Source organism: Pezoporus wallicus, unplaced genomic scaffold (genome assembly GCF_028554395.1).
Source record: "Pezoporus wallicus isolate ANWC-B61680 ecotype Strahan unplaced genomic scaffold, APGP_CSIRO_Pwel_v1 contig_13641, whole genome shotgun sequence".
Classification (NCBI taxonomy): Eukaryota; Metazoa; Chordata; class Aves; order Psittaciformes; family Psittacidae; genus Pezoporus; species Pezoporus wallicus.
The window spans coordinates 3,095-74,684 of NW_026641736.1; the positions used below are offsets into that span (position 1 = coordinate 3,095).

The 71,590-nt window shown below is 43.8% G+C and overlaps 3 protein-coding genes and 1 long non-coding RNA gene across 4 annotated transcripts; 2 read left to right on the top strand and 2 right to left on the bottom strand.

Annotated features, from left to right (window-relative positions):
* Positions 1-7,257: 7,257 nt before the first annotated feature.
* On the top strand, positions 7,258-21,890 carry LOC130607701 (borealin-2-like; the record flags this gene model as incomplete). Its single annotated transcript, XM_057425041.1, is given in 5 exon segments — positions 7,258-7,442; positions 7,615-7,690; positions 20,368-20,504; positions 20,506-20,544; positions 20,787-21,890. Coding segments are annotated over 5 exon segments (537 nt in total), but the record flags the coding sequence as incomplete, so codon positions are not given.
* An 8,124-nt stretch (positions 21,891-30,014) lies between these two features.
* Positions 30,015-37,845, top strand: LOC130607703 (60S ribosomal protein L6-like). Its single transcript, XM_057425044.1, has 3 exons — positions 30,015-30,224; positions 31,358-31,423; positions 37,231-37,845. Exons 1-3 carry the CDS (start codon positions 30,015-30,017, stop codon positions 37,843-37,845), a joined length of 891 nt encoding a protein of 296 aa, XP_057281027.1.
* A 2,921-nt stretch (positions 37,846-40,766) lies between these two features.
* On the bottom strand, positions 40,767-51,851 carry LOC130607702 (dnaJ homolog subfamily A member 2-like). The gene is made up of 9 exons (XM_057425042.1): positions 51,736-51,851; positions 49,068-49,127; positions 47,930-48,153; positions 46,438-46,518; positions 45,983-46,116; positions 44,007-44,203; positions 42,191-42,335; positions 41,893-42,020; positions 40,767-41,380 (listed from the first exon to the last, which is right to left on the bottom strand). The coding sequence occupies exons 1-9, from the start codon at positions 51,811-51,813 to the stop codon at positions 41,192-41,194; spliced, it is 1,236 nt and encodes a 411-aa protein (XP_057281025.1). The 5' UTR covers positions 51,814-51,851; the 3' UTR covers positions 40,767-41,191.
* A 4,089-nt stretch (positions 51,852-55,940) lies between these two features.
* LOC130607704 (uncharacterized) lies at positions 55,941-67,731 on the bottom strand. The gene is made up of 3 exons (XR_008974308.1): positions 67,615-67,731; positions 66,910-67,055; positions 55,941-55,987 (listed from the first exon to the last, which is right to left on the bottom strand). It is a non-coding gene; the product is annotated as an uncharacterized LOC130607704 (long non-coding RNA).
* Positions 67,732-71,590: the final 3,859 nt, after the last annotated feature.

A 71,590-nucleotide genomic window follows, 5' to 3' on the forward strand; every position in this document is an offset into this window, starting at 1 on the left:
AGAAATTTCTGGAGTGGAATTACTCTATATGTGATAACCATGTGCTTAGAAGGAGAGGGGATTACCGAATCAGATGTACACGAACTATTAAAACAACCTCTACCCCTAGACATAATGGTCCTTCATGGAGACCAAACAGAATATGCCTTTAGCCTTACATCAGCTGACAAAAGGATATTCTGGGAGAGAGCAAAGGCAGCAGGAGACCGGATGACATGCTCCTCAAATAGTAAGGTCTGGGGAAACATGGGAGAAAAAATTGAAGTGAGATGCCAATTCTTTGACTTTTCTAGTGAAAATCCACATGATCCCCAGTAACCAACCCTAATTCTAGGGGATGGCACCCGACGTGGAGAAGTGACCTGTGATAGTGAAAAACAACCCAAAAATAGCTGTTGGTATAATTTTACATTGACCCAATCAGCGAACATAATTTGTGCTTGGCAAGATAAAGATAATTCAAAAGGGATCGAATTCATTTTTTTTATAGATATTGGACCTCCCACAACAACCCCCCCTAAGAGTATTGTGTCTGAACCCACTATTACAACTGTTACGCCACCCGAACATAAACTTTATGAAATTGGTCCATATGTAATAAGAAATACGGGCCAACAACAACTGATATTTAACCCAGAATGGTCTCTCAAACGTGTTGAATTATTAATGCAAGCCAATATCTCTGAAATTCAGCCAGCCTGTTCTCCTTTCCTAAAGACATCCTTTGAAGGCTGGACAATATGGTCACAAAGACAAGCACCCCTCAAAGGTAGAAAGTGGAGGGATTTGACTGGGATGTTAGGAATGGGACTGGGGGTCCTAAATGGAATCGATTCAGAAGGACTAATGGATAAACTGGCCACTGCAACCAGTGACTTGACAAAACTCCAACAACCCCTACAGTCTTCTCTACTAGCATTAGGAACTAGCCAGTGGCAAGTTTCAGAAGTGTTAACAAAATGGAAAAAGGTTGAGGAACAGGACCAAAGTTTGATAATAGATGCGCTTGACATGGCCCAGGACAATGTATACAATGGCCCTTAATTGTATACAAGCACAATTGTGGATGCAATCAGTAGCCGCCTTAATTATAAGGGAAGGAAGTGAAAGGGTTTTTCCTGTTGAGTTCCAAAAAGCTGTTTGGGATAATGATAATGATCTCGAAAGAAAGCTCCAATCTTGGTGGACCCTAGTAAATTTCACCTATGATCCTACTATACAAACATGGTTACAGCATTTGTGCTCACTATACATAATGCCACAATTTACACTATCCACCCCATTATTGCATTAGGGTTGAATCATGAGGGAACAATACTTTACACCTCTGAACATAGGTTGTGGGCCCTGGCTCAGGAGGAAAATGAGAAGTGGCAGACTATAAATTTACAGTCTTGTATTACACGAGAAGAACAGGGATTCATTTGTGAGGGTAACACAATTGATGCTAAGGACATATGTCTTGATATAGAACAAGGCATTTGTCATTTTGAAGTTCATCCAGATATTATTCAAAAAACTGTGCTTGTATATATTGGCCAAGGCTGCATATGTTAACAAACTGCTTGCGCTTTTGTCAACATGATAGAATCATAGAATCATAGAATTGTTAGGGTTGGAAAGGACCTTAAGATCATCTAGTTCCAGCCCCCCTGCCATGGGCAGGGACACCTTACGCTAAATCATATCACCCAAGGCCTTGAACACTGCTAGGGATGCAGCATTCACAACCTCCCTGGGCAACCTATTCCAGTGCCTCACCACCCTAACAGGAAAGAATTTCCTTCTTATATCCAACCTAAACTTCCCGTTTGAGATTTAACCCGTTACCCCTTGTCCTGTCACTACAGTCTCTAATGAAGAGTCCCTCTCCAGCATCCCTATAGGCCCCCTTCAGACACTGGAAGGCTGCTATGAGGTCTCCACAAAGCCTTCTCCAGGCTGAACAGCCCAAATTTCCTCAACCTGTCTTCATACAGGAGGTGCTCCAGTCCTCTGATTATCCTCGTGGCCCTTCTCTGGACTTGTTCCAACAGTTCCATGTTCTTTTTATGTTGAGGACACCAGAACTGCACACAGTACTCCAGGTGAGGTCTCACAAGAGCAGAGTAGAGGGGCAGGATCACCTCCTTTGACCTGCTGGTCACGCTCCTTTTGATGCAGCCCAGGATACGGTTCGCTTTCTGGGCTGCAAGCGCACACTGCTGGCTCATGTTCATTTTCTCATCAACCAACACCCCCAAGTCCTTCTCCACAGGGCTGCTCTGAATCTTTTCTCTGCCCAACCTGTAGCTGTGCCTGAGATTGCTCTGACCCAGGTGTAGGACCTTGCACTTGGCATGGTTAAACCTCATGAGGTTGGCATCAGCCCACCTCACAAGTGTGTCAAGTTCCCTCTGGATGGCATTCCTTCCCTCCAGGGTATCAACTGAACCACACAGCTTGGTGTCATCGGCAAACTTGCTGAGGGCGCACTCAATCCCACTGTCCATGTCAGCGACAAAGATGTCCAAACAGACCAGGAGCATGGCGAACAGAGCGGGCAAACAGAGCGGGTTGAGGCAGTTTGCGCGGCAGTTTGCGCGGGCAGGAGAGCGGGATGGTGAGCACTTGTCGTATGATCAGGGCCCGGTCTGGGAGCTCTGCTCTGGCTGCCCCGGTGGTGGCCAGCATAGGCACCCAGACAGAGCCGATGAGAGGGGAGGCTGCAGTGCAGAGCTCTGAGTGTAGAAAGTGCCTGCACTGGTCTTGTGAGGGGAGGGTGCACAATGGGCAGGGCTGCACTCGGTGCTCCCTGGTGGAGGTGCTCCTGCAGCAGCTGGCTGAGCTGCGGGATACTGTTAATAGACTGCGCGATGTCAGGGAAGCTGAGAGGAAGCAGGAATGCTTGCTCCACGCCCAAACTGTCCAGTGGCCTCGAGCTTCACCTCTACCTCATGAAGGAAAGAAGGTGGCCGTTAACCCGGGAAGCTGGGAATTAGTTAAAAAAAAAAAAAAAAAAAAAGAAGGAAAAGGACAATCAAAAGTGAGGGGCTTCCCCCTAAATCCCCTGTCTCCATGCAGAACAGCTTTGCTGTCCTGCAGGGGGCTAATGAGGAAGCGCACTCGAGCCAGAAACAACCGGCTGAGGCTCTGCTAAAGAAGATCTCTACTGGTGCTGCTAGGAAAAAGCGGCGGGTCGTAGTAGTAGGGGACTCTACACTAAAAGGGGCAGAAGCACTTGTCCGCCGGCCAGACCCCGTCTCAAGGGAGGTGTGTTGCCTACTGGGGGCACGGATCAGGGATGTGGCAGAAAGGCTGCCTGCTCTAGTAAATCCCACGGATTATTACCCACTCCTGGTGATACATGTGGGTGCTAGGGACATAGATAGTTGCAGCCTGGGGAACATAAAGGACTACAGAGCCCTGGGAGAGGTGGTTAGGGGCTCTGGAGCTCAGGTGGTCTTTTCATCAATTCTCCAGGGTACAGGGGAGGACCTAAAAAAAGCTAGGAGGATTAGCCAGGTTAATAAATGGTTAAAAGGGTGGTGTCATAGTCAGGGGTTTGGGTGTCTTGAACATGGGACCCAAGCTTGTAGGCCAGGTCTACTGGGGGCTGGTAGAGCTGCTCTGATAAAGAAGGGAAAGAACAGTTTTGGTAGGAGGCTTGCCAGACAGGTCAAGGAGGCTTTAAACTAGATGTGTTGGGGGAGGGGAGCATCATTCCATTCCAACACACCCAGTCAGTTGCCAGAACCTATAATAAATGCCTGGAGCAATGTAGAGATATCCCAGCTGCTCCAGCCAATGAGCCGGCTTCATTTGGAGCTCGGCTCAGATGCCTCTATACAAATGCCCGTAGCATGGGGAACAAACAAGAGGAATTAGAGATGTGGGCACATCTACAGGGGTATGATATAATAGGCATTGCAGAAACATGGTGGGATGGCTCCTATGACTGGAGTGTTGGAATGGAAGGTTACAGGCTCTTTAGGAAGGACAGGCCTGGCGGGCGGGGAGGGGGAGTTGCCCTTTATGTTAGGGATAGGCTGGAGAATATGCAACTCTGTCTGGGAACAGGTGAGCAGTCCACAGAGAGTTTGTGGGTCAGGGTTAAAGGGAATATAGCTATGGGAGACATTACTGTGGGCATCTGTTACAGACCGCCTGATCAAGGAGAACCTGTGGATGAAGCACTCTATAGACAGATAGGAAAAGCTTCACACTCTCAGGCCCTTGTTCGCATGGGTGACTTCAACCACCCTGACATCTGTTGGAAGGACGGTATAGCCTGACACAAGCAATCCAGGAGGTTCCTCGATTGTGTAGAAGACAACTTCCTTCTGCAAGTAATAGAGGAGCTGACAAGGAGAGGTGCCATGCTTGACCTCCTGCTTACCAACAGGGAAAGGCTCGCTGGAAATGTGATGCTCCAGGGCAGCCTTGGATGCAGCGATCATGAGATGCTCGAATTTGAGATCCTCAGGACAGTGAGAAGAGCGTGCAGCAAGCTCACTGCCCTGGACTTCAAAAGAGCAGACTTTGGCCTCTTCAGGAACCTGCTTCGGAAGGTTCCATGGGATACAGCCCTAGAGGGCAGAGGGGCCCAAGACTGTTGGTTGATATTCAAGGATCACCTGCTGCAAGCTCAGGAGTGTTGCATCCCAACTAGAAGGAAGTGCAGCAGGAGGGCCAGGAGACCTCCTTGGATGGATAAGGAGCTCCTGAGGAAAATTCAATTGAAAAAAGAGGCTTATAAAAGGTGGAAGCAAGGACGGGTGGCATGGGAAGAGTACAGGGATATTGTCCGAGAAGCTAGGGACCAGGTTAGGAAAGCTAAGGCTCATTTAGAATTAAACGTAGCTAGAAATATTAAAGATAACAGGAAGGGATTCTACAGGTACATAGCAAATAAAAAACAGACTAGGGAGAATGTAGGCCCCCTCAGGAAGCTCTCGGGAGAATTAGCTACACAGGATTTGGAGAAGGCTGAGGTTCTGAATGACTTCTTTGCCTCGGTCTTCACTGCCAAAGGCTCTGACTGCACCACCCAAGTCTTGGAAGGCAGATGCACGGACTGTGAGAATGAAGAACTTGTGCCCACTGTAGGAGAGGAACTGGTTTGAGATCAGGGTTGGTGCCGCTGCTTCAGGCTCCGCCCCGTGTGAGTCAGCTGCTGGTGTCAGCTGAGCTGCCGGCTCCTGGGCAGGTCCTGTCAAGGACTTGAGGCTCCCTCCGTGGCTCTTGTCGCTCTGAGTTGGGGCTCCTGGACGCTGATCTCCCCCCCGCTCCGGTGTTGAAGGTGTCCTCTCTCGAGCTACTCACCTCAGCAATTGACCAAGATAGACGATAACTAAATCGTAGCTGCTAAGAACCGTTCTAATTTGTGTATTTGCAACTTTATTAAGATTGTTGGATGTGACTACGTATTCAGCACCAGTTGTATCCCACTAACTGATAAAATCCAATTACACAATGTACCACAAGCTATCACCTGCCCCCATTGGAATGAACCTTACGCTGGTGAGGCAATTAACAAAACATCCTGCCCTGATAAACATAATGAAAGAGGTCCAGGAAAACGGAAAGAAAACTTTAATTACAGTTCATCATGACACAGAAGAAATATGCAAAGTTTTATTAAGGGTAGAACAAGATACAAGCCACCATTGGTGGGATGTACTTTTCGGATGGTCACCAACTGCAACTGGTGTACTGAATACGTTGTGTCACCCTATTTTTGCTTTTTTTAATATTAGTTAGTATTAGTTTCGTATTGTCTATTGGATTATTTGTTTGGAACTGGCAAATGTTACAGCGCATAATGGGTTTGACTTCTCTGTTAAACACACATGGTAAAGCACTGAGAGACACCTTCCGCAAGGAACTTGTCTGAAGAGTAAAGGAATTTACTCACTTTATAGAAAAGGGGGGACTGATACAGAGGTTTAGTTAATATACAGGGGGCTTGTACAGGGGGGTTAAAAGAATTCTGCTTGCTTAACAAAAGTTCTGCTTGCTCAGCAAACACCTATCATGCTTACTGATTAAAACCAGCTGTGTGGTTTGAACTTTGACCAGACTTATGATTAAAACCAGCTTCGCAATTTGCACTTTGACCAGATTCCTAGAGAGCATGCATGACGGCTAGAGGTAAAAAGTTCAGGCTCGAGGAAGACTCATTTACTTCATTTTAAAGACCCCCACTCACAAGAGGAAGACTCATTTACTTCATCCTGAGACCCTTGCCCATGACTAGGGGGGCACTGCGCAGGCATGAAGGACCTTCTAGCTCATTATAATACGAAGCGGGGATAGGACATGAATATGTATAGGCATATCATGTAACCTTATGAATATGTATAACTTTAGAGAATAAATGTAGAGGGAAACAACATTGAGATGCACATGCGTTTGGAGGAATTATCCTTGTGCGCCTTAGCGCTGAATAAAAAGCATACCTACTTTACAACTTTAACGAGTTGTGAAGTCAATCCGTGTATCAGTCTCTTCTCCCAAGTAACAAGCAATAGGACAAGAAGTAATGGCCTCAAGCTGTGCTAGGGGAGGTTTAGACTGGATATTAGGAAAAAATTCTTCACAGAGAGGGTAATCAGGCATTGGAACAGGCTGCCCAGGGAAGTGGTGGAATCAATGTCCTTGGAAGTGTTCAAAAAAAGTGTAGACAAGGCCCTCAGTGATATGGTTTAGTGGTGGCCTTAGCAATGCTGGGGGAATGGTTGGACTTGATGATCTTAAAGGTCTTTTCCAACCTAGTTGATTTTATGATTCTATGAATCAGCGCATCGCACTCTTCCTCAGCAACTTCGACCAGTAGGGTAGGGTCGGGAATGGCGCTAAGGGCCTCGGGGCTGCTGGTCTCTGACGGGCGTCGGCCCTCGTAGGTGATGAAGTGGGCACTGTGGCGTTACCGGTGGCGTCCGCACGTCTGCCCTTGCCTGCCCGGTGGGGGGGAAATGGTGGGTCCCGGCGAGGTGAGCCTCCGGGCCGGAGCCGGGCCAAGGCCGGCGGCGAGTAGCGGGAAACGGCCCGCCTCTCCCTGAGGGCGCCGCTCAGCTCCCGGTCCCGCGCTCGGGTCGGCGAGGGGGCGACCTGGGGGCCCGCGGGGCTTGAGGAATGCGCTGGCCTCAGCTCGGTGGCGGGCGGGCTGAGGCGCTGCCCCCGCGGCGCGCGCCGTGCTCCTGTCAGCCTCGGGAGGGCTCCCGCGTCAGACTATCCGCGTAAAGCGTTGTTATTTTACTTTTGAATGCGGTATAGCAGTCCTGGTACTTAGAAACATGTAACACACATGGCGGTAAGGGCCTGTTTTGTTTTAAAGCCAAGGAAAATATCCATGAAATTAAGAAAGAATTTGATTCGCTCTTGCAAACAGCTGAGAAGGCGTTTATGGTGGAGCTGCTGAAGAAGCCAGTTGCCATCAGGAAAATTAAAAGTCTTGCTTGGTAAGTGCATGTCCTGGTTTCAGCAGGGATGCAGTTAATGTTCTTCCCAGTGGCTGATACGGCACAACGTTTTGGCTTTAGCCAGAGAACAGTGTTGATGACCCAGGGGTGGTTTGGTTACCACTGAGCAGTGCTCACAGAGCCAAGGCCTTTTCTGCCTCTCACCCACCAGCGAGGTGGCTGGGGGGCCCAAGAAGGAGGAGGGGACTCTGGGAGGAATGACATTTGTCTTCCCGAGTCACCATGAGGTGTGATGGAGCCCTGCTGTCCTGGCTGAGCACCTGCCTGCGGTGGGAAGTGGTGAATCTGAAATCAACCTGACTGGGAATGAGTGATTAGCTGCTTTGGAGACAGAGGAAATTAAGGCACTGTCTGCCTTTGTCTGGGGTTAAACCACAGCAGTGTGCATGGCCTTATATTTGTGAGGGATGCAGGCACCATTACAGCATGATGTACCCCTGACTGATGCAAGAAAACCTGTAAACTTGGTGTCTTCTATATAAAAGTTTGCTTTGTGCTCTGAGTACATTAACTAATTGGCAGTGGTATTGCACTGCAGGTGTTAGTAATAGGTGATTATATTTTAAAACCTGTTAATCAGTAGAGGGTTTCTTTTGTATTAAGAACAAGTTGAAATTCTTCTATTGTGTATCTTAGTTACTTTATAACTAAACATTACAATGGTAGCTATAATGATAAGCAATTAACATAGCCATATATGGGAAGCGTACATGGGTGGATTTAGGGGAGTATTGTGAAACTCTACCAAAGCAGAACTCACAAAAGTACCAGGAGTAGTCAAGTGAAAATAAGAGAATGCTGTCATCCACATAATGGTTGGGACATGTCCAAGGAACACAAAGGTGAACAGGACAAGCTGAGGAAGACTTCTTACTTCATCCGAGGAAGACTCCTTACTTCATCAGGACGACCACCAGAGGGGGGCTGCGCAAGCGCAAAAGAGGCTGATGTCATAATAGACTGATGTAGCAATCTTTGATGCATATGTATTAGTCAATGATGTAATCTGTGTTGAATATGTATTAGTTACGACATTTTTAGTGTATAAATTGTGAGCGCAATGTGACGGGGTTGAAGGCAGATTTGGGCGCATGCCCCTGGTTTCCCAGCGCTGTAATAAAGCACCTCATATAACCATTCCAGTGGTTATGTGTCAGTCCTTAAGCTAACACAGGGATTCACTCAGTACCTTTAAGTAGACTGACCCTTGTAACACAGGGTGTAGAATTAGTTAGTAACAGTGTATAGAGTCCAGCACCTTATTTCACATGTGCTCTTAAGTCATCTTACTTAAAGCCTGAAGAGATAAGGAATAATTACAAGTCTAGTATTTTCTGTGTGTAAAAATGTGAGCACTTCTTTCCATCTGAATCTGTTCATCCTAGTGAAGCACAAAATCAGACTCTACAACTCAAGAGTTATAAAGCAGGTATGTTTATTACGGTGTTGGGTGGGGTGCAAGGGGGTCACTCCTCCTAACTAGCACACTAAGGGGTTAAGCAAGAAGATATTTATTACACACAAACATGCATATTCATTAGGTTCCCGAGAGTTCGGTGGGGATATTACAATTAGTTTAGGAACTCATTATCATAAGCCCTTTCGGCGCTTGCACACTGCCCTCTAATGGTCGTGGGCAGGGATCTTCAAGATGAAGTAAGTAGTCTTCCTCATGTGGACAGGGGTCTTCAAGATGAAGTAAGCAGTCTTCCTCAGGGTGCACTTTTCACCTTTGGCACAGTTGGATGCCCCAGTAATCAGAAATTAGCTGAAACCAGCTGTATCTGCAAGTTTCTGATAGCTGGCAAAGATTTAGAACAGTGTGACCTTCGTCTACAAAATTTATTGCCTCCCAAGCTAGCAGATGTTTGGGAGTCACTGTCTCCAAACTAACTGATAATTAGAAGGATGGTAGTTCACTCTTGTTAGTAAGACTAATAAATTCTGTTATCACACCAAAGACTTACAACACAAACATTGTTCTCTATCTTAGACCGAAGTAAAGTTAAAAGTATTTTAACCCTATGTTTTCCAGGCACTCGCTTTCCTTATATCAAGTCCCCCATTTTCTTTTACCTTTGCAAATTCTTTTGCTATGTAACTCCGTTTTACTCAGGAGTTCTGGCAAAGTATTTACCACTTTCAACTTGTTGTCTAATCTGTTGTCTTTTCCAGTCCTCATAATCAATTACGGACCTTTTAAAACACCAAAAAGAATCATGCCACAAGTAATTAGTATTAAGATTTCTGCAACCAGTTGCTTCAAACAGGAGAGATTAGAGTTAACCATGAAGTTAACTTTTTCCATATTTCTTCAAAACCCCAAAAGGTATCATCCTTGGTCATCTCATGAAATATTTCAGTTTGTTTCCAAATTTTCTCCAAAGCTGTTTCAATTCTGCTACTTTGATCTATATAGGAATCATTGATTATGGAACAAACCCCCCCCTTGTGAAGCCAATAACCTGTCTAGTGCCATTTGGTTCTTGTAACAATTTTGCACTAAAGTGCGAGCCTTGGTTGGAAGAAATTGCTTCTGGTACTCCAAAACGAGGTATTATCTCATTTAATAATGTTTTAATTACTTGTATTGCATTATTTATTCTAAAAGAGAATGCTTCTGGCCAGCCTGAAAAGTATCCGTTAACACCAATAAATATCATAAACCTCCTTTTCTCAGTAATTCAGAAAAATCTATTTGCCACTGCCGTCCTGGATAACTTCCTCTCCCAATTTTCCCAATTTGATTTTTATTTTCAGTTTTAGGATTATTCTTAAGATAGAGCTGACATTGTTTTGTCACTAATGGAAATATGGTGTATAGATTCCTTCCTATAATTTGTTTGTCTAAATATTGGTACAAAGAGTTGCTACCCCAATGAGTTTTATTATGTTCCTCCTGAACTAGCTTCCAGAGTTGATTACAGTGAATTACAATTCGCCCATCAGGTATCTGAACCCAACCCTCTTCGTTTTCCTGTCTTTTCAGATCTTCAACCAACATTTTATCCTCTTTTGAATATCTAGGTTCAGATTTCTCAATTGTTAGTTTGCCATCAGGGATTAAGGACATGATTTTAGATTGTTCAAATGCTTGTTTGGCTTCGAAATTGGCCAAATTATTTCCAGTTTTCTGATTAGGGTCACCTTGTTGCTGCCCTCAACAATACATAATAGCTACTTCCTCAGGTAGCTGAACAGCAGTTTCTATAGCATGTTTAATCTGTTTCCCTTGTATGTCCAAAAGTCCTCGTTCTTTCCAGATGGCACCATGTGCACGTACCACACCAAATGCATATTTAGAATCAGTCCAAATATTTATCCTTGTCCTGGGTTCAGCAGTAGCAGTCATTTTTCTCCTTCTTGGTAGCTGGTGCAGTGCAGTGCTTTGACTTTTGGCTTGGGAACAGAGCTGATAACAATGATGTTTTGGTTTGGCCAAGGACTTTGTGAGCCTCATGCTCTGCCAGGGAGGAGCGGAAGCCGAGAGGAAGCAGAGACAGGACATTTGACCCAAACTGACCAAAGAGGTATTACATATCACAGCACGTCATGCCCAGGATGTAACTGGGAGTTAGCCAGAAGGGCTGGGAGACTGCAGGGTTGGAGGAGGTATCGGTCGGTGCTTGGTTGGGCTGGGGGGGCAAGTTATCGGTCAGCTGGTGGTGAGGTGATGTATTCTCTTCCCTTGTTATTTCCTTTATCATTGTTATTATTGGTGGTAGCAGTAGTGATTTGTGTTATACCTTAGTTACTAAACTGTTCTTATCTCAACCCTTGGGAGTTGCATTCTTTTAGATTCTCCTCTCCATCCCTCCGGGAGTAGGGGGAGGGAAGGAAGGGGGGGGAGTGAGTGAACGAGTTGCCTGACTGGGTTTAAACCACAACAGTTCTTTTTGGCGCCCAACGTGGAGCACGAGGGGTTGAGATAACGACAGATCTGACCAGATTAATAGTCACTAGTCACAGTGCTGATTTATTGGCTCTCAGAGTTGTTCCTCTTGATCTCACAGTTTCAGAATGTAGTACATTACTTAGAGCCGGTATTTACTGCGTTAGTGTTTATCAAGTGTGGGGCTTGGGCTAAGGTTCTTGTCTCACTGTACTTTATGGCAATGACTTGTAATACGGGTGGGCTCCAGCAGCAGGGCGGGACAGACGTGGCCGTGGACTTGTACCTGGCCATCCGGCTGCTCTTCACCGTCCTGGCCCTCGTCCTCGCCTCCCTCTTGGTGAGGCCGCGGGGAGCCGAGGGGGAGCGGCCCCGGGAGCCGGCAGCAGCCGAAGCGGCCCGGGAGAGCGGCCCCGGGGACCAAGCGGCGGCGGGAGCGGGGCTGGAGGCCGCGAGGGGACGGCTGCCGGTGGAGGAGGTCGGGGCGGTCGAGGAGAGGAAGGAGGCGGCTGCTGAGCAGCGGGAGAAGGCGGTGGAGGAGCCGAGTCCCGCGGAGGAGCCGAGCCCCGCGAAGGAGCCCAGCCCCACGACGGCCGAGAGCATCTCCCGGAAGCCGCCCGCCGAGCCCCAGGAGGATGCAGGAGACCACGCAGCATTTCTCAGCAAGGCAGAGGAGGAAGATCTGGACTCAGAAAAAGAGAAGCTGGTGGTGGGAGAGCCGGCAAGCACAGCAGCTACACCAGCCCCAGTGACAAGTACAGCAGCATCGTTTGAGAGTTCTGAAGGTTTTGAATGGCCTTTGGGTATCCTTGGGACCTGCCTGCTGATTGTGATGGGGATCACCATGTTGGCACACACACAGACTGTGTTTTACCCACCACCATTTTGTCTGATCTCAAAAGTTAAGCAGAGTCAGGTTTGGGTCTTGTCTGGGGTTAGACGACGATATAGGGGGACCAAGAGGTTTTCTCCAAGGCTGGAGAGTCATGAGTGGCAGGGTGTGTGGGACAGTCTGGGCAATTATCTAGGGCAATTATCCATACCACAGCACGTCATGCCCAGGATGTAACTGGGAGTTAGCTGGAAGGGCTGGGAGTCTGCAGGGTTGGAGGAGGTACGGGTCGGTGCTTGGTTGGGCTGGGGGGCAAGTTATCGGTCTGCTGGTGGTGAGGTGATGTATTCTCTTCCCTTGTTATTTCCTTTATCATTGTTATTATTGGTAGTAGCAGTAGTGATTTGTGTTATACGTTAGTTACTAAACTGTTCTTAACCCGTGGGAGTTGCATTCTTTTCGATTCTCCTCTCCGTCCCTCCGGGAGTAGGGGGAGGGAAGGAAGGGGGGGGGGGGGAGTGAGTGAACGAGTTGCCTGACTGGGTTTAAACCACGACAATCCTTTTGTCTTTAGCGAATTCCATGGCTCTCATTCTGCCTTTTGGGTAGAGGTGTTTACAGGTAAAGGTTTAGCTTCTATTACCTGTGAAGTGGTGGTAAGGGCATATCCTGCCTTCTGTTCACCATTTTTCATGAAGCTACAACCATCAGTAAACCAAGAATCAAATCTGGTTGGCTTGAATATACAGTCTGTACAGTGGCCAAGCAGTTGTGTGTTAGTGGTTCTGTCAATTGTTCCTCCAAAAAGGATGCTGGATCCACAACATTAGTGACCACAATTTCTGTATCATCGTGTTCCACAAGGGTGGCCTGGTATTTTAAAAAACATGAAGGAGGTAACCAGTGGGCTCCTTTCTGTTCCAGGACTGCTGATACAACATGGGACACTAGTACAGTAATCTTTTGTTCCAAGGTGAATTTGCAAGTCTCTTCAATGTTCATGACAACCACCACCACAGCCCTTAGGCATCCAGGCCATCCTCTGCTTGCTTCACCCAGCTGTTTCAAAAAATATGCCACTGCCCTTTCATAAGGTCCTAGTTTCTGAGCAAGGACCCCCAAGGCTATTACTTGTTTTTCATAAGAATATAGCCAAAAGGGTTTACTTACATCTGGAAGTCCCAGAGATGGAGCTCACATTAGCTATGTTTTTGGATTTCTAAAAGCCCCCTCTGCTGAATCAGTCTATTCCAAAGAGGGAAGATTTCCTTTTTACAGTTCATATACTGGTCTTACCAGAACACCATAATCATGGATCTAAAGTATGTGGCATACAGTTATTCCCAGGAACATCCGGAGCTCCTTGACGATCAATGGTCATGGAGTTTGGCAAATGGCTTCTTTTCTAGCAATTCCAAGTTCTCTCTGTCCTCCTGTTACTTCATATCCTAAGTAGGAAACTCAGGTTTGAATTAGTTGGGCCTTTTGTTTGGCTACCTGATAACCATTCACTCCCAGAAATTCAATAATCCCACCATCCACTGGACACATTCTTCCTTTGTTTCTGTGGCAATTAATTGGTCATCCACATATCGTAAGAGAGTCCCCGTCTGAGTGGATGGCTTCCATGATTCTAGGTCTCGTGCTAACTGATTTCCAAAAATCGTTGGACTGTTTTTAAACCCCTGAGGTAATACCATCCAAGTTAATTGAGTTTTCCTTCCCGGGTCAGGATTTTCCCATTGAAAAGCAAATAAATTTTTGTCTTTCTTTGGCCAATGGCAAGCAAAAGAAAAAAGCATCCTTTAAATCCAAGACGGCAAACCATTTTTGATTATTATTCAATTTAGTCAATAAGGTATACAGATTAGTTACTACTGGATGAATATCGTCTACAATTTTGTTGATTGTTCTGAGATCTTGAACCAATCTGCAACTTTTTCCATCATATTTCTTTTCTGGCAAGATAGGATTATTATATTCCAGTTCACAACAATGATTTCTTAGATTCCCTTTGATCTTCGAATTTTAAGAGATATTGTTTTATTCTAGTTGGGCAGGCCCCCCTCTTTTTTTTTCCATTATAACAGGCAAAGCATTTTTCGCCTTACCTGGAACTTCAGATGCCTATACTCCCAGATATACCTGATTAAAAATTTCTTCTATTTCAGGGAGGTCCTCCTGTTTGCTTTTCTGTTGAATTAAAGATAAACTCAAAACTACAATTAATTGATCATTTTTAACTCTTAATTCCATTTTGCCTTCTTTAAATGCTGCTTCTTGCCCTAGTAAAGATTTTGGAGAATTTGGCATGCATAAAAATTTATGTATTCCTATTTGTTTTCCAAGTTTGTACTCTAAAGGTTTCAGAAAGAATGCCCCCTTTTTTTTTTTCTTTTCCTTGGCAGCCAGTAGCTCCTACACCTGTAACAAATTCTTTTCCCTCTAATTTAATGCTGAATAAAGTGCTCCTGTATCCACTAAAAATTCCACTATTTCCTCTAGTCCCTAGCTTTAATTTAACCAGTGGATCTGCTAGGGTAGATTCCCCAGGTCCCCATCAGTCTAGTTCCAATTCAGTCCCCAGGGCAGCCTCACTTCCAATGTCCAAGATCCCCACAGCACATACACTGATCAGGTAATAACCCACTCCCCCACCTCCTCCTGACATCCCTCCTCCACCTCTGCCTGATGTTCCTCCTCCACCAGTTTCAAAGCAACCACAGTAGCCGTGGCTATAGCACGACTCAGCTTTTTCATTTCTACCTGTTCCTGATTCCTATATGCTCTCCATGCTTCCCCCTTCACTCCCGTCCGCATTTATCCAACAAGCCCTCAGTCCTGTCTGTCAACATGTCTGTTCCCACTTGTCTGCCTGCCCTGGTATTCATCCCATGCTCAAATACAGAAGCTGCTTGAGCTCCCCTCCTTTCCCCCTTGGTTTTCCTCTTTTATTTCTTCACAGTTGCTCACCCTGCTCTGCATGGGCTGCAGATGCCTGCCTCTGCAACAGCACTTCTGTTTTAACCCTTTCTTAACTCTGAATGTGAATCTGCTACTTGTTGCCAGTGACAGTCATCCCTTTCTCCTTATCAGTATCAGATAAGACAGATGCAGAGGGTGCTCCTCTTGGAGGTACCTCTGATACATAATTTTCCAGCCTATCTTCCTGATTACTCTGTTTTTTTCTTAACTTTAAACATCATTCCCCCAATATCAAAGGCTGAACAACATCTCTCCAGCTTAGCTATCTGATTTTCCCTGTCCTTTTCCAAAGCCAAAATTAAGGAATCCGGCAGAGCTATATTAATTTCACATTCTGTCTGTCACTCCAGGTGGTTTCTTAAAGTGAAAAACATATCTGCATACATTACTTCATCCCATTTTCCTTGCCCCCTCAAAACAACATCAATTGTAACAATGTATTATAGTTCAGAGTTCCATTTTTAGGCCATTTTTCCTGAGCTTTCTGATAGCTGGCAAAGATTTAGAACAGTGTGACCTTTGTACAAAATTTATTGCAAGCAGAACTGGATAGGGCAGACAAGGAGTATCCTAAGCTAGCAGATGTTTGGGAGTCACTGTCTCCAAACTAACTGATAATTAGAAGGATGGTAAGAAATAATTCACTCATTAAAAGGATGGAAAGAAATAATACACTCTTGTTAGTAAGACTAATAAATTCTGTTATCACACCACAGACTTACAACACAAACATTGTTCTCTATCTTAGACCTAAGTTAAGTTAAAAGTATTTTAACCCTATGTTTTCCAGGCACTTGCTTTCCTTATATCAATATATGTTCTGCTTGCAAGAAATTTTTTACGAAGGTCACACTGTTCTAAATACCATTTCTCTTTATACTCCAAAATATGCAATATGAAGGATGTTGTCACTGAAAAGTAATTCTATTTTGTCTGGGGGTGGAAGGGGTATCTAGCGTCTTCTAACTGTGATGTGTGTCACACATAGTTTGCTTTCAACTCTGATCCAGGTGAATGGCCATCAGACAGCAGAACTGATAGGTAGAGGTCAGTAGGTAAATAGGCTTCAAACAAATGAGTTTGCAGAAATATGCTTGACATCTTCCTATTCAACAATTGTAGTTACCTTAACTAGAAATACATTAGAAAGACAAGGAAAATAAAAAGAAGTTTCATGAAGAGCACAAAAGTCCACTTCAAAGAAAACACCTAAAAAAGTAAGTTTATTCTGAACAAACAACATAAGGGTTTTATCAGTTCTGACCTGCTGTGAACCCTGCAAGATTTATGACTGGGCAGGCCAATGGCATGCTGTTTGTTTGAAAAATCAATTGTTTTAAATCCAATGTATTCTAAGCTAAGCAGGGCTAAACTGTGTAGTAAATTAATTTTATAATGAAATACGATATCTGCACTTCTGGTAACTAATTCACACAGATTTACAAATGCTGGCATAATTTTTCTCTCTTGACTTGTCAGTATGTCTTGATGGTTTGAGGAACCATTTTCTGCTGATTTAAAAAAGAAAAAAAACCCACAACAACAACAAAAAAAAAACCCAACCTCAACTTCATGATTTAATACATGCTTTTATATAATTAAATGACTTGTGCATTCCTGTCCACCTTGATCTCTAAACCAAATAGCACAAATGTATTAATTTTGTCTATGAAATGTCGTGCCTTAGCCAGACACTTAAGTATGTAGCAAGATGACAACAAAGACTAAAAGATTACATGTGGAGTTACAGGCATTAATTATAAAAGAGCTTAAAAGTTGGAAGGGTGTATAATACAAAGGTGGTTGTTTGTACAGAACTTCAAGATGAACTTTTGGCATTATGAAACTTGCCATTTTATGTGTATGTAGAACTTTATAAAAGGCAGCACTATGGGGCTTAAGTGCTGGGATTTTTTTTTTGCTAGGGAATTCTTACAGTATTGCTCCCTGGAAATATCTATAATTTTGTCTTAAAATGGCACTTCTTTTAACTGCAGTCTTACATATGCATTTTCAGATTTCCAAAACAAAGTAATTGGTTTCATTGTTGTCTGGTTTAAATGGCAAACTTAAACTTTAAATGGTAAGACTGATTTTTGATGGCTTAACTCACCTGAATCTATGAATGCTGAATACAATTCTTTTCAAATGACATAGCTGAAATATGAGACTAAAAGGAATAGATCTGATAAAGATGTTTTCCAAAGCCTGAATCAGATGCATTGTAGTGACACAAACCTGAACAAAAAAGCACCTCTAGCTGATGAAGGGATGTGGTGGTACCTCTCACTCACTGAATGGTGCACAGTCCTGAATCTGTGCTATCAGTATCAATTTCCAAACAATACTGAATGGAAGAGAGTCTGTAAGGGAAACCTCTTGCTCTGTTAGGAGTAATGAATTGTTCTGTAATAATTATTACATAGCTGAAATGGAGGTGTCTCCTGGGTTCATCTGTAACAGTTATTTTTCTCCTTCTTAGTAGCTAGTGCAGTGCTGTGTTTTCATCTTTAGTCTGAGAACAATGTTGACAACACACAGATGTTTTTAGCTGTTGCTAAGTAATGCTTACCCCGATAAAAGACTTTTCAGTCTCATGCTCTGCCAGTGAGGAGGGGAGTGGGAAGCCAGGAGGAAGCAGAGACAGGACACCTGACCCAAAGTAGCCAAAGGGGTATTCCATACCACAGCACGTCATGCCCAGTATATAAACTGGGGGGAGTTACACAGAAGGCCAGATTGCCGCTCGGGTCAGGCTGGGTATTGGTCAGTGGGTGATGATCCTCACTCGTGTTTGTTGGGGTTTTTTTTCCCCTTTCCCCTTTCAGCTTTATATTCTCTCCCCTTGTTATTTCCCTTATTGTTATTATTATTGGTGGTAGTAGTAATAGTTTTGTATTATACCTTTTTTACTGGACTGTTCTTATCTCAACCTGTGGGATTTACATTCTTTTGATTCTCCTCCCCATTCCTCTGGGAATGGGGGGGAAGAAGGGGGGGAGTGAGTGAGTGGCTGCATGGTTCTGAGTTACCAGCTGGGCTTAAACCACGACAAGGTGTCATTAGTAGGGAAATGCAGGCTTGCAAAAATGCCTTAAAGCTGCTTACAGTCATGATGGACCAAATTCAAGTCTCACTAAAGGATCTAATGAATTAAAAACTTGGTGGATATATGAATGAATTTTTTTTAGAAGCTCTTGCTACACCTGCAGCTCCAGTGTGCATACTTGTATCCATTGACACTTACTTGATACATTCAAATTATTTTCAGAGAAATGCAAGTTAAACAACTTATCAGTGTTTAATGTGCCTAAAAGAAATTTTAATTGCTTTCTTAAATTGGGATTACAGAGCTTTTGGCCCAACAAAATTAACTAGAGAAGGCTTCTTTGCCTGGGGAAGTCTATAAAATCTCAGTCTTTGAAGGTTAATTTTATTCAAATACACTGACGCTGGACCGAACCCACATACCCTTACAATATCTCCAAAATGTGTGTGAGGAAAGGAAGATTAGAGGAATAGTGAAGTATATTTCTGTCATCAAGATTTCTGTGAACTGAGTTAAAATTCAAAACTGGAAAATTTTGTTCTATGGATTCAGGTCAACCACACAGGACAAATATCCTGAGAACTAATTAGAAAAATTACTTCCTGCTGAAAAAGAAACTTCCCAGGAAACTTTGCACACTCAAATATAAAGCTGTGGGTGCTATCTTAATTATATCCAACTCGGGTATTGCATCCCTCTCTTACCTACTAACATAAATGACTTTCATTCCCCTATGGTGTTAGGTCCCATTATATCATGTCTATCTCAGGAGGGCTTCTTCACATGTTTATACACTATGCCTCTTGTAGAGCACTTCAGCATTCTTTAATCCACTAGCTGTCTGCCTTCATCCTAGCTAAAATGCTACAGTAGAAGTAGATGAGGAAATAAAAGAAATAAACAAAAGCAATAACCACTTCTATTTTATCTTTTTTTTTTAATTAGGTCTGTTCTTCAGGTGTGACTGAGGCTGTTAAGTCTCTTACTTATGAATGTAGCACCACAAATTTCAAAGCCACCACAAAGATATCTAAAAGGTAAGAGGTTTTTTGGCTTGTTCTTAATAAATAACTTTGTTAAATACCAAGACACTATAGATCTACATTAATATCAATCATCATCAATCTAGACTTAATAGGTCTTCATGGTCTGCCACTTGGTAGTGGGGATGTGAACCAGTCACACACCTCCTGCTCTGAGTGTGGGTGTTAACTTAGGTTCTTACAGAGGTACAGGATTTGACGCTGTAACTAAGCCAGTTTCAAAAAAAACAACCAACCAAACAAAAACCCAACCAAAAACACCAACAGATTTAGAATATAAATTCTACTCCCACTCACTGTTGTGTGAAGGTATATTTTACAGCTTAAACTAATTCTCAGAGCCCAAACTTAATTAAAATGTCACCAATACCACTGTGTTAAAAAAAAATAAAAATCATCCCCCCCAACCCCCAATCACATAAACTTACGATCAGTTCTTTGCATATTGAACCATTAAGGTTTTCAGTTATTATCATTCCCCACACACTACAGAGTTTGGTTTTGGCAAAAGTCATCAGCTGAAGTAGAAGGATGGAGAACTTAAATGGGTCATGAAACCAGCAAGTGGCTTAGTTTCACCTTGGCCTGCTATAAATATCAGAGGTTCATTTCCATGTAGAACATACCCAAATATTACATTTTTAAGTGGAATGTGAACAACTGTATCATGAAATAAGCTTAGGAATTTTGTATGGCACAAGGCTTGCTCTGTACCAATCAGAGTTAGCAGCTTCGGCATTTCATAGTATCTCCCTCTGTAGTAGACAGATACAGCACATACCTTATCTTAAGCCCTGAGGCATGAAGTTTCCTCTTTCCAAACCTGTAAGCATTCACTGTTGATACTGGAGAGTAGATATTCTTGTTACCAAGTGGTGCAAATGTCAGTTTGCTTACTGGCCTGTACACAGGCTTCAGAGGTTACTGTAGTGTTTCAGGGTTATAGAATGTTACCAAGTGGTGCTAGTACATGCTGCTGATGGATGGACTTCCTGTAGTCTTCTGGCAGAACTGGAAGCATTTAAACATGACTGCCTTTCTATTAGGGATGTTTGCTCCTATTTACATTTGCTTCATGCTTGAAAAATTCCTGCAGAGCATAGGAAGTTACCCTCAGAGTAACATTTTTATTGTATTCTAGTGCTGGATTACAACAGACTGTCTCAAGAACTGTACCTACCAGTGGAAGAGTTCAAGTCATGTTACTAAGAAGTAAATCAGTATCTCAAGATAAAACTTCTGTTTGTAAACATTCATCTGGCTGATGGACAGGAATCAAGGTTATTTGTTTGGGGTTTAAAAAAAAACACATTTTCAACTTACAGTAGTTGATAAATTGTGAATAGTCTGAGAGTGATGGCTCTTGCTATCCTTAAACGAGTTACTGTTAAACAGAAGTTAAAATGGTTGCTCAAGTTTTTCAGTGTAGCAGGGAAGCACATGATTTTTTAGAAAAGTCGGCCATGCAAGTAAAAACTGTCAGAATAGTTTTTGTCTTAAAAATGTTTCTCTTAATGTGTAGACACTGTATGGCTGATAGAGACCTCCATAATATTGATGTGCAACTACTAAATCAAGATACAGTACAGCATATTCATAAACTAGTAGTAAGCTTAAACTAGTAGGCTTACATAAAAATATTCAGACACCTAGTCTCAGGTTTTCATGTGAGATACTGTCATGAATGCAGATTTGAAGTGCTTGAACTCTTCTGAGGTTAAGTCTAAATTGGTCGGCATAAATTGAAGGGAGGAATAGGGCAAGGGAGGAACAGGGAGGGGAGAACTGCGGCACACAGATTTCCGTAAAAATAAATGCACTTAAATAAGCATGCGCAGTTTGGTAATTGCATGGGGAGGGGGGCAGAAGCATAAATTCTTCCTTCTAGATGGCTCTGGTGTCTCTCCTGCCATTCTCTATCTCATATTCACAAAGGCTCACAAAGCTACAGCCAAGTTTCAATTCCTGTTATAATCTATTATTCTCTGTCCCTTGCTGAGTAAGAACTATACTCCTGTTAATTCTCTGTTGCATTTGAATAGTAATGGCCTTACCTTTGGTGCAGGGAAGTAAATTGTTTTGAATCAGAATGAAGTTGAACAGAATTTTGTAGCACATAGTGCCTGACTTTTCTGACAATAAGGGTACCTGGACTTTTGGATGAAGTAATGTGAAGCACTAGAAGTCTATCTAGATGTAAGAAATATTAATCAATTTACAGTCTTGCAGGTATTTACAGACTTGAATGTAACTACTTTTAAGCTACAGGTCTGGAAACTGCTTTGTGTTTTAGAACACGGACCTGCTTCTGTAGGTAAAGAATGAGGGAGTGCTTGCTTGCTGCTTGCATTAGCAATAGTGACTTTTCTCTTTTTTCTGTCAAGTTCTGTTGGGTAGCGTGAACTAAAATTATTTTTTCCCCCTTAGAGTAAGATGACTGCACTATGTGGAAAGGCAATAGCTAAACCAAGTTAATGGAAATGTCTGTGACTACAGAATATTCATGACAGCTCTTGCTTGCTTCCTCTGAAGCTTGTAGAGAATGTCTATAATGTCTTAATAAAGCTGCATACTATCCAGTAAATGTTTTTATGTAAAAGCTTACAATATGATATGTATTATTAAATTCCTGTTATCTCTGTGAAGGATACAAAAGCAGAAGAAAATTCTTTTTCCAACTTCTTTATAAAAGGCTTAATTAACATCCAACCTTCGTTCATGAACAGTAATAGGTTGCTATGTAGGAAATAAATTATAACTCTCCTGTTCTAAATAGGACTCTGAGATTTTTTCATAACTGTTTGTAAATATAGACCTCGAATGACATTTGTCCATGCACACAAAAGCAGAATGTAGTGTTTACTACTCATCTTTAGTCTTCCCAGTACCAATCTCCTTGAATCTAACTCTGCAATTAAGCTGAAGTGTGAGTTTCTAAATTCTTGAACAGCACTTTAAGGCATATAACTTGATTTCTGTGGTGGCATATAAATCTGCCACAGGAATAGAACTTATTTCCAGTCCTGTGCTCTGACATGACAATAATGTGTAAGATGACAGGTAGTAACCCAGGCATACTGTAATTTGTAGCATCACCTCAATTTTTCTAGTACTTAGGTACTTTTGAGTAACTTCTAGGAAAGGCTTTTAACATCTTTCCAGGTAAAGGTGACAGTCCAGCAGTCACTCTACTGTGGGTACTCTTGTGTTTTCAGAACTTGAGGATGCACTTGGCTTTTACTCTGCCAGTGGTGATTTCGATTCAAGTGTTCACTGTAGTAAAGGTTGGTATGAAAGACTCCTACATTCTTTAAACTAAAACATTAGTTTAAGAATTAAATCTGGACAAGTTTTTCTTCTTTTCTGCTTCCACCCTTGCTCCACATAAGGAAACAGAGGTCACAAGTTTCAAATATGGGGGGGGGGGGGAAGAAAGTTTCCTGAGGCACAGAAAACAAAACTGGTAAAGAACATGAAGTTAAACCACTATTAAACACAGATTAAAACTCGTCTCTCACTTGGTAACCAGAAAATACAGGAGTAAACCTCTCATTCAGATTATACCTGAAGTTTACAGAACATTCATGAATAGTTATTCTTAACTCAGTAGGCTAACCTGAATTAACATTCATTTTCCATTAAACTGATAAGAGCATCACATCAACGTGGCATCACCTTTTGATTATTGCAGGCAAATGGACATTTCAAGATGAATGATTTAACTGTTCAAGGTAAACAAAAATGCAGTGCGGTACTGAAACCTGCACTTTTTTTGTATTTTGGAAGAGGTGTTGTGTTTGGCATGCTTTGAAGCCAGGCCAACACACATTGGTGGTGGATCTCCCTTGGGGTGCTTAGTATGGTGGTAGTCATATTACAAAAATAGCTGCAAGTTTTTAGAATCATAGAATAGTTAGGGTTGGAAAGGACCTTAAGATCATCTAGTTCCAACCCCCCTGCCATGGGTAGGGACACCTTACGCTAAATCATATCACCCAAGGCCTCGTCCAACCTGGCCTTGAACACTGCTAGGGATGGAGCATTCACAACCTCCCTGGGCAACCTATTCCAGTGCCTCACCACCCTAACAGGAAAGAATTTCCTTCTTATATCCAACCTAAACTTCCCTTGTTTGAGTTTTAACCCGTTACCCCTTGTCCTGTCACTACAGTCTCTAATGAAGAGTCCCTCTCCAGCATCCCTATAGGCCCCCTTCAGATCCTGGAAGGCTGCTATGAGGTCTCCACACAGCCTTCTCTTCTCCAGGCTGAACAGCCCAAAATTTCTTAGCCTGTCTTCATACAGGAGGTGCTCCAGTCCCCTGATCATCCTTGTAGCCCTCCTCTGAGCTTGTTCCAACAGTTCAATGTTCTTTTTATGTTGAGGACACCAGAACTGCACACAGTACTCCAGGTGAAGTCTCACAAGAGCAGAGTAGAGGGGCAGGATCACCTCCTTTGCCCTGCTGTCACTCTCCTTTTGATGCAGCCCAGGATACAGTTTGCTTTCTGGGCTGCAAGCCCACACTGCCAGCTCATGTTCATTTTCTCATCAACGAACACCCCCAAGTCCTTCTCTGCAGGGCTGCTTTGAATCTCTTCTCTGCCCAACCTGTAGCTGTGCCTGGGATTGCTCTGACCCAGGTGTAGGACCTTGCACTTGGCTTGGTTAAACCTCATGAGGTTGGCATCAGCCCACCTCACAAGTGTGTCAAGGTCTTTCTGGATGGCATTCCTTCCCTCCAGCGTATCAACTGAACCACACAGCTTGGTGTCATTGGCAAACTTGCTGAGGGCGCACTCAATCCCACTGTCCATGTCAGCGACAAAGATGTTAAACGAGACTGGTCCGAACACCGATCCCTGAGGGATGCCACTTGTTACTGGTCTCTAGCCGGACATTGAGCCATTGACCACAACTCTTTGTGTGCAGCCATCCAGCCAGTTCTTTATCCACTGAGTGGTCCATCCATCAAATTGATGTCGCTCCAATTTAGAGACAAGGATGTCGTGTGGGACAGTGTCGAATGCTTTGAACAAGTCCAGGTAGATGACATCAAGTGCTCTACCCCTGTCCGTCAGTTCTGTAGCCCCATCATAGAAGGCCACCAAATTGGTCAGGCAGGATTTCCCCTTAGTGAAGCCATGCTGGCTGTCACCAAGCACCTTGTTGATTTTCATGTGCCTTAGCATGCCTTCCAGGAGAATCTGCTCCAAGATTTTGCCAGGCACAGAGGTGAGACTGACTGGTCTGTAATTCCCTGGGTCATCCATTTTCCCCTTCTTGAAAATGGGGGCTATATTTCCCTTTTTCCAGTCATCAGGAACTTCACCTGACTGCCATGATTTCTCAAATATGATGGGCTTAGCAACTTCATTTGCCAGCTCCTTCAGGACCCGCGGATGGATCTCATCAGGACCCATGGACTTGTGCACGTTCAGATTTTTGAGATGGTCTCGAACCAGATCCTCTCCTACAGTGGGCACAAGGTCTTCATTCTCACAGTCCCTGCATCTGCCTTCCAAGACTTGGGTGGTGTGGTCAGAGCCTTTGCCAGTGAAGACTGAGGCAAAGAAGCCATTCAGAACCTCAGCCTTCTCCAAATCCTGTGTAGCCAGTTCTCCTGAGAGCTTCCTGAGGGGGCCTACATTCTCCCTCGTCTGTTTTTTATTTGCTATGTACCTGTAGAATCCCTTCCTGTTATCTTTAATATTTCTAGCTAAGTTTAATTCTAACTGGGCCTTAGCTTTCCTAACCTGGTCCCTAGCTTCTCGGACAACATCCCTGTACTCTTCCCAGGCCACCCGTCCTTGCTTCCACTTATTATAAGCCTCTTTTTTCAATTGAATTTTCCTCAGGAGCTCCTTATCCATCCAAGGAGGTCTCCTGGCCCTCCTGCTGCACTTCCTTCTGGTTGGGATGCAACACTCCTGAAATTGCAGCAGGTGATCCTTGAATATCAACCAACAGTCTTGGGCCCCTCTGCCCTCTAGGGCTGTATCCCATGGAACCTTCTGAAGCAGGTTCCTGAAGAGGCCAAAGTCTGCTCTTTTGAAGTCCAGGGCAGTGAGCTTGCTGCACGCTCTTCTCACTCATCCATCTTGTTCTTGTTGCAAGTATTTTCTGAGTTGCAATTTAGAGATTGCCCCTTTTTTGTGACTAAAAGGCTACTACTGAGAGCTGGGAAAGTGTTTCTGGGCCCTGATGCAAGGGGCAGGTTCACAGGATGTGCACTGTAATGAAGCATGAGGACTTTTCAATCAGCTGAAGTCATTCTTTGGAATTATCACCAAGCTAGGAAGCCTCCAGAACTCCATTTAGTCTTTTTAAATTTTGTAAGAGGCATACAGTTAAATGCCTTACAACTCCTTTACAGCGACTGCTTGAACTTTGTATTTGCATCAGCCTAAGGCTGTAGTGGAAGGTTATAGGTTAATAAAATACATTTTTTCCCATTACATTCTATTTAGAGAGCTGATAAATTGCTGCAGGTAAGTCTGTGGCATGTTTCTTGTTTGTTTTTTTCTTTCCCAAGCAATAGTAATTTTCCTTTCACTGATTGATTACTTCTAACTTCTTTGCAAACTTATTTTTCAGAAGAAAATAATCTCCTCTTTTAGGTAAACAAGAACCACACCACTGTCAGTATCTTATGTGTAACTGTGTAGTGTGAACACCTTAGTAAATTAAATGCACTTAAGAGGACAGATCAGACTTTCTATGAGAGTCACCTTTAGGTCCATTTAAGTCACTGTATATGCTAAAATAGGTGTCACAAAAGTGAGTCTGTTTTGTTTTTTTTTTTTGGGTGTGGGTTGGCGTCATCCCCCCATTTCAGCTTCTTGAAGTCAATATTAAAGACAAAGCGTGAACTTAAAAATAAGGTTCTAATACAGCTCTGGTGATCACATCTTCTTCTCCCCACATACAGAATGCTCTTTTGTTTATAGTACCACCTTTACCATAAGTACTTCGGTTGCAGCTGTTTATAACTGTTTATTTGATTATTCATAGGAGAGTCACATAGCCCCGGTTAAAACATTGATAGCTATGTTAAGCATTAAACTCCATCAGTAAACTACTGAAGCATTAGTAACTGTACTCTAACTGTAGTAGTATATTACTTGAAACTTAAATATTAAAATCAAGAAAGTGTAGACTGAATTTCTGTCAAGTTTATCACACTACAACTTTGTAAAGGGATACCTTCCTGGTAGAACAGAAGATCTATATAGTATGGGCAACTCTGAAGAAGTCACCAATCACTGAAAGATGCTGCTGTGAAGAGCCTAAATTAATGTAATCTCAGGACTGAAACAAATAGACTAATGCTGTATACAGTGATCAACTTCCCCTCCAGCCCTTCACTTCAGCATGCTAGCCAAGAGTTACCACTAATACTTTCTCTATCCCAATGAAAAAAGGAATTTTAAAGCAAGGTGGTAAGTTCAGAACACACACTCTGTTTTCCAAGGAGGTAAATACTGAAGGTACTACGTAAAACAATTAAAACACCTGTCCTCTGCTTTAAGCATTACAGATTAGGATGCCTTCTTTGGGAAATAAATTGGGCTAAAGGATCAGTATGCAAAAATCATAGAATCATAGAATATTTAGGGTTGGAAAGGACCTTAAGATCATCTAGTTCCAACCCCCCTGCCATGGGCAGGGACACCTTGCACTAAACCATGATGTCATGAAAAGCAACCTGAAATTTTAATAAATGAAAATAGAGATTCACTACATGACAACGCCACAGCATAAGAAGTCAATACTGAAACACAGGTCAAGCAATTTATTCTTGCCTCAGTTTTAGTCTATAACAAGGATGTTCAGCAACACTCAAACACCAGTGCCTACCCAAGCTCATGGAAACACTTGGGGTTTGTCCCTCCAATCTCATTGGTAAAGTGTCAACAACTGTCTACCTGAGCAGTAATTAAACAAGTCATACTTCAGATTTGTAATGAAAAGTAGAGGCATCTTCCAAATTCTTCCCTTCAACAGGGAGAGAAACCTCACTTAGAGAAGCAGCTTACCAACCAACATTCATGCAGAGTTCCTTAACATTGTAATTAAAAGTTTAGATAACTGTACATGGGTATTAAAAGTCATATTTTTGCTTTGTTATGGTATTCTTGCCAATTAAAAGCATAGAAAAAGGAACTGAACTGAGCTGGAGAACTTAATGTCTTAATTCCCAGAAAGCCAGTCATATCCTGGGCTGCATCAAAAGGAGTATGACCAGCAGGTCAAAGGAGGTGATCCTGCCCCATTACTCTGCTCTCATGAGAACTCACTTGGAATATTGTGTGCAGTTCTGGTGTCCTCAACATAAAAAGGACATGGAACTGTTGGAACAAGTCCAAAGGAGGGCCACAAGGACGATCAGGGGACTGGAGAACCCCCCGTATGAAGACAGGCTGAGAAAGTTGGAGCTGTTCAGCCTGGGGAAGAGAAGGCTGCGTGGAGACCTCATAGCAGCCTTCCAGTATCTGAAGGGGGCCTATAAGGATTCTGGGGAGGGACTATTCATTAGGAACTGTAGTGTTAGGACAAGGGGTAAAGGGTTCAAACGTAAACAGGGGAAGTTTAGATTGGAAGTAAGGAAGAAATTCAAGGCCAGGTTGGACAGAGCTTTGGGTGACATGGTTTAGTGTAAGGTGTCCCTGCCCATGGCAGGGGGGTTGGAACTAGATGATCTTAAGGTCCTTTCCAACCCTAACTATTCTATGATTCTAATGTCAGAAGAAGCATGACCAGCAGGTCAAAAGAGGTGATCCTGTCCCTCTACTCTGCTCTTGTGAGACCTCACCTGGAGTACTGTGTGCAGTACCAGTGTCCTCAACATAAGAAGGACATAGAGCTGTTGAAGCAAGTCCAGAGGAGGGCCACGTGGATGATAAGGGGGCTTAGAGCACCTCCCATATGAAGACAGGCTAAGAAAGTTGGGGCTGTTTAGCCTGGAGAAGCTGCATGGTGACCTCAGAGCAACCTTCCAATATCTGAAGGGAGCCTACAAGGATGCTGGAGACGGACTCTTCATCAGGGACTGTAGTGATAGGACAAGGGGTAAAGGGTTCAAACTAAAACAGGGTGTCCTGGGTTCACGTGTAACAATTATTTTTCTCCTTCTTAGTAGCTGGTGCAGTGCTGTGTTTTCATCTTTAGTCTGAGAAGAATGCTGATAATACACTGATGTTTCTAGTTGTTGCTAAGTAATGCTTACCCTAATCAAGGACTTTTCAGTCTCTCATGTTCTGCCAGTGAGGAGAGGCACAAGAAACCAGGAGGAATCAGAGACAGGACACCTGACCCAAAGTAGGGTATTCCATACCACAGCATGTCATGCCAGTATATAAAGTGGGGGGAGTTACCTGGAAGGCCCATATCGCTGCTCGGGTCAGGCTAGGTGTTGGTCAGTAGGTGGTGAGCAATTGTATTGTGCATCACTTGTGTTTATTGTTTTTCCCCCTTCCCCTTTTAGTTTTATATTCTCTCCCCTTGTTATTTCCCTTATTGTTATTATTATTAGTGGTAGTAGTTTTGTATAATACCTTAGTTACTGGACTGTTCTTATCTCAACCAGGGGGATTTACATTCTTTCAGTTCTCCTCCCCATCCCTCCAGATGTGGGGGGGAAGAAGGGGGGGAGTGAGTGGCTGCATGGTTCTGAGTTACTAGCTGGGCTTAAATCACAACAGTCCTTTGTGGTGCCCAATGTGGGGCACAGAGGACTAAGATAACGACAGATCTGACCAGCATGTGTCTAATTGTATTTGTGATAAGCATGAATTGTTTTGGATTTATAGTCACTTGTCACAATGTTGATTTATTTGCTCTCAGAGTTGTTGAGCTTGATCTCAGAGTATCAGCATGTCATACTTTACTTGCAGCCTGCATTTACTGTTATAACATTTATTGGCTTTGTGGCCTGGGTTAAGGTTCTTGTTTTGCTGTACTTCATGGTAATGACTTGTAATACAGTAGACTCATTGGTCACGAAGCTGGGCTGGTATGTGTTCTCAGCATTGTCATCAGCTCTATACTATGGGAGGCATGTAATGGGAATTTTTCAACAATTGCACATTTTTTTTTGTCTTCCCTTGGGGGGTCAACCTATGGAGGAGATATTCTCTCACACCCTCCACTCCCCCATCAGACCATTTACAGTAGAAGTAGATTCTGGTTTAAAGATGTTGAATATCCTTTAAATGCCCTTGAAAGCACCCTGCAACTTTTACTGGGAACCAGCTTGTTGCTGCATATGCTCTCTATGTTTTGCCTACAGCGTGACCACCCTGAGAATGTCCAATCTTGTCCAACCTCGGAAGTTAAGCAGGGTCCAGCCTGGGTCTTGTCTAAGGTTAAATAATTATTTAAGAATACAACCAAGACATCTTCCCTGAGCCTGGACAGTCATGAGTGGCAGGGTGTGTAGGATCGTAGGGGAAAGCATGTAAGCCAGTTGGCCCCTCCAGTGCTTTGGAATTTCACTCCTGAACAAATGCAGAATATGGAAAAATTCGCAGAACACTTAGATGAGGCATGCTGTTGTCCTGGCAATACCAGAGAGGGACAACGTGCTGCAATGTGCTGGGGCTTGGTCAACAACTATAGGGACCTGCTCTGTAAGGAGCAGGAAAAAGATGTCCCTGGATCTGATGGCAAAGCAAAAGTCAACACAGATACTCAAAACCCAAGCATAGCAGCTATACCAACCCCAGTGACAAGCACAGCAGCTACTGAAATGCCGACAGCAACAGACAACGCAGCTATTCAACCTCCAAGCATAGCAGCTACACCAACCCTGACAGCAGACACTGCAGCCACTCCATCCTCGACAACAGACACTGCAGCCACTCCAACCCCAGTGACAGACAATGCAGCCACTTCAAACTCGGTGACAGAAAGTTCAGGTAAACCAAAGGACCAATCTGTGCCAATATCAGTTGCACCTGTAAGCAAGGTGAAAAGCAAAAGTGAGGCACAAAGACCAAAGCATGCAGTGAAGAAAGACAAAGACCCCATGTGTGTACTAGAGGGGATGGCAACTGAACAACAGTTATTATTACAGGAATTGGAGGAAGAGAATGGATGGTGACATGGACAGTGGGATTGAGTGTGCCCTCAGCACGTTTGCCGATGACATCAAGCTGTGTGGTTCGGTTGATACACTGGAGGGAAGGAATGACATCCAGAGGGACCTTGACATGCTTGTGAGGTGGGCTGATGCCAACCTTATGAAGCTTAACCATGCCAAATGCAAGGTCCTACAACTGGGTCGGAGTAATCCCAAGCACAGCTACAGGTTGGGCAGAGAAGAGATCCAGAGCAGCCCTGTGGAGAAGGACTTGGGGGTGTTGGTTGATGAGAAAATGAACATGAGCTGGCAGTGAGTGGTCGCAGCCCAGAAAGCCAACCGTATCCTGGGCTGCATCAAAAGGAGCATAACAAACAGGTTGAAGGAGGTGATCTTGCCCCTCTACTCTGCTCTCATGAGACCTCACTGGAGTATTGTGTGCAGTTCTGGTGTCCTCAACATAAAAAGGACATGGAACTGTTGGAACAAGTCCAGAGGAAGGCCACGAGAATGATCAGGGGACTGGAGCACCTCCCATATGAAGACAGACTGAGAAAGTTGGGGCTGTTCAGCCTGGAGAAGAGAAGGCTGCGTGGAGACCTTCCAGTATCTGAAGGGGGCCTATAGGGATGCTGGTGATGGACTATTCATTAGGGACTGTAGTGATAGGACAAGGGGTAACGGGTTAAATCTTAAACAGGGGAAGTTTAGACTGGATATAAGGAAGAAGTTCTTTACTGTTAGGGCGGTGAGGCACTGGAATGGGCTCTCCAGGGAAGTTGTGAATGCTCCATCCGTGGCAGTGTTCAAGGCCAGGTTGGACAGAGCCTTGGGTGGCATGGTTTAGTGTGAGGTATCCCTGCCCATGGCAGGGGGGTTGGAACTAGATGATCTTAAGGTCCTTTCCAACCTTAACTATACTATGATTCTATGATTCTAAGAGGAAACTTCTAGATCCTGAACCTTGACTGAGCTGCGGATTATGCGAAAAGATTTCACCCATCTTCCAGGTGAGCACATTGTCACCTGGTTGCTCCAAAGCTGGGACAGTGGGGCTGATGGTCACCAACCAGAAGGTAGGGAAGCCAAGCAGCTGGGATCACTTGCTAGGGAAGGGGGAATTGACAAATCAATTGCAAAAGAGAAACAAGCCCTCCGCCTTTGGAGGTGGCTCTTGGCAGCTGTGAAGGAAAGGTTTCCCTACAAGGATGATGTTATGAGTCGCTCAGCCAAATGGACAATGATAGAGAGAGGCATCCAGTCCCAGAGGGAATCAGCGATTCTAGAGATGATCTACTGTAGGCCAGATACTGGGAATGCATCTGTAGATACATATGAAGTTGAATGTACATGACCCATGTGGCGGAAACTTACACGGAGTGCACAGTCATTATATGCCCACTCACTGGCATAATGACCTAGAGTGAGGCAGCATCACCAACAGTGGATGAATTGACTCATCAACTCTGAGAGTTTGAAGACAATCTCACCCCTTTCATCATTTCAGCTGTGGAAAAACTGTCCCAGGAGTTGAAACTATTGAGAGACGATCTATCCAATATATCCAGCTCCTCACATATACCAACCTCCATCTCAGCTATTAACAGAAGGCGTCCTGTTACCCAAGAGAGAAGGTATAGGAGATACATGCCATGGGCCACCCTATGGTTTTACCTACGGGATCACAGAGTAGACATGAGAAAGTGGGATGGAAAACCTATCTCAGTTCTGGAGGAACAGGTGCATGAATTGAAGAGGAAAACAACGAACGGTCAATGATGATCTTCTCAAGAAAGTTCCTGCTCCAGTCACTGGTGAGCAGCTTCCCAGATAGAGCAGAAGAGCTGATTTTACTCTAACTCCTGTGATAAGGAATACTAAACCCTTTATACAGGACTTAAATGGAGAGTCTAATGATCACTATTAGTGGGGCCCTGCCTCCAGCCTGCTGGAGGAGAGGGACAATTGTGTATATTGGACTGTGTGGATCAGATGGCCTGGCACATCAGTCCCACAGGCTCTAGTAGATACCGATACACAGTATACCCTGATGCCATCAAGCTACCAAGGGGTGGAACCCATTTATATTTCTGGAGTTACAGGAGGATCCCAAGAGTTGACTGTACTGGAGGCTGAAATCAGCCTAACTGGGGAGGAGTGGCAAAAGTACCCTACTGTGACTGGTCCAGATGCTTGATGAATCCTTGGCATAAACTATCTCAGGAGAGGGTACTTCAAACACCCAAAAGGGTACCTGTGTGCTTTTGGTATAGATGCCTTGATGGTGGAAGAAATGAAGCAACTGTCCACATTGCCTGGTCTCTCAGGGGATCCTTCTGTTGTGGGTTGCTGGAGGTCGAAGAACAACAAGTGCCAATCACGACCACAACAGTGCACCGGCAGCAATATTGGACCAAAAGAGACTTCCTGATTCCCATCCATAATCTGATCTGTAGTCTGGAGAGCCAAGGAGTGATCGGCAGGACCCACTCACCCTTTAGTAGCCCATATGGCCAGTGCAAAAGTCTAATGGAGAGTGGAGACAAACGATAGACTATCGTGGCCTAAATGAAGTCACACCACCATTGAGTGCTACTGCACCAGACATGCTAGAACTTCAATATGAACTGGAGTCAAAGGCAGCCAAGTGGTATGCAACATTTGATATTGCCAGTGCATTTTTCTCAGTTCCTTTGGCAGCAGAGTGAAGGCCACATTTCCCTTTTACTAGGAGAAGTGTCCAGTAACCTTGGAATGGACAGCCCCAGGGATGGAAACACAGCCCTACCATCTGCCATGGACTGATCCAGACTGCACCAGAACAGGGTCAAGCTCCAAAACACCTGCAGCACATTGATGACATTATCATGTGGGGTGATACAGCGGAAGAAGTCTTTGAGAAAGGGAGGAAAATTATACAAATCCTTCTGGAAGCCAGTTGTCCTGGGTTCAGCAGTAGCAGTCATGTTTTTTCCTTTGTGTTAACTGGTGCAGTGCTGTGTTTTGACTTCTAGTTTTGAGAACAGCGTTGGTGAAGCCGATGTTGTCGGTTGTTGCTAAGTGATGTTTACCCTGACCAAGGACTCTGTGAGGCTCATGCTCTGCCAGGGAAGAGGGGAAGCTGTGAGGAAGCAGAGACGGGGCGCCTGACCCGGGCTAGCCGGGGAGGTATTCCATACCACAGCACGTCATGCCCGGGGTGGGGGGTAACTGGGAGTTACCCGGAAGGACAGGAGCTTCCGGGTGGAACTCGTTTTCTTGGCCGGTGGTATCGTATTCTCTTCCCTTGTTATTTTCCCTTATCATTGTTTTAGCTGATAGTAGCGGTGGTGATTTGTTGCTGGACTGTTCTTGTCTCAACCCGTAGGAGTTGCACTCTCTCGATCCTCCTCCCCGTTCCTCCGGGAGCGGGGAAGGGGAGAGCCCCGGTGCAGGGAGGGGGGGGAGACGAACACGGACCTTGATTGTTGTCAGCTCGGCACCACTCACTGGGAGTGAGTGAACAAGTTACCTGACTGGGTTTAAACCACGACACCAGTTTTGCCATAAAACGGAGTAAGGTCAAGGGACCTGCACAGGAGATTGAGTTTTTGGGATTAAAATGGCAAGATGGTTATAGCCAGATCCCCACAGATGTGATCAACAAGATAACAGAAATGTCTCCACTAACTAATAAGAAAGAAACACAAGCTTTCTTAGGTGTTATGGGGTTCTGGAGAATGCACACCCCAAATTACAGTCTGAATGTAAGCCCTCTCAATCACGTGACCCAGAAGAAGAATGATTTCAAACGGGACCCTGAGCAACAACAAGCCTTTGAGCAAATTAAATGAGAGATAGTTCATGCAGTAGCACTTGGACCAGTCCAGATGTAAAAAATGTACTCTACACTGCAGCTGGGGAGAATGGTCCTACCGGGAGCCTCTGACAGAAAGCTCCAGGGGAGGTGTGAGGTAGAACCCTCGCCTTTTGAAGTCGGGGACACAAAGGATCCGAGGCCAGCAATACTCCCACTGAAAAAGAGATACTGGCAGTCTATGAAGAGGTTCAAGCTGCGTCAGAACTGACTGGCACTGAAGCACAGCTCCTCCTGGCACCTCGGTTGCCCATGCTGAGCTGGATGCTCAAAGGCAGGGTCTCCTCTACGCATCATGCAACCGATGCTACATAGAGTAGGGGGTCTGCACTAATTACGCAACGAGCTCTAATAGGAAATCCCAGTTGTCCAGGAATTCTAGAAGTTATCATGGACTGGCCAGAGGGCAAAGATTTTGGAATGTCACCAGAGGAGGAGGTGATGCGTGCTGAAGAGGCCCCACCATATAATAAATTGTCAGAAAGTGAAAAGCAATTTTGCCTTGTTTACTGATGGGTTGTGCTGTATTGTGGGAAAGCATCAGAGATGGAAGGCAGCTGTATGGAGTCCCCCATGACAAGATGCAGAAACTGCTGAAGGAGAGGATGAGGCAGTTTGCCGAGGTGAAAGCCATCCAGCTGGCCCTGGACATTGTTGAACAAGAAAAATGGCCACTACTTTATCTCTATACTGACTAATGGATGGTGGCAAATCCCCTGTGGTGGTGGTTGGAGCAACGGAAGCAGAGCAACTGGCAACCCATCTGGGTTGCTGCACTGTGGAAAGATATCGTTGCCTGGGTGCAGAATCTGGTGGCGAAGGTACGCCATATAGATGCTCATGTACCCAAGAGTCGGGCCACTGAGGAACACCAGAATAACCAACAAGAGGATAAAGCTCCTAAGATTGAAGGGGCTCAGAGGGATTCAATTGGCAACATAAGGGTGAATTATTTTTGGCCCAGTGGACCCATGACAGCTCAGACCATCAAGGCAGAGATGCAACATATAGATGGGCTCGTGATCGAGGGATGGACTTAACAGTGGACGCTATTGCCCATGTTACTCACGAATGTGAAACATGTGCTGCAATTAAGCAAGCCAAACGGTTAAAGCCTCTCTGGTACGGAGAACAGCGGCTGAAGTACAAATATGGGGAGGCGTGGCAGATTGACTACAACACACTCCCACCAACCTGCCAAGACAAACACCATGCGCTTACCATGGTGGAAACACTGACCAGATGGCTGGAAACATATGCTGTGCCTCACACCACTGCCCCAAACGCTGTTCTGGGCCTTGAGAAAGAGATTTTGTGGTGACACGGCACCCCAGAGAGAACTGAGTCAGACAATGGGACTCATTTCCAGAACAGCCTTTTAGACATTTGGGCCAAAGAGCATGGCATCAAGTGGGTATATCACATCCCCTACCATGCACCAGCATCTGGGAAAATCGAACGGTACAATGGGCTGTTAAAAACTACACTGAGAGCAATGGGTGGTGGGGCTTTCTTTCAAACATTAGGATACACATTTACCAAAAGCCACCTGGCTGGTCAACACTAGAGGGTCTGCCAACAGAGCTGGCCCAGCCTAATCAGAACTTTTCCATACTGTAGAGGGGGATAAAGTTACTGTGGTACAAATAAAGAATTGTTGGGGAAGACAGTCTGGATTATTCCTACTTCAGGTAAAGACAAACCCACTCATGGGACTGCTTTTGCTCAGGGACCAGCATATACTTGGTGGGTAATTCAGGAAAATGGGGAAGTCCAGTGTGTACCTCAAGGGGATTTAATTTTGAGGGAAAACAACCAATGAACTCAGTTATATGCTGTTGCCCATCTCCACCACTCTGGGCTTTGAAAAGAAGATATGTGCTGACATGACCATCAGCAGAGAATAAAGTTATGGGAAAAGCCGGCAGCATCAGCAGATGTGTCATCAGGTCACCATCGACTGACCCTGACTTCCTTCCGTTCATCAACCCAGGAAAGACTGAACTTCAACAAAACCAGAGAAGCTCAACAGTGATCAGGCAAGATTGGTGGTGTCATAAGCAGGCAACAATCCAACACTACACACCATCTCTCCTGCCCTGAAAGACTTTTACAAGAGATGGAGCCTGACATCATGGACTGGATGAATTCAGCAACTTTATAGGGATTTGACCCTGGACTAAGGAATTATATCCTTAGCCAGGTGAGAAGAAGCCACTGGTGCAGAAGCCAATCCAGAAGGAAGGAGGAGAGAAGAAGATGGTTAAGAAGCATCAAGCCAGCCGGAACCCTGTCTTGGCCTGGGGCATCAGGAGGTATTCCCGGTCAGCCACGTATGCAAGAAAAGCACTGTACAAGCGCAAGTGAGCCAGCAGTGTGCGCTTGCAGCCCAGAAAGCCAACTGTATCCTGGGCTGCTTCAAAAGGAGCATGACCAGCAGGTTGAAGGAGTTGATCCTGCCCCTCTACTCTGCTCTTGTGATACCTCACCTGGAATAATGTGTGCAGTTCTGGTGTCCTCAACATAAAAAGGACATGGAACTGTTGGAACAAGTCCAGAGAAGGGCCACGAGGATGATCAGGGGACTGGAGCACCTCCCATATGAAGACAGGCTGAGAAAGTTAGGGTTGCTCAGCATGGAGAAGGCTGCATGGGGACCTCATAGCAGCCTTCCAGTATCTGAAGGGGGCCTATAGGGATGCTGGGGATGGACTATTCATTAGGGACTGTAGTGACGGGACAAGGGGTAATGGGTTCAAACTTAAACAGGGGAAGTTTAGATTGGATATAAGGAGGAAATTCCTTCCTGTTAGGGTGGTGAGGCACTGGAATGGATTGCCCAGGGAGGTTGTGAATGCACCATCCCTGGCAGTGTTCAAGACCAGGTTGGACAGAGCCTTGAGTGACATGGTTTAGTGTGAGGTGTCCCTGCCCATGGCAGGGGGGTTGGAACTAGATGATCTTAAGGTTCTTTCCAACCCTAACTATTCTATGATTCCAAGTACACCACTCCAGTAACAAGGATAGAAAAGAAAACAAGAGAAGCCCTGCACAACCAAACCGGTGGATGGGTACAAGAATGGAGGCAGCTGCGTGGTGAAAATGTGCAAAATACCCAGGTACTTTCCCACTGAGGATGTTCCACGCAAGCTTTTGAATCATGGCAAGAAGCCCTTCAGCCAGCACAAGAGACGACTGAGGGCCTCCATCACTCCAGGGACTGTTCTGATCCTGCTGACTGGTTGTCACAGAGGCAAGCATGTCATCTTCTTGAAGCAGTTCGATACTGGCCTTTTGCTTGTTACAGGACCCTTGGTTGTCAATTGTGTCCATCTGCGTAGGGCCCATCAGAAATTTGTTATTGCTACATCTACAAAGGTAGGTATCTCTGGAGTAAAAATTCCCAAGCATCTCACTGATGCCTACTTTAAGAAGAGGCTGCAGAAGCCCAAGCACCAGGAAGGCGAGATCTTTGACACGGAGAAAGAAAAATATGAGATAACGGAGCAGCGCAAGTCAGACCAGAAGGTGGTGGATTCACAGATCCTGGCGCGAATCAAGAAGGTGCCTCAGCTCTGCAGATACCTACCTTCTATGTTCTATGTCTCAAATGGAGTCTACCCTCACAAAATTGTGTTCTAACGGCCCAGAAAGCACCACATTAAATTTGAAGGAAAAAACAGATTTTTTTTTTTTTTTTGAGAAACTGAACATGAGCCGGCAACCAAGAAATCCAACCGTACCTGGGGCTGCATCAAAAGGAGCATGACCAGCAGGTCAAAGGAGGTGATCCTGCCCCTCTACTCTACTCTCATGAGACCTCACTTGGAGTACTGTGTACAGTTCTGGTGTCCTCAACATAAAAAGGACATGGAACTGTTGGAACAAGCCCAGAGGAGGGCTACAAGGATGATCAGGGGACTGGAGCACCTCCTGTATGAAGACAGGCTAAGAAAGTTTGGGCTGTTCAGCCTGGAGAAGGCTCAGTTGCTGAGATGAGTAGATCAAGAGAGGATGCCTTCAACACCTGAGCGGGGGGAAGCTCAGTGTCCAGGAGCCTCAATCCAGAACGGCAAGATGCACCAAAGGAACCTCAAGTCCTCGACAGGACTTATCCAGGAGACAGCAGCTCAGCTGATGCAAGCAGCTGACTCACAGGAGGCAGCACCAGGAGAGATGGCACCAGCCCTGACTGGTTGAAAAACTGCCCCAGGGAGCACAAGCAACCAGGGCACGGTGTGGCAGTTTTCACGGGGACAGTGCGCGGGATGGCGCACACATGCCTCATGACCAGGGCCCAGTCTGGGAGCTCTGCTCTGGCTGCCCCAGTGGTGGCCAGGGTAGGAACCCAGCCAGAACCTATGAGAGAGGAGGCTGCAGTGCAGAGCTCGGACTGTAGAGTGCCTGCACTCGTCTCTTGAGGAGAGTGCACAATGGACAGGGCTGTATTCAGTGTGCCTTAGTGGTGGTCCTCCTGCAGCGGGTGGCTGGGCTGTGGGACACTGTCAATAGGCTAAAAGATGTTAGGAAAGCTGAGAGGAAGCTGGACCACTTGCCCCAGGCCCAAACTGTGCAGGGGTCTCAAGCATCCATCGTAGCTCATGGAGGAACCAAGGAGGTTGTTAACTCAGGAAGCTGAGAACTAGTAACAACAATGAAAAAAAGAAAATAAAACAGAAAAAACAAACAACAAAAAAAGGGGGAAGAGGACAATTAAAACCAAGGGGCTTCCTCCTAAATCTTATGTAACCACCCAGAACCGCTTTGCAGTTCTGCAGGGGGCTAACAAGGAAACCACACACACACCTCACCAAATGAACAACAGGCTGATGCACCGGTGAAGAAGATCACTACTGGTGCTGCCCGGAAAAAGTGGCAGGTCATAGTAGTAGGGGAATCTACGTTGAAAGTCATCCATCTGTTGGCCTGACCCACTCTCAAGGGAGGTATGTTGCCTACCGGGGCTTGGATCAGGGATGTTGCAGAGAGGCTGCCTGGTCCAGTAAGTCCCACGGACTATTACCCACTTCTAGTGATCCATGTGGGTGCTAGCGATATAGATATCAGTAACCTGGAGAATGTTAAGAAGGACTGTAGGACAGTCCTCTGTAGAGCTCTGGGAGAGGTGGTTAGGGGCTCTAGAGCTCAGACAGTTTTTTCATCAATTCTCCAGGATAAAGGACAGGACCTTAAAAAGGCTAGGCATATTTGGCAGGTTAATGGACAGTTAGAACAGTGGTGCCATAGTCAGTGGTTTGGATATTTAGAACATGGGACTTGGTTTGGGAGGCAAGGTCTACTGGAGGCTGGTGGAGCTGGTCTGACAACAAAGGGGAAGAGCTTCTGTGGTAGGAGGCGTGCCAGGCTGGTCAAGAAAGTTTTAATCTAGATGTGTTGAGGGAGGGGAGCATCATTCCATCCCACCACATCCAGTCAGTTGCCAGCACCTGTAATAAATGCTTGGAGCAATGTAGAGAGATGAAGCACTCTATAGACAGATAGGAACAGCCCCACGCTCTCATGCCCTTATCCTCATTGGGGACTTCAACCACCCTGATATCTGTTGGAGGGACTGTATGGCCCCACCCAAGCAATCCAGGAGGTTCCTCATTTGTGTAGAGGACAACCTCCTTCTGCCAGTAATAGAGGAGCTGACAAGGAGAAGTGCCATGCTTGACCTCATACTCACCAACAGGGAAGGGCTGGTTGGAAACGTGATGCTCCAGGGCAGCCTTCCAACCCTAACTATTCTAAGAGTCTACAAATAGTTCAAACCAAGTGTAAACTACTGAAAAAATAACAAACCCACCTACACTTACTATCTCTCCAGGTCAACAAAGTGGTTTTGTCAACTACAACACTAATCTCCATCTCTTCATGAACTTCATTACTGCAACCACAAGTTCTCAAATGTAACATTCCTTTTTGCAAATGATTTGTTTAAGATGAGAAACATCCCACTAGGAAGAGAGTCTCAGTCAGGCTTTGAATGGGATGCAAAACCTAAGATAAAGTCACCATTATGTTGGGATTTAATAATCCTCATTTACAAGAGGATTGATTACAAGATTTTGTTATCTTCTGATTGAATTAAGATATCCTTGTGTTTTCTTTGTAAAAAAAGACATGGCTGCAGCCTCCCCCTGCCAGTTTAGTCATATCTCATTTCAACTTTAACATATGGCACACTGTTGTTATCTAACTGCAACATCATTTTATAGCAGTTTCAACATCTTGGTTTCCAAGATGTGTACAAAAAGACTGTGTAGATGGTAGACAAGACAGTTATAGCCACTGGAAAAGAAAGAGCTACAAGGCAAAAGAAATATACTATACATCAACTGCTTTAATTTCAGAAGCCCTTCACAAGGTGGTAGAAAAAAAAAAAACCAACAAAAACAAACCACCAAAACCAACCAACCAAAAACAAAAAAACAAAGAAAAAACCACCACAACAAAACCTGAAACCAAACAACTTGCAATCACTTCTAATTTACTCTTCCATCGTTCCCAGTCAGCTCTAAACCCATTATGTGCAAAGCCCATTTACCATGCATCTAAGATACAGGCTATGAAAATTCTTTATTCTACTTGCAGCAGCTTATGCAGGTGCAGCCAAATACCAAGCCTCAGGACAAATTGTACACAAACTTTACAATGTAGAGCTTGAATTTAAAAATGAAACTTAATCTACACAAAACTGGTAAAAATCAAGCACTGATACAAGGGCAAACTTAAAACCCATGTGAAAAGGAGTCCCGTCTTCAAGTGCTTTATTCTGTTACACAGTCAAAATGAAGATGTAAGCTTGTGGTTATAGTTTAAGTTACACTCTGTAGATACTATAAACCAATTCAAAAAGTTACACATACAGCAATAGATGTCCACTGGTTCATCTGGATTACTTATACAATCCAGCTGGATTGCTGAAAACAAGTCAGGCAAAATTTGAAAGACAAATCCTTGTGCAACTTTTTTAGACAAACATTTACTGATGGGCACACTGCACCCCAGGTCCATGATGGCTGCTTTCTTCATCAGAACTATCATTATAAGCTTCACGTCTCTGGCCACCACCTGAACCTCGAGTAGTATCAAATTCCTGAAGATCTACCTCTTCTGCATCACCAATTACATTGGGAAATTCTGGTCTAGCTGGCAGAAGATCTTCAAGTTCCTGCCCCAAAAGAATAAGTATATTCAGTACTGCATTTACAACTGCTAAAATAAAGCGACCAGTTTCCCACAACTTCAAGACCTCCCCCTCAGAGCAGGTTCAGTTTAGAAGTCTAATAAGCTGATACAAAACCTGAAGGTGTATACTTATTTAAAAGTATCCAAAGTATTTGTATCAACTGGAAGACACCACTTAGGGAAAACCCACAGCTCCACATATCAGCCGGAGGTGCAATCAGTGAATACAGTTGCATTGTGAAAACTTATCACACAACAGCAGGAAGATTGTTCCTCCGGCCCTCATCTGCCTAACACTTGCACAGCTTTTAAACACAGGTTCCATAAATCAGCATTCAAATGGGTATTTTCAAGTTGCATGTTGCCTATAAACGATGGTAAAAGAACAACTATACTTGCATCTAAATTTAAGCACTGAAAGCAAGCATACCCCACACATACTTTGCACACACTGTCAAATAAGACCACTGTATCTGTGTCTGAAAATCTACTTACCGTAAGCCTTTCTGGGCTAATCCAGTTATTTTCGGGAAACTGAACATCAAATTTAATGTAAAGATCGCCCTTCTCAAAAGGATTACGATACTGTGGCATTCCTTCACCTCTGACTACACGAATACAACCTGCAAGTCAAAGAAAAGTAAACTGGAGAGTGCTCTTCAGAACAATTCTCTCTATACGATTCTCTTAATTTCTCTAGCCTAGATTCAGTTAGCAGGACAAAAAGAATGGGATTAAGTTTTAAAGAATCACAAAAGCATAGTCAAAGTAGTCCTTATCAGGTCAAGCTTACCTGGTTCAATTACTTTTCCAGGAGGATATTTAACCACAATTTGACGTCCATCAAGGTGCTTAAACGTGAACTGAAATCCACACAGTGCTTCAACGAGTCCAATCTTGTGCGTCATATGCAAGTCATTCCCATCCCGCTGGAACACCTAAACCACAAAAATCAGGGGATGCGTTTTCTAGTACCATAATCATATCTGAGACTCATTATTTAGAATTATTTATTCTTAAAACTCAGCGCCAGAGCAGCCTCCTTTGTACAAAGTTAACTTGATTCTGTTAATTCAAATAGCGTAGCATACTTGGAAAGTTTGTGCTTGATCAAAGTGTCATCCAAGATAAGGCAAGCCACACTACATCATGTGAGGCTTGCCTTATCAAATTAAACAAGGAGGTCAGTACAGCAGCAGTACTCTCTCAACCCCAAGATCTTCCATACAAGCAATCTATAAACAAAACTTAAAAGTTTGACACCACTTGCTCTGCACTGGAGTACAAACCCCACATCTTTGTTTCTCAACATTTAACTCGTTATCATGCTGATCTGCTTCAGCTAACTTCATCTACAGCAAGGCTTTGATCAATTAGTACACATCTGTCATAAGTGGTCTTTAAGCCACTCAGAGTAAATCTGGCAGAACCATGACTCCTACCTCGAGAGAAATTAAGAACACTGAAAGCTTTGCTAAAAGTCAGTCTAGCTTTACTCACTAGGACAAGGTATGGTATTTTTCAGAACTCTTAATATTGTAAAACTAGATGTAGCGTATTAGAAGACTAAAACAGAAGTGGCATCCGCTATCTGGAATTTGATGCCATCATTCACCTCTGACTGTTCTGTATGCTTACAGGTGGTTTCTCCCTCATAGTCAAAAATCAACTGCAATGCCATATTTCAACCCATATCACAGAAAAGAGGAGAAGAATGTTTAAAGAGCTATATAAAATTGATAAATTATCAGTCCTTGACACTGCTTTGAAAAGCTTACAAAGTACTTAATTTTCAGATAACCAACATTATATCCTTATACATGACTGGAATTTAAATTTGTACCCAATGCTATTCTTTATCATAACAGAATTTCCTAACACCGCCATTCTAGTCAACATTTTTCCAGAGTATAATACAAAAAACAAACACCCCCTCCCCCCCCCCAAAAAAAAAACAAAACAAACACCCATAACAAAAGCAAACAAAAAAAACCCAGTCACCTCAACTCTACCCTATGGGAGTCTTAACACAGGAAAAGGCAATTTGCAATACTTAATTCAAAAGTGCTGTGTATATACTCCAAAATATGTTAAGGCTTATGCTTACTAAACTAGTACAAAATAATCAAGTTTCTTTGTTCAGTTAAGCAAATCAGTAACATCACTATTCCGTGATATATTTCCAGAATCACAGTAGCAGAGACAGAAAGCACCATCTGGGGATTTTAAAAGGAGTTTCCTGCCATGTCACAAGACATTGAAAAGAAAGCAACACTTATCATTTTGTTAGTGTCACAAGCAAAGCACATTGAAGTTAACAACCTGAATGGCTCTCTTCACAGCGTCCACTGTATCAGAGTCAGCCTGAGCTGATCAGAGAAAGCTACCTTTTATTAGCATGAGGAAGCACCAGAATCTGCATGTCCTCTGGCTACAGACTTGCAAAGTTTCTGGCTCACCATGAAAGCCCTGTTACTTGCCATAAATCTATTAAAAGCTATACACCATCTCTCCCAGAGTTTCAACTATATCAATTACTTTAAAGGAACATCTATCTACATTGAGGACTAGGATAAAAGGCTTTTAAAATATAAACTCAAAAGCATTACCTCATTCTCCTTTTCCTGGAGTAAGAGGACAATATCACCTGGTTCCACACCTGGAGCCTGATCTGCTTCTCCACTGAATGTAATTCTTTGCCCATGCTTCATGCCTTTGTCTACATGGACTTCAAGTATTTTTACCTCTTTGACCACCTTCTTCCCTTCACATTTTTTACAGCGGTCTTTTTCATTAATTACTTCACCTAAAGACAGACAAATGTTGAGTTTGGAGATTTCCACGTAACTGCATCTGATTCTGAAGAGAGTAGGCTGAGGAATTCATGCAACACAACTAGTGATTCAGATGTTGTTTTACAAATTCCTCACAAGAGGAAAGCTAAGCTCAATTTACCCTGGCTGGGAGAGGGGGAAGGGGGGGGAAGGGGGTGAAAGAGAAGCCATACAAAGATACACCAAGTTTGAAAAGTGAGAGTACTTTAGAGAAAGGCAAAACAAGACTGTCTACAACTTCTAGTATTCCTTAAATCTTAATTTGACTCCAGTATCCTCACCACTCAACTTACTGCTCTTAAAAAACAAACACCTACTTTTCCATTCATTGTTATGCTAGAGGATGACATCTATAGAAGAAAGGATGAAGCCAAAACCAAACTGAAACACCTCCCCTCCCTTAAGTCACAACAAATTCCAAACTCTTTCAATGAATTTAGGAAACTTAGTTCCACTTCTGTTAACAACAGTCAAAAAAGGATTACCAGGGTCTGTTCACTGACAGCCCCATTTTCCAGGATACCACCACCATATACTATGGAGATGCAGTCAATAGAACTAGCGAGTCTTGCATACAAAACGGGGGCAAGATACGTGGTCAAATGACAGTTTCATGCAAAAGCAACATATAAAAGTTTTCCCACTGAAGGGATCTAACATTTTCTGACATATTATGAAGTTGACTTTCATACTCTTAAAACAGAATAGGCTTTCACACCATTTGTTACCTCTAGTAAGACAATTACTTTTTCCGAACTGAAAAATGACTACCAAAAATGACTTAAATTCTCTGTTCTATCTCATCTTTATTTTTCAAGTAAGCTATTGGCTTTGTACAGAGTAACCAAAATACTAGGCCACACGCACCATACATTTTCAGTACTTAGCCAACACTGCTTTAAGTGCCACAAGCAGATGCACTTGGCTTAAAACATTAAACCTGCCAGCTTAAACCACCTTTCTGTGAAACAAAGCAATACATTATGATACAGTTGAAACTACTAAATATGTAAGTTAAGTATGTAAACTGAAAACAGGACAGCCAGAGACAACATCATTTATGAAATGTTTTGACTAGTCACAAACCAACTCTAACTTCCAAGTATTGTTAAGAGAAAAATCACCCACAAGGTGACATTACTACTCTGCAAACTGCAGAAGATCTAAAAAGGAATTACAGAGTGCAGATCATGTGCTGAACTGGTTCCCTCAAACACAACCAATTTCGGAAAAGGTATCTTCATAATTTGAAGAAGTTAAAATCCAACTTTAAGTTTCCATTTTAAAGCTTAAATCTGTCCTTGGATGTTAGGAGACTGCAAAAAGATAAAAAGCTAAAACAAAACCTTGGGTTTTACTGTAACAGTAATAGCAACAAGTAATATTCACATCTAAGTGTTTTTAACCCTTACTATTCAAGCTTCCAGGATGCTTTTCAGTATGTAAATTACTGTATTTTTTACAGTATTTTACTGTATTTTATTACAGTAAATTACTGTAAATTTACATACTGCTTTTCAGTATGTTAATTTACTGTAAATTTACATACTGCTTTTCAGTACATTAATTTACAGTAAGAACTGTAAATTTTGCTGCTGTTCAAAGTAAAATGATTTCTCTATGTTGACATCAGACTGAGACCCAACTGATTAGATAGGAGCAACGTGGTCCTAGATATATTCCTCCCGAGATTTAACCAGGAGGTTGAATCCAAGTGAACGTATTTAGTAACATAGAATAGCTTGGCCTACCTTCTCCATTGCAGTCAGAGCATACAGACTGCATCTGCTGAACCATTCCAGGAGCAAGCTGCCTGATCATGATACGTACACCTCTACCCCGGCAAGCATTACATTTCTGAACAGCTCCAGCCTTCCCTCCCTGCCTAGAATAGAAAGCACCAGTTGCATGAAAAGTAACTTCTTTTTTCCTTCCAGAAACAAAGGACCAAAACCTCTCTAAATCAGTAGGTTAACATACCTAATAGCACTGCCAATTATAATTGGGTTCTTTCCTCCCCACTTCCCCCCAGAAAAAGTCCTTGAATAGTTCCAGCTCCATCAACAGTATCATTCAAGCTCAACAGTTTTCTGGTTTGAGAGCAGGCTCCAGCAAGTCAAATACCAATACAGATCTGACATAGCAGATGCTTCATTCCACTATATGACAAAACAATCAGAGAACTCAAAAATGTAAGCAAACTTACCCATTACATGCACTACAAAGGACATTCTTGCTAAGTTGTAGTTTAGTTGTCTTGCCATTATACAGATCTTCTAAAGAGACTCTACAAAATAAAGCATTTCTCCTAGGTTATCATTTAACAACTTGCTTTCCCCATGTAATGAGAATAGTTGCCTAGGACAAATTTAAAGAAAAATAGAGATTCATAGAAAGACTATATCTGCTATTAAAATAAAATATTTTAAAGCACCATTTTAGCTTTCACAAGGAGCCATTAAAAACCTATTCTATACATGTGAATATACATGTGCAATCCTGAACATAGTTTCAGAAGAAACCAGACAGGATTGCTTGTGCTTCTCAATAGAATGCCAGCTGATCTAGCATTTTTGGGTTTATTAGTCATAGTCAATTTTTGTTTGTTTATTCTACCAGGCAGGTGAGAAAACCACCCCTCTAAGACAGTCCTGACAATACATAAGAATGCATTCAGAAGACTTACTACTGTATCAGGCTTTTCACATGAGACAGTTTAGTGGGGAGGGCTTAGCATGTCCCCAGGGCCATTCAATTCTTTAGATCTGTTCATGTTTTAATTTTTTTTTTTACGAGCTCTTGAATACACTATCAAACTCCAATAATATTCATATATTGACAGAAGTTTATGAGTTTATGAACACATTTAGTTTTTCTCCTAAAAGGGTTTGTTAGTGGATAGAAATTTCAACTCCATGTATTGAGAAAAGGTTGCCTGGCATCAGTGTTTACAAACAACAACAAAACCAAAGCTAATTAATAATAGAGCATGCAGTACTAGCTACTAAGCTAAGCAAGCATGTAAACGTTAACAGACTTTACCAAGCATGGCTTGCCAACCACAGGAAAGATAAAGCTTAATTCAGAAAGAACTTAGAAAGGACCAGATCAGTAGGCAAAAAAAGCCAACCATGACTGTAAGCAGAGAGCTACAAAACCCAATTAGATGCGATATTCAAGCATAGCATTAAAAAAGAATACACACCCCCCCCCCCCCCCCCAAAACCACCAAATAAAACCACCAAATACCCCAAAACCCAAAAAAACTAACAACAAAACACCCAAACCAAACCCACCACACATGCTTTTCCAGCTGGTATTATGCTATAAATGCAAGTCTTTCCAGAGCCTTAGTACCTCTGCTTTCTTAAGAATCCAGCTCATGAGTAATACTTGATTGATGAATACTTTTTCAGATTAGGGTTTCTGAACATAATTAAGGAGCAAAACCAAGAAAATAATGCTAATAAAGTATATACAGACTAATAACCAGGCAGAGTATTTGGTGTTCTGTAAGGGTAAGTAACTTAAGTTACGCAGGATGACTGCCTTCTGGGCTATGCACAACATGCAGGTCTGAAAAGTAGGTGTAGACCACAGAATATCTGAACTGAGAACCATTTAAGGAATATAACTAGCAGAGTCAAGTACTGATCAGGAAAGGCTGAAATTACAAATTCAAGTATCAAGATACTCACTTGAGTGGATGCATCATATCTTCTCCTCTTCTTCTACCATTATGACTTCGACTCTGACCACCCATGAAATTGAACAATCCACCACCAAAGATATGGGAGAAAATATCATCCATTCCACTGCTTCCACCACTACCTTCTCGAAGGCCCTGTTCTCCATATCTATCATATAACTCACGTTTCTCTGGATTTGACAATACTTCATAGGCAAAGCTTATTTCTTTGAACTAGAAGAGGAACAGAATCAAAACAGTGCATGATAATTTAGAACTTCAAGGGAGCATTTTACTACTTGTTCGTGCCCAGCACAAACGCTCAATTAAGAAGGTAGACAACAGAACAGTTTCCTACCTTAATTCTAATGTGTGAGACTTAAAAGTCAGACTTGGGCTTATTGTGTTACCTCTTATAAAATAAGACATTTTATGGCAAAATTTCATTGAGTTTGCTTCTTTACTGCAGACAGCACAAGATGATTTTCTTACAAAGAACAAAAAGAAAATCCAACCAAAGAAGAGCCCCAATTACACAACACTGCAGCAGCCAACAGGGAAGGAAAACCTAGTTACACACTAATGGCAAAGACTTCAAAATATGTTAGGCAGTTAAAATATACTAACAGTTATGCAGCCTACTAAAATGCATATATTCATGTTTGTCCTCAAACCAAATGAGTACCTTTTCATAGTCACCTCAGCTTACCTCTAAGCAACCATTAAACATCAGTTCTGTTAGAGATTCAGCTAAGTCAACTTAATTGATATTTTTTAATTGCTATTAGCATAACAAATCTAATTTAACCTCCCCACATATCTGTTCTATGCTGCAGCAGTTTCAAGAACCTCAGCACGTCCACTCTTCCATGTTGGAAAATTGACTATCTTTTCCAAATACCTATTTAGATGCCAATGCCAGTTGGCATCTTCTCAGCAGATGAAGATGGGCACCTTTCCCTCAGCAACCAATTTGACTCAGCCAACTGCTGCATTTTTTTCACAGGGTATGCTGGTAGATTTTGAGGTTGGGAAGAAGTAGACAAGACCGGGGTCCCTCTCACAGTTATTTTTTAACAACTTGTAACACCATCTGTATTTGAATCCTTAGATGCTACTTGTAATAGCAAATGTAAAAAAAGTCTTACTTTGTCTCCTGCATTTGGATTCTTATCAGGGTGGTATTCCTTGGCCAGCTTTCTATACGCCTAGTTGAAAGAGTTATGAAATTAGTTTAAATATTGATTAATCAGTACTTTTCTGAGAAAGTCAAGTGGCATCTTCAGGAAGAAAGAAAATACTAATAGAGCAAAGTGAGAAAATTAGTATTTTGAAATCATTCATACAGTGAAATGCTAACATACATAAAAAAATTCCAACATCGATAAAAACTAACTGCACTTGCATTTAAACACAACTATAGCACAATAGCTAGTAGTTTTCCTGCTTATCTTCATTAACTTACAGGAAGAATCACATTGGACTTTCATGAAAATGACTTACTATACAGAAGCTACTCAAAATCTACAAAGTCTCAACTCATTTGTCTTTCACCTCAATCATACCAACACATTAATAACAAAATGGCTGCCTCAGCTCCTCATTCAACTCTATCAGTCAATCCTCACAACACACATTTTATTCTTCCTTACATATCAATAATGGCAGATTTATTCTCACTCTGAACTAAGTATATGAGTTACATGTGCAGAAGTGTACAGATCATTGCTTTTATTTAACTTCATTGTTGTAAAGCAGCAGGAGGAATTACAGCCCAGTCTCCAGAATAGATTTTTCAGAAAGCTTTTTTTTGACCAGTACTTTGACTCTCAGGACCATCACTTTCTCCACAGCAGTACTTCATCCATTTTGCTTATACTTAAAAGGATCAAAGCAAGTAACAGGACATGCAGAGGCTTTTCCTACACTTTCAGTTTATGACAGTAAAGACCTCAGCTCTCCCCCCCCACTCCACCTCAACACTCCCAGTAACAATCTGGGGACAGATATCAATAAATTACATGGTATACAGTCTGGTTTTTAAATTATACATACAAAAAAAGCTACATTGATGAAACTGCAAACAACTGAAACACTGGTTCTTAGAGTGGATTTTTCAAAAGCTCTATTTCTGTAGAACTGAGCATCAAACCAACTCTTTAGAACTACAACACTAAGAGAGCTTTAGACGCAAAGCTTTACAGAGATCATAACTTTCCACTCTGTACTGGAACAAGATTCCTTTTTTTGTATTTGCAGTTACTTCTCTTTATTAATCAACTTGAAATACTCTGTACTTCTGCATGCAATCAAGAAATAACATTTGATAAGGAACTAATAAAAACCCCAGAGAATTACTAATACAAGTCAAGTATTCTAAAGCATGGTAAGTGGAAAAAACAAAAATCACAGGTCTTATTAGGACAAATTACCTGTCAGTAACAAAGCATAGTCTTCCACAAATGTACATATTCTGTAATAAAAAGGTATTTTCCCCACACACTTTAGGGAGTCTGTGTAAAAACACAAACAGAAAACCTCCACCAAACCCTGAAAATTAAAGTGAAAACCTACACAACGTTATCAGTTAAATAGGAGCTCGCATGCTAATTTTTAAAGAGGAAGCACTCAAGTCTTTGCTGATAACAGCATTCCCGTTCAGGGAAATTTTTAAGACTACCCATGGGCCAAAAGGAAGCTACCACTATTTATTTAATCAGAAACAGATCCAGAATCAAGGTCTACACTGGCACAATATTACAACTTCAATAAAAATTAAAAATCACTAATTTGTCTCAGCCCCTTTTGACTAAACCATTAGTTGTTTTCACTTTTCTATACTATTATATAGATTAAAATATCAGATTAATTAAGCATCCATGTGACCTTCCAGTGACAATAAGATATATATGAACTTTTTGCTGTTGGAAACTTTACATTCCCTGGTACATCTAATTTATAGCAAATTAATATTGAGCAGCAGAGGTTATCCAAGCAGAAAACTGCTGTAAGTGTAAGTTTTTGATTCTTAGAGTACACGGATACCTTTAAGAGAATTCAGTAAGGAAAGAAAAAAAAAAAAAAGTTCTACTTGATTGGATTTGTTTTACAGCACCACCCTCTCACCACATGCCTTCCACCTCTAACACTATTTCAACACTGCCATTGCCTGTGCGAATTAGGTTGCCATATGCATGACAGGTAACACAGTTAATACCAGCACCACCCATCAGCAGAAGCAGGTCACTGCTAGTAAACTGCCTAGTTAATTCTCCTCCTTAACGTGTAAATGGCCAACAAGTCCTTCCAGAAAAAAAGTGGTTTCTACACTACAGAATGGAATAGACGCATTGAATTATAATTCTAATAACGCAGCTCCAAGTTTTCACCTCGCGGAAGGGACGTGGCTCTGCGAGGACGAAGCGAGCGGCGCCCGAAACCAAGCGGCCGCCAGGGACACGGGCAGCACGACCAGGCCCCGCTGCACCCTCCTCCCGTCGATAACCTCTCCTCTGGGCGCTAACCACAACCTACCCCGCTACGCCGGCGCTTCCCACCCGCCAAGTCCCCGCGGCCCCACAGCGTGGCCTATCTCGGTAGAATGCGGAGGCCCCGGGGGCTTTCCCCTAGCGGCGCATGCCTACAGGCCTCAGACGCCTTCAGACTACACTCCCCGGGCCGGCCTCACTCCGCGCGACAACCGCTGGACAGCTCAACTCAGCCGCCCCGCGGGCCCCTGCCCGGCGACAAGCCCATCCTCCCCACAGCGCTACCACTCACTCTGCCTGGGCGCCGACACCCACGACCCCCACCCACCTTCTTGAGCTCGTTGTCGGAGGCCATGGGTAGCACCCCCAGAATGTCGTAAAGCTTCGTGTCAGCCACTTTCGCCATAGCGGCAACAGGCAACAAACAAACACGAGTCAGGAAACGACGAGGTCGAGACCAAGAACAGAACGAAAGCCGCTACAACGTCACACGCAAGCGCCTCACGTCACCACACCGCGATACAAGAGGAACCCGCCCACCCTCGCCATCCTTCGGCGGGGCGGCACCACATCCTGGGCTCGCTTTGAGCACCTGACCTAGTTCCGGCATGGCGTGGTAGGGGATGTTCAGGGGATACGGAAGTTTATGTTGTGATTCAGAGAAAACTCCAGGAACAAACTCGCTAACAAAGTTTTCAAACTGACAAGCAGGTATTCTTTATTGCGGCGCCGAGAGATAGCTCCTCCTAACGTGTGTCCCTGTATTGCTACACAAGGCATCCTTATATAGTCCCTGGGCATACATACATATTCATGAGGCTACGTATTGATTACATTATTTTCCAGAAAGTTCCCCGCATGCGTACAAAATTGTGGTGGTGGTCTCTGAGGGTCTTTTCTAGCAGTTATAAGTTCTCTCTGTCCTCCTGTTATTTCATATCCTAGGTAGGAAACTCGGGTTTGGATTAGCTGGGCCTTTTGTTTGGATACCTGATAAACATTCAGCCCCAGAAAATTTAATCATTCCACCGTCCACTGGATACATTCTTCCTTTGTTTCTGTAGCAATTAATAGGTCATCCACCTATTGTAACAGAGTCCCCATATGAGTATGTAGCTTCCATGATTCTAGTTCCAGTGCTAACTGATTTCCAAAAATTGCTGGACTGTTTTTAAACCCTTGAGGTAATACTGTCCAAGTTAATTGAGTTTCCCTTCCTGTGTCAGGTTTTTCCCATTCAGAAGCAAATAATTTTGGCTTTCTTTGGCCAATGGTAAGCAAAAGAAAGTATCCTTTAAATCCAAGACATCAAACCATTATTGATTATTATTCAATTTAGTCAATAAATCATGTGAATTAGCTACTACTGGGCAAATATCCCCTGCAATTTTGTTCATTGCTCTGAGATCTTGAACCAATCTGCAACTTTTACTATCATATTTCTTTACTGTCCAGATAGGAGTATTATATTCCAATTCACATTCAATTAATAATCTATATTTTAAAATTTATCAATGATTTTTTGTTTCCCTTTGATCTTCTAATTTATTTCCACTTTAACAGGCAAAGCATTTTTCACCTTACCTGGAATTTCAGATGCCCATATTCCCAGATAGACCTGATTAAGGATTTCTATTTCAGGGAGGTCCTCCTTTTTGCTTTTCTGTTGAATTAAAGATAAAAATAATCAATTAATTGCAGTTTTGAGTTTAACTCTTAATTCCATTTTGCCTTCTTTAAATGTTGCTTCTTGCCCTAATAAAGATTTTAGAGAATTTGGCATGTATCAAAATTTATGCATTCCTATTTGTTTTCCGAATTCGTACTTTAAGGGTTTCAGAAAGAATGCCTCGGGGTTGTTTTTTTTTTTGGTTTTTTTTTGTTTGTTTGTTTGTTTTTTCTTTTTGTTTTTTTTTTGTTTTTGTTGTTGTTTTGGTTTAGGTTTTTTTTTTCTCTTTTTCTTGGTGGCCAGTAGTTCCCATATCTCTAACAAATTCTTTTCTCTCTGATTTAAGACCGAATAAGTTGCTCCTGTATCCACTAAAATTCCAGTTTATTTCTTCTAGTCCCTAGCTTTAATTTAACCAGTGGATCTCCTAGGGTAGATTCCCCAGATCCCTGTCAGTCTAGTTCCAGTTCAGTCACCGGAGCCACCCCAAGGCACCCACCCCCCCATCCCCCCCGGGCAGTCTCACTTCCAGAGTCCAAACTCCCCATAGCACGCATACCGATCCGTTTCCACAGAAGAGCCCACTCCCCCAACCTCTGCCCGTTGTCCCTCCTCCCACGCTCAAACACAGGAGCTGCCCGAGCTCCCCTCCTTTCCCCCTTGGTTTTCCCCTTTTTTTTCTCACAGTTGCTCACCCTGCTCTGCAGGGGCTGCAGATGCCTGCCTCTGCAACAGTACTACTTTAACCCTTTCTTAACTCTGAATGTGAATCTACTGCTTGTTGCCAGTGACAGCAATCTCTTCCTCCTTATCAGTATCAGATAGAACAGATTCAGAGGGTGCTCCTCTTGGAGGTACTTGTGATACATAATTTTCCAACCTATCTTCCTGATTACTGGTTTTTAACTTTAAACATCTTTCCCCAGTGTCACAGGCTGAACAACATCTCTCCAGCTTAACTTTCAGTTTTTCCTTTTTTCCAAAGCCAAAATTGTTGATAGGACACTGGACCCAAAACCATTTCCATAAGACACCCCTGCATCTTGTAGGACCCAAAGCACAAGATGCCCACTGCTTCTTGTGGGTGTATACCAAATGGACGCTAGCAGCCAGGTATACGCCTTTACCTACAAGATTTCCTATCTCGATTTATGGAAGGCTTCCTAACCTTGCGTACACTTACCAAACCAAACCAATTTAGTCTTTATGTAAGATGCCCCCTGCACCTTACAGACTATACAGAAGAAAAGAATACCTTTTATGAGATGGTCCTTGTCTGCTCCCACAGTGATCCGAATGAGTCGAGGGGTCCCTGTGGGAAAAATTCCTGAGGGCCCTAGGGAGCCCTGTCATCAGCGGGTCCTGCAGCCGAGCAGAGTAGGTCCCACCTGGGTAGCCAAATTGATTCAGAGAAAACTCCAGGAACAAACTTGCCAACAAAGTTTTCAAGCTGACAAGCAGGTATTCTTTATTGCGGTGCTGGGAGACACGGGGGATAGCTCCTCCTAACGTGTGTCCCCATATTGCTACACAAGCCATCCTTATATAGTCCCTGGGCATACATACATATTCATGAGGCTACATATGGATTACATTATTTTCCAGAAAGTTCCCCTCATGCATACAAAATTGTGGTGGTGGTCTCTGAGGGTCGTTTACTTTTTCCAACAATCTTCATCACTTCTGGCAGCCTTTGAAGCCTGCACAGTAGATGCTTATACCAGCTTAATTGGTTCGTTAACACCACAGACATAACAATCCTCCTGTCCTTCTACTTATCAGTTAGTTTAACTTAAGCCCATCCTGGACACCTGCCATTCCCAGATACTCCTTATCCTTGCATCCTATTCTTCTAGCCTGTTTTTCTTACATTCGTTTTGTACTAAGGCCATAGGGCCTAAAACTACGTCAGCTATAATGGTTTATCTTATACAAGAATTCTCAGTATGTTCTCTAGCTGTACTCTGTTGGTTTTTTTTTCTGTGTATCATGCACCTCAGTAATTTTCCATTGCTGTTACAAAGCCATCAAACTTAACATTACTTAAAACTGATTCTAAAGGTTTATATATTCCATTTTGCAATTTTTTGCCCCCCCCCCCCCCCCCCCTTGTCTCAGTTGTCAGCCGTGGCGGCCGTGCTGGGAGGCGGGAAGGGGCTGAGGAAGCAGGCTGAGGGGCTGCTTGTTCTGGACTCCCACTCTGACCTCTGAACTCAGCGTGGCGGCATTGTGTATGACAACAGGACCCTCAGCTTTCTTCCTTGTCTTCTTGAAGCCTGAAATCCTGCTGCTTGAGCGAGCCCCTAAAACTCTCCACCCGGCGCGGGTTCTCCTGGCTCCCAAAGTTTGTCATCGAGGTTCGTGGGGCTGCAAACACCCGTGCGTTTTTCTTCAGGATGTATTGCTAAGGCTTCTGTAGTTACAAATAGTATTGGTACCCATTTGCTCCATATTTGCCTTTTGCTCCACTTTTGGGATCCTAAAGCACTAGTTGCTATGCCAGGTCTGAAATGACTCGCAGGCACAGTGTTTCAGGGCCCTAGCTAGACTCCACTTTTGGCAGGAAAATAAAAAGCTGGGTTCTGTTTAATTCGAGGCTTGTCTCTTGAAGCCTGGCCAGGAGAGCAGCTGTGGAGCTTTTCTCAAGTGTGGTCTCTTAGTCATGAGCTGCTTGTTGGGTAGAGGCTGCCAGAAGGCTCTGGAGCAGGTGCTTGGCTGAGGAAGATGGGGTAGGGTCTCTGAAGGGGCACACAGTAAAAACTACCTTCCTAGCCTCTCTGTGAGTAAGCTTAGGGCATACCTTGTGGAGGCTGCTCCCTGAGGAAGAGGAAAAAGAAAAAAACAAAAAGTAAGAGGAGGAGGTAAGCAAGACTGAGCCCTGAGGAAAGGCTTCTAGGAACAGATTGGTGACCTTGACGTGTGGAGAAAGGACTTTACAACCAATCAGCCAATTAGAGTTGTAAAGTAGGTATGTTTATTCAGCGCTGGGCAGCATGGGGGTGTCCCACCAAAGTCTTGCATGCTGCAGCCGTCTGTCTTTCAAACATATATAGCATTGTAGTTACATATTCATGAGAGCTCCTATACATATTCATAACCTGTCCCCACTTCGTATGATAATTAGTATTTCCGTAAACTCCTCCACTGCACATGTGCAGTGCTTTTTGGTAGTGGTCATAGGGGGTCATGGGGATGAAGGCTAGCAGCTCCTCTTTGTCACTGCAAGTAATCTTTTGGTCCTGTGCAGGCTCAGTTACTCCTTGGATCGTGTCCAAACCACAAAACTGGCTTGCACCGGTTCTCTCTCTTCTTTTGCTGGGGCTCAGTCTCCCCTTGGATTGGCTGATGTTATCCCAAAAGTTACAAATGTAGCTAACTTTTCACAGGTGTTAAGTCCCGCACTTTGTTAACCCTTAGGTTGCACCAACAATGTGACTAAGGTATATTATCAGTAATTAAATTAACAATGCGAACTAATTACCCAACCAGCAACAAGTTTTAAATCTTAGGACTCCCCTATCTCAGTCCCCCCTTTTCTAGCAAGTTAATAAATTCTTTTACTCCTAATTCTACCGTAGGATACTTAACATGAAAATTCCTTATCTGACATTTCTCAAAATATCTATTAGACTCAAGTTCTCGTCATAGTTGATTTTTCCTCCATTTGCTGTAAGAGGCTCTTGTATCGTGACAGCACCATAAGGCACATCAGACTGTTATACAAGGAACTGTGAATAAAATTATAATAACAATTATTGTAACAAACAATTGTTTTAACCATGCCAAATTCGGCAACCAGGAAGTCAGTTTTTCTGTTAGGTCCCCGAAAACCCAAGACGTGTCTTCTTGGACCACTTCATGTAAAATTTTGGGTTTTTTTCACAAATTAGAGACAGGTCTTTTTCAGTTCTCTTATTTTGATTAATGTATGTGCAACAATGTTTATTAATAACTGTACATAGACCCTCCTCCTTGGTGAAAAGCAAATCTAATCCCAGCCTATTCTGGTATGTCATCTTTTCTAGGAAAGAGATTTCTTTCAGATATATTAGTGTATTCGGATATGGACTGGTTACTAAGGGCTGTTATCATGACAAAGGAATTAGGAAAACCAGTGTCTACCACAGGATGACCTTGCTCCACATTTGTGGGTAGGTGTGAGCAGATCCAGCAGTTGAAACAGTTCATAACTTCTGCAATCTTACCATGTAATTGCAGGAATCTGGAGGCTTGCCAAACTGGTCAAGGATGCTTTAAACTAGATGTGTTGGGGGAGGGGGGCATCATTCCATCTCAACACACCCAGTCAGTTGCCAGCACCTAAAATAAATGCTCGGAGCGATGCAGAGATATTCCAGCCACTCCAGCCAATGAGCTGGCTTCATTTGGAGCTCAGCTCAGATGACTATATGCAAATGCCCGTAGCATGGGGAACAAACAAGAGGAATTAGAGATGTGTGCATGTCCACGGGGGTATGATATAATAGGCATCACAGAAACATGGTGGGATGGCTCCTATGACTGGAGTGTTGGAAAGGAATGTTACAGGCTCTTTAGAAAAGACAGGCCCAGCAGGCGGGGAGGGGGAGTTGCTATTTATGCTAGGGATAGGCTGGAGAGTATGGAACTCTGTCCGGGGATGTTAGCGGCGAGGAGAAGCAAGACATGCCAACCCAATATGGGTGATAAGCAAGCTTCTACTTTATTTGTGGCGCAATTCGCTTATATAGGCGTGGTGTTTAGCCACGCCTCCTAGTCACCACAGTATTGGTTAGTTCTACACAGCGTCCTTCACATTCTCCTCCCACATCTGGTTTCCGGTTACCTGTGAGGCCTACACCTTGCTTTGCTCGCACAAGGCCTCTAAGGATCCATGGCCTTACTCTTAGCGCCATTCTGCAACATGGGGACAGGTGAGCAGTTGACAGAGAGTTTGTGGGTCAGGGTTAAAGGGAGAACAGCGATGGGAGACATTGCTGTGGGGAACTGTGACAGACTGCCTGATCAAGAGGACTCTGCGGATGAAGCACTCCATAGACAGATAGGAACAGCCTCATGCTCACAGGCCCTTGTACTCATGGGTGACTTCAACCACCCTGACATTTGTTGGAGCGACAGTATGGCCCAGCACAAGCAATGCAGGAGATTCCTCAATTGTGTGGAAGACAGCTTCCTTCTGCAAGTAACTGAAGAGCCAACAAGGAGAGGTGCTGTGCTTGACCTCATGCTCACCAACAGGGAAGGGCTGGTTGGAAATGTGACGCTCCAGGGCAGCCTTGGATGCGGCAATCATGGGATCGTCAAATTCGAGATCCTCAGGACAGTGAGAAGAGCGTGCAGCGAGCTCACTGCTCTGGACTTCAAGAGAGCAGACTTTGGCCTGTTTAGGAACGTGGGATATAGCCCAAGAGGGCAGTGGGGCCCAAGACTCTTGGTTGATAGTCAAAGATCACCTGCTGCAAGCTCAGGAGTGTTGCATCCCAACTAGAAGGAAGTGCAGCAGGAGGGCCAGGAGACCTCCTTGGATGGATAAGGAGCTGCTAAGGAAACTTCGAAGGAAAAAAGAGGCTTATAAAAGGTGGAAGCAAGGACAGGTGGCATGGGAAGAATACAGGGATGTCGTCCAGGAACCTAGGGACCAGGTTAGGAAAGCTAAGGCCCTGTTAGAATTAAACTTGGCTTGGAATCTTAAGTATAACAGGAAGGGATTCTATGAATATGTAGCTAATAAAAAACAGACTAGGGACAATGTAGGCCCTGTCCAGAAGCTCTCGGGAGAATTGGCTACTCAGGATTTGGAGAAGGCTGAGGTTCTGAATGACTTCTTTGCCTCTGTCTTCACTGGCAAGGGCTATGACCACATCACCCAAGTCTTGGAAGGCAGACACAGGGACTGTGATAATGAAGACCTTGGGCCCACTGTAGTAGAGGATCTTGTTCGAGACCATCTTAAGAACCTCAATGTACACAAGTCCATGAGACCTGATGAAATCCATTCGCGGGTCCTGAAGGAGCTGGCAAATTAAGTCGCTAAGCCACTGGCCATCATATTTGACAAATCATGGCAGTCAAGTGAAGTTCCCAATGACTGGAAAACAAGAAATATAACCCCCATTTTCAAGAAGGGGAAAATGGATGACCCAGGGAATTACAGACCAGTCAGTCTCACCCCTATGCCTGGCAAAATCTTGGAGCAGATTCTCCTGGAAGGCATGCTAAGGCACATGCAAAACAACAGGATGGTTGGTGACAGCCAGCATGGCTTCACTAAGAGGAAATCCTGCCTGACCGATTTGATGGCCTTCCATGATGGGGCTATGGAACTGATGGACAGGGGTAGAGCACTTGATGTCATCTACCTGGACTTGTGCATAGCGTTCCACACTGTCCCCCATGACATCCTTGTCTCTAAATTGGAGAGATATCAATTTGATGGATGGACCACTCGGTGGATAAAGAACTGGCTGGTTGGCTGCATACATAGAGTTGTCGTCAATGGCTCAATGTCTGGCTGGAGATCAGTAACAAGTGGTGTCCCTCAGGGATCGGTGTTGGGACCAGTCTTGTTTAACATCTTTGTCGCTGACATGGACAGTGGGATTGAGTGTGCCCTCAGCAAGTTTGCCGATGACACCAAGCTGTGTGGTGTGGTTGATATGCTGGAGGGAAGGAATGCCATCCAGAGGGACCTTGACCCACTTGTGAGGTGGGCTGATGCCAACCTTATGAAGTTTAACCATGCCAAGTGCAAGTTCCTACACCTGGCTCCAAGCGATCCCATGCACGGATGCAGGTTGGGCAAAGAAGAGATTCAGAGCAGCCCTGTGGAGAAGGACTTGGGGGTGTTGATTGATGAGAAAATGAACATGAGCTGGCAGTGTGCGCTTGAAGCCCAGAAAGCGAACCGTATCCTGGGCTGCATCAAAAGGAGCGTGACCAGCAGATCGCAGGAGGTGATCCTGCCCCTCTACTCTGCTCTTGTGATACCTCACTGGAGTATTGTGTGCAGTTCTGGTGTCCTCAACATAAAAATGACATGGAACTGTTGGAACAAGTCCAGAGGAGGGCCACGAGGATGATCAGGGGACTGGAACACCTCCCATATGAAGACAGGCTGAGAAAGTTGGGGCTGTTCAGCCTGGAGAAGAGAAGGCCGCGTGGAGACTTTATAGCAGCCTTCCAGTATCTGGAGAGGACTCTATAAGGATGCTGGGGTGGGACTCTTCATTAGGGACTGTAGTGATAGGACAAGGGGTAACGGGTTCAAAGTTAAACAGGGCAAGTTTAGATTAGATATAAGGAGGAAATTCTTTCCTGTCAGGGTGGTGAGGCACTGGAATGGGTTGCCCAGGGAGGTTGTGAATGCTCCATTCTTGGCAGTGTTCAAGGCCAGGTTGGACAAAGCCTTGGGTGGCATGGTTTAGTGTGAGGTGTCCCTGCCCACGGCAGGGGGGTTGGAACTAGATGATCTTAAGGTCCTTTCCAACCCTAACTATTCTATGATTCTTATGATCTTGCTCTGTCAGGGTGGCCTGGTATTTCAGGAATCTTTGTGGGGAGAGCCAGTGCCTGCCTTTTACTTCCAGTACTGCAGATATGGTATGGGATACCAACACAGTTATTCTTTGGCCTAGAGTAAATTTTCGGGCTTCTTGGATATTCAGTACTACGGTTGCGATCTCTTGTAGGCATCCAGGCCATCCCTTTGCAATCGCATCCAATTGATTGGAGAAATAGGCAACCCCAGGGATATGGACCTGAATCCTGTGCTAGTATTCCCAGCGCGATTCCCTGCTTTTCGTGAGAGGAGAGGAGAAACGGATTATTCACATCTGGGAGTCCCAAGGCTGGAGCCAACATCAAGGCCTTCTTTAACAATTCAAAGGATTGTATGGTTTCTCTGTCCCATTTGAGGTGTTTTTGGTCTGTAGTTGTCAATGCATATAGGGGTCTGACAAGCAGTCCATAATTACAAATCCATAAGCGACACCACCCAGTCATCCCCAGGAAGGTTCGTAACTCTTTCAGTGTCTGTGGCCTCGGAGTTTGACGTATTGCCTCTTTCTGTGCCTGTCCCAAGGTTCTTTGTCCAGCGCTTATTTCATAGCCCAGATAGATTACTTGTCGCTGCATTATTTGGACCTTTTTCTGGGAGACCCTATGTCCTTGGACTCCCAAGTAGTTCAATAGACTTACGGTCCAGGTTATACAAGCTTTTCTTGTTTTCCTCTCAGTTAGGACATCATCCATATACTGTAGCAGTTTTCCTTCCTCAGATGGAATTTCCCAGGACTCTAAATCTTTGGCAAGATGGTTGCCAAATATAGTAGGGCTTTTTTTGAATCTTTGTGGCAACACTGTCCAGGTAAGTTGGGCTCTTCGTCCACTTTTGGGATTTTCCCACTTGAATGCAAATATTTTCTGGCTGGGTTTGTGGAGAGGGAGGAAAAAGAAGGCATCCTTCAAATCTAAAACGGTAAACCAAGTGAGCTCAGGTGTCAGTGTGGTTAATAAGGTATATGGGTTTGCCTCTACTGGATAGAGATCTTCGGTGATCTTATTTATAGCCCAGAGGTCTTGGACCACCCGGTAGGACCTGTCGGGTTTACAGACAGGTAATATGGGAGCATTAAAATCAGATTGACACTCTTTTAGTAATCCCTGTTGTAAAAATTCCTCTGTTATTGGCCGAATTCCTTCCCTGTCCTCTTTCCTCAAGGGGTACTGTTTAATTCTTACCGGCTGTCATCCCTCCTTAAGTTTGACCTCAACAGGTGAAGCATTTTTTGCTTTCCTGGGTGTCTCAGTGGTCCAAACCCCGGTGTATACCTGGTTCATAACTTCTTCGCTGATTCCTCCTTCTGTAGGGACAATAGTTAGGGATAAACTCATTATTTGGATATATTGTTGTTCATTTACCTCCAGAGTAATCTCTCCCTTTTCAAATTTAATTATAGCATGCAATTGTTCTAATGAGTCTCTTCCCAAAAGTGACTTTGGGGAATTGGGCATATATAAAAATCAATGAATGCCCCACTGTTTTTCCAGTTTATACTCCAGTGGTTTACAAAAATACGCCTTTTCACTTTGGCCAGTTGCCCCTTTTACCATAATATAATCATCCCCCAGGGGCATCAAGGCTTGGTTTAAGACTGAGTATGTTGCTCCTGCGTCCACTAGAAACTCTACCCCTTTTTGTTCCTTCCCTAGCTCTGTTATAACCAGTGGATCTGCTAGGGTAGATTCCCCAGGTCCCCGTCAATCTCTCTTTATATGGGCCACAATTCTCCCCTTCTGATTGTTCCGCCTCTTTCCTTTATTTTTCCACCTTTCCGGACAGTTATCTTTCCAGTGGCCAAATTTCTTGCACAATGCACATTGATCCCTACTCAACCGAGGTGATCCTTGTCTGGGTTTTCTCTCTTCCTCTTCTCTGACTACCGCTACCCCCCTTCTCTGTCCCCGTTTGTAATCCTCCTCTCTGTTACTAAACACTCTCCATGCCTCGTCTAGTAATATCACTAGGTTCCTTCTTTCTGTAGGATGTAACTTTTGAAGCTTACATCTGTCGTGGTTTAAACCCAGCCAGACAGCTTGTTCACTCACTCCCCCCCTTCTTTCCCTCCCCCTACTCCCAGAGGGACAGAGAGGAGAATCGAAAAGAATGCAACTCCCACGGGTTAAGAACAGTTTAGTAACTAAGGTATAACACAAATCACTACTGCTACCACCAATAATAATGATAAAGGAAATAACAAAGGAAGAGAATACAACACCTCACCACCAGCCGACCGATAACTCACCCCCCCAGCCCAACCAAGCACCAACCGATACCTCCTCCAACCCCACAGTCTACCAGCCCTTCCGGGTCATTCCCAGTTACATCCCTAGGCATGACGTGCTGTGGTATGGAATACCTCTTTGGTCAGTTTGGGTCAGGTGTCCTGTCTCTGCTTCCTCCCAGCTTCCCCTTCTCCCTGGTGGAGCATAAAGCTCACAAAGTCCTTGGCCAGACCAAAACATCAGTGTTATTAGCTCTGTTCCCAGGCCAAAAGTCAAAACACAGCACTGCACCAGCTACCAAGAAGGAGAAACATGACTGCTACTGCTGAACCCAGGGCAACGTCTAATATTTCCTGTAGATTGGCCCAAAAATAAGGAGACTAATTGCTGTATTCCTACCTCTGATCCAGGATCTGGCGGTGTGTTATGGTTCATTATGTCCCTCAATGGATCCAGGAATTCGGATGGTGACTCAGAAGGACCTTGTCTGATTGCATACAGTGCTGACCAATTCATAGTTTTAGTAATGGCCCTTTCCATTCCTTTTGCAATCCATCCCTGTTATGCCTGTAGTCTCTCCATATGTGCAGACCTGTTTGCATTCCATTTTGGGTCTTGAAGGGGGAGATAACCTTTAACATCTCCCCCTGTGGTCTTATAATGGTCTTCAGCCAAATCCCCTCCGGTTTTTAGAATTAATTGTTTCTCCGTTTCGGTCATATAGTCTAGCAATAACTGTATGTCATTCCAATCAGGGTTGTATTGTTTTATAATAAATTGAATATGTTTGGTTACACTTACCGGATCATTCCTGTAGTCCTTGGCAATTCTTTTCCAGGCTTCTAAATCGGTAGTTGAAAAAGGCACCTTAATTAACATTGTTCCGCCATCCGATCCTACTGTCTCTCGGAGGGAAGCCTGCAAAACTGTTAGGGCTGAGTTTTTCCTCGTCCGGGAGGATACAGGACTGCCTGGGGGAGTGGTAGTTCCATCCGAGACTACATCCGGTTCCTGTGATCGAGGGGGAGGCTTAAGCAGGTTAGTTAAATCCTGTTCTGATGCTCGGTGAGTTTTATTTATTCTAGTACACTGTTATCCAATACTACATGCTGAGCAACACCGCCTCAGTTTATCTCTAAGCCCCTTATTATTTTCTCGCTTGAGGGTGAGTACCATAGGGTCCTGTGGCGGCACTATTCCACAGTCCCTTTGCCACTCCGGGTGATTCCGGAGGGTGAAGAACATATCCGCATATGATACTTCATCCCATTTTCCCTCTCTCCTTAAAAACAACATTAATTGCAGGATGGTATTGTAATCTCTTGACCCATGCAGGGGCCACTTGGCCCCATCCTCAAATTTATATAATGGCCACCACTGGTTACAATATTTAATGAGGGCTTTCTTATTCTTTGTCCTTCCGGCTCCGGCAATATCTTTCCAGTGTGCCAATATGCAAGTAAGAGGACTTTTCTTTAAAACAGTTTTATCCTGGATATTACCCGTTTTTTAATAGCCTCCTATCAATTGTTATGTTTTACTTTAATCTTATTCAAACTTCTTTATATGTTTTCTTACAATCTCTTTCCAATGTTCTTCCCAAATACCCCGAGTCTCTGGGACTCGTTTTTTTCACATAAAAATTTCACTATCTTAGCCTCCTGTTGTGCCCTTTCCTGGTCATAAAACCTTGGGGGCTCCGGGAAACACTTGGGACGCTCCGGTCTCCATTTTTCAGATGAACAGCGCCACCTTCTGTCGCAAGATTTACATTTCAACAGAACCTGTGCCGGATGCCAATTTTCTCCGTGCACTCTTATTAGTAAGCCCACACACAAAGCAAAGGATAACCCCTATGTGTCCGTTAATACTAGGGTTCTGGAGGATATCTGGGACAGGTTGTTCCCAATCCAGGGCTACTATCTAAAGCCTGCCCGGCGGGTGTCACATACATGCCCTTTAAATAATGTCTCTCCCCTAATCTACTCCAGCCTCCTCTTTCATTTAAGTATTCCCAGGGTTCAAGTCCAAACCACTGAAGGAGTTGACCCTCTTGGACCTGCCAGTTCGGTGATTAGTCAAATCCCTGACGTTCATAATTGAAGTCTATCTCATGCCAAGACATCCACAACCTTTCAAACAGAACTACCAATTAGGACTCTCCCCCTTGCTTCACAGCAGCGCTGCACATCAGACACACATGCAAGCAAACACTTCAACACAAAATAACACCCGAAACAATACAGAATAGCACGAAATAACACAAAATGTCACAGCACGAAATAACATGAAATGATACAACATACCACAAAATACTCAGGCATTTACAGATAAATCATCACTCCAGTTAGTATCCTTCCAACACCCGCCAAGATTATTAAAAGTATTATAATTTTGGGAGGTCTGCTTACCCTTCTCCTGCTTCTTATAGAGTCATTAGCAGGTCTGTTCTGGCTTCCAGTACTGAGATGCAGCAATTACCTCAGATTTGCTTGATCAACCCTCAAGATCACTAGCAGCCGCTCTATCGGTCAGCAAACCCCTCAACCCTCAGGGTACCCTTTCTTCCATGAGGGGGTGATGCTGCATGCCAGACGTCGCTGCACGCATTATCAGCAGCCCCCGCCAAGCGTGGGCATCCCCAGCGATTTATAGGCCCTTCCCTTTTCCTAAAACATACCATTTATCCGTGGCTTCAGGAGGTCCTTGTCTGTCCCCGTGGTGAGCGGCTGGGAGTGGAGGCTTCTCTAAAGAATGTGCTCAGGGCGTGCCTAGGGGCGTCTGTCCCACGATTGATCCCACAGCCAGGCAGAGAGTTCTCCTGGCTGGCTCACCAAATTGATGTGCGGAAAAAGGACTTTAAAACCAATCAGCCAGTTAGAGTTGTAAAGTAGGTATGTTTATTCAGCGCTGGGCAGCACAGGGGTATCCCACCAAAGTCGTGCGCGCTGCAGCCATCTGTTCTTCAAACATATATAGCATTGTAGTTACATATTCATGAGAGCTCCTATACATATTCATAACCTGTCTCCATTTCGTATGATAATTAGTATTTCCATAAACTCCTCCACTGCACATGCGCAGTGCTTTTTGGTAGTGGTTGTAGGGGGTCGTGGGGATGAAGGCTAGCAGTTCCTCTTTGTCACTGTGTCCTGGGTTCAGCAGTAGCAGTCATGTTTCTCCTTCGTGGTAGCTGGTGCAGTGCTGTGTTTTGACTTCTAGCCTGGGAACAGTGTTGGTGAAACCGATGTTTTTGGTTGTTGCTATGTGATGTTTACCCTGACCAAGGACTTTGTGAGGCTCATGCTCTGCCAGGGAGGAGGGGAAGCTGAGGAAGCAGAAACGGGGTGCATGACCCAGGCTAGCCAAAGAGGTATTCCATACCACAGCATGTCATGCCCGGGGTGGGGGGTAACTGGGAGTTACCCGGAAGGACACAGGCTTCCGGGTGGGACTCATTTCTTGGCCAGTGGTATCGTATTCTCTTCCCTTGTTATTTTCTTTTATCATTGTTGTCGTTGGTAGTAGCGGTGGTGATTTGTGTTGTTCATTGGTTGCTGGACTGTTCTTGTCTCAACCCATAGGAGTTGCACTCTTTCGATCCTCCTCCCCGTTCCTCTGGGAGCAGGGAAGGGGAGAGCCCCGGGGGGGGTGGGGAGGGGGACCCTCGATTGCTGTCAGCCTGGCACCACTCACTGGGAGTGAATGAACAAGTTGCCTGACTGGGTTTAAACCTTGACACACTGCAAGTAATCTTTTGGTCCTGCGCAGGCTCAGTTACTCCTTGGATCGTGTCCAAACTACAAAACTGGCTTGCACCGGTTCTCTCTCTTCTTTTGCTTGGGCTCAGTCTCCCCTTGGATTGGCTGATGTTATCCCAAAAGTTACAAATGTAGCTAACTTTTCACAGGTGTTAAGTCCCGCACTTTGTTAACCCTTAGGTTGCACCAGCAATGTGACTAAGGTGTATTATCACTAATTAAATTAACAATGCGAACTAATTACCCAACAAGCAACAAGTTTTAAATCTTAGAACTCCCCTATTTCAACCTGGCATGTGAGAGAGCAGAAAATGCTCTTCAAAGTGATTCATGGATTTGCGGGATAGAAATTTGAGTTGGCCCCTTGCTGATGGGAGCAGATCTGAGTGCTCAAAAGTTTCTTTCTCTTACATAAGGACTCTTCATTTTTAGTTCCTTTGATACAGCTGTATTTGTGTAATGTAGCAATACTAACAAAGATAAGGAAGTGGGCAAAAGGACAATGTAGGGATACAGCTGTATTTGTGTGATATAGCAATACTAACAAAGATAAGGAAGCAAACAAAAGGACAATGTAGCAATAAATCTCGCAAGGGTGATAAGTTCCTGTTTATGTACCAGACTTGCGGTTTGGACAAATATCAAACTCCACTGAGCCTGCGCAACACTGTGAGGTCAACTAGCGGTGACAATGAGGAGCCATCGGCCTTCATCCCCATGACCCTTGGCAACCACCACCAGGAGGCACTGTGCAGGCTCAATGATTGGACTAATGCCAGAGGACTAATTATAATAGTAGATGGGAATAGTTTTTATATATGTATTAGGTGTGAAGCAATCTTATGAATATGTAATTAGCTTGCATAATATAAGTGAGCAATGTAACCCCAGAAGGGTGCAGCATGCCTGTGGTGGAGCATGCCCCCATGCTGCCCAGCGCTGAATAAACATACCTACTCTGAAAATTTGTTTCGGAGTCTTTTCTGCAGATCACCTTAACCCAGCTTGTGGTTGCAATGGCTGTGTTGATAAATGCATTCTGCTGCTGGATTCTTTGCTTCTTCTTAGGCTGGTATTTATTGGGCCCTAAATTTCATCATTGTGTTTTTTCAGTTTGCCATAATTGGATTCAGTAGACATTGGTAATATCTGCCTATGGTGTTGCAGGTGTGGCAGCAGTCAAGAGCTTCAAAGGACAATGAAGGCTAGATTTGGAGGGAGAAAGACAGTGACAGGGCAGAGAACAGCTATTGGAATGATAATCCCATGGACTGTACTTGCTAGTCTGGTTCAGAGTTGCACAGAGAGAAAAAAACAAATCAACAAAAGAAATTCATAAGAAGTTTGTTTCTTTGCTGTTTTCAGAGGCACTGTATGAATCATGGTGTCCGGGGTTCAGCAGTAGGAGTCATTTTTCTCAATCTTAGTAGTTGCTGAAGAGCTGTTTTTACTTTCAGCCTGGGAACAGCACTGAAAAAACCAATGGTTTTAGTTGCTGCTCAGTAATGTTTACTCTGACCAAGGACTTTGTGAGTCTCATGCTCTGCCAGGGAGGAGGGGAAGCCAGGAGGAAGCAGAGACAGGACACCTGACCCAAACAAAACAAAGAGGTATTCCATACCATAGCTTGTCATGCCCAGTATATAAACTGGGGGCAGTTACCCAGAAGTTCTAGTCCACTGCCAGGGTCGGGCTGGTTATCAGTCGTCGGGTGGTGAGCGACTGTATTCTCTTTTCTTGTTATTTCCCTTATCATTATTATTATTGGTGGTAGGAGTAGTGGTTTTGTGTTATACCTTAGTTACTGGACTGTTCTTAACCCATGGGAGTTATATTCTTCCCATTCTCCTACCCATACCTCTGGGAGCAGGGGTAGGAAGGGGGGGGAGAGGGAGGAGTGAGTGAGCAGCTGCGTGGTTCTGAGTTACCTGCTGGGCTTAAACCATGACAGTTCTTTGTGGCACCCAATGTGGGGCACAAAGGGTTGAGATAACAACATATCTGACCAGAGTGTGTCTAATCATATTTGGGATAAGCATTCATTGTTTTGGATTAATAGGCACTCATCACAATGCTGATTTATTGGCTCTCAAAGTTGTTGCTCTTGATCTCGGAGTTTCAGCACGTCGTACCTTACTTACAGCTGGTATTTGCTGTTTTAGTGTTTATCGGCTGGGGGGGTCGGGCTAAGGTTCTTGTTTCGCTGTACTTTATGGTAATGACTTGTAATACAATAGACTCATTGATCATGAAACTGATCTGGCTTGTGTTCCCAGTGTGGTCATCATTTCTATACTTTGGGAGGTATATAATAGAAGTGTTTAGCAATTGCACATCTTTTTTTCCCCTCCTCAGGTGGTCAACCTATGAAGGAGACATTCCCTTACACTCCCAGCTCTCTCACCAGACTATTTACAGCATCATTTGAGAGCTGTGAATGTCTTGAATGGCCTTTGGGTACCCTTGAGACCTGCCTGCTGATTGTGATGGGGATCACCCTGTTGGCACACATACAGAGTGTGTTTTACCCATGACCATTTTGTCTGATCTCGAAAGTTAAGCAGAGTCAGGTTTGGGTCTTGTCTAGGGTTAGACGACAATATAGGAGTACCAAGAGATTTTCCCCGAGGCTGGACAGTCATGAGTGGCAGGGTATGTGGGATAGTATGGGCATGTGTCTAGGCCAGTGGGCCCCTCCAGTGCTTTGGAACTTCACCACTGGACAAGTGCAAAATCCAGAAAAATTAGTAAAACACTTAAATGAGGTGTGTTGTCATCCTGGTCATACCAGAGAGGGACAAATCATGGCAACATGCTGGGCCTTGGCCTATGCTTACAGATCCCTGTTCAACACTATCCAGCACCTTCAAAGTGAAAAAGATGTCTCTGGATCTGAGGGCAAAGCAACAGACAATGCAGCTACTCTAACTCCAAATACAGCAGCTACCCCAACCCCGATGTCGTGGTTTAAGCACAGGGGATTGGTATGGAATACCCCTTTGGCTAGTTTGGGTCAGGTGTCTTGTCTCTGCTTCCTTGCATGCGGGAGATTCAGGACCTTGGTCGCTTGAGATTGTCCCAGGAGATGTCAGTCCTGTTCGGAAACATTCTGAATGCCTAAGCAGCCTTTTTTCCAACCAGATTTGCCTATCCCACATTGCCCTTAGTCATCATGCTTGTAGTAAGCATGGGTAAACCCCTTCCCAAATCTTCACTCACAAAGCCAAGCCATCATTACACACACCCACTCCTGCTTTGTAAAAGCATGCAGTAGAGATTTACAATGGATTTTTCTTATGCATTGACAAAAAAATATTTTTTCCATTCTTAGTCTGAAGCATATTATATCAGATTTTTCACCCCTCTTCATTTAATCTGATTTTGTAATACGTGTATAGAGAATATATATTATATATAATATATATAAAATATATATTGAGAAATATGATTGCACAGGGAATTGAAATAATATAGGAAGTCAAGAAACAACAGGCATATAAAATCCCAGATGTTAGATGCTGGGACCAAAATCAAAAGTATCTTTAAAATAAACATTAAAATCAGAAAAAAAAAAAAAGGATGAAAGGATCACAATGTCTGGGTTGTCACACAATTAATAAAATCAAAGAATACATTTAGCTAGCTGCAGTGTAGGAGGAATAAGTCAGGATACAAAAATGCAAGTCAAACTACAAAGAGCTAATAGAAAGACAATAATTTAAAACATGTAAACTGCTTATGATGTTCAATATGTGGAGGTGCTTACAGGTTTAACATCTTTTTTTCAGCTGCTGTACAAACCAGGTGCCTTAATGTGAACACTTGTTCCTCATTTTGAGAGTAGGAAAACAGAGCTGTTTTCATGACCTTATTAGAACTACAAGGAAATAGCAATAAAACCTAAATATACAGAATCTTCTTCAAGTTATCTTCAGATTATCCTCGCTATTTTCCTTCACTTTTGAGTGTTATAAAAACTGCTACTATTTATAGATGGAGGGATCATTTCACTAATGACTGATTTGACCTTTCTGTTAATGTCAGAGGGATTTATTTCAGAATTAAATCCTTCAGCACCTATGGTTGTCTTCAGAAGCAACCAGGGCATGAGCAACATTCTTAAGTTTCAGCTTGTCGTGGTTTAAACCCAGTCAGGTAACTTGTTCACTCACTCCCAGTGAGTGGTGCCGAGCTGACAACAATCGAGGTCCGTGTCCGTCTCCCCCCCCGCACAGGGGCTCTCCCCTTCCCCACTCCCGGAGGAACGGGGAGGAGGATCGAGAGAGTGCAACTCCTACGGGTTGAGACAAGAACAGTCCAGCAACAAATCACCACCGCTACTATCAGCTAAAACAATGATAAGGGAAAATAACAAGGGAAGAGAATACGATACCACCGGCCAAGAAAGCGAGTTCCACCCGGAAGCCCCTGTCCTTCCGGGTAACTCCCAGTTACCCCCCCACCACGGGCATGACGTGCTGTGGTATGGAATACCTCCCCGGCTAGCCCGGGTCAGGCGCCCCGTCTCTGCTTCCTCACAGCTTCCCCTCCTCCCTGGCAGAGCATGAGCCTCACAGAGTCCTTGGTCAGGGTAAACATCACTTAGCAACAACCGAAAACATCGGCTTCACCAACACTGTTCTCAAGCTAGAAGTCAAAACACAGCACTGCACCAGTTAACACAAAGGAAAAAACATGACTGCTACTGCTGAACCCAGGACACAGCTTACTTTCACATTTGCATCAGAAGTTTTAGTTACTAAGTGAAGAAAAAAAAAAAGCCCCTTTTAAAAGGCAATCAAAATGAACAAAGTATTACTCAGCACTCACACATGTACATTCCAAACATGCCTAAACAATTTTTTCATTTATGTAGCAGAACAGGTGTGTGTGTACATGATCTTTAACCAGAAGTTACTTGTGGATATGAGCATGCCTGCTTGTATGTCTTAGTATATGTAAATAATGTG

Bases quoted from the DNA above. Each gene is read 5' to 3' on its own strand.
- LOC130607703 (XM_057425044.1), top strand. From the start codon at position 30,015: ATGCCGACAGCAACAGACAACGCAGCTATTCAACCTCCAAGCATAGCA. The intron at 30,225-31,357 runs GTAAGCAAGGTG...CCCATCTTCCAG, and splicing joins TGCCAATATCAGTTGCACCT to GTGAGCACATTGTCACCTGG. The intron at 31,424-37,230 runs GTAGGGAAGCCA...TAACAAGGATAG, and splicing joins TGATGGTCACCAACCAGAAG to AAAAGAAAACAAGAGAAGCC.
- LOC130607702 (XM_057425042.1), bottom strand. From the start codon at position 51,813: ATGGCGAAAGTGGCTGACACGAAGCTTTACGACATTCTGGGGGTGCTA. The intron at 48,154-49,067 runs GTAAGACTTTTT...TTCCTCTTCTAG, and splicing joins ATCCAAATGCAGGAGACAAA to TTCAAAGAAATAAGCTTTGC. The intron at 46,117-46,437 runs GTAAGTTTGCTT...TTTCTATTCTAG, and splicing joins CTTTGTAGTGCATGTAATGG to GCAGGGAGGGAAGGCTGGAG.